General features: G+C 39.1%; 1 protein-coding gene and 1 long non-coding RNA gene across 2 annotated transcripts in view; both read left to right on the top strand.

The window, feature by feature from the left end:
- Window positions 1-27,831: 27,831 nt before the first annotated feature.
- LOC108498509 lies at window positions 27,832-37,872 on the top strand. The gene is made up of 3 exons (XR_001875192.1): window positions 27,832-27,912; window positions 31,463-31,615; window positions 37,806-37,872. It is a non-coding gene; the product is annotated as an uncharacterized LOC108498509 (long non-coding RNA).
- A 29,320-nt stretch (window positions 37,873-67,192) lies between these two features.
- SULT1C4 (sulfotransferase family 1C member 4) overlaps window positions 67,193-72,089 on the top strand; it is a 6,200-nt gene continuing 1,303 nt past the window's right edge. The window contains exons 1-6 of the mRNA XM_017817434.1: window positions 67,193-67,225; window positions 67,508-67,586; window positions 68,063-68,120; window positions 69,889-70,026; window positions 70,624-70,721; window positions 71,045-71,171. Coding sequence (XP_017672923.1) covers window positions 68,084-68,120; window positions 69,889-70,026; window positions 70,624-70,721; window positions 71,045-71,171 — 400 coding nt within the window. The 5' untranslated portion in view covers window positions 67,193-67,225; window positions 67,508-67,586; window positions 68,063-68,083. The remainder of the gene's footprint in view (window positions 67,226-67,507; window positions 67,587-68,062; window positions 68,121-69,888; window positions 70,027-70,623; window positions 70,722-71,044; window positions 71,172-72,089) is intronic.

The following is a 72,089-nucleotide window of genomic DNA, read 5'->3' on the forward strand; positions in this document are numbered from 1 at the left end:
CTTGTCTTTCTGACAGCCATGGCTCTTTGACCATTGTAACCATGAGTTTCACTCCATACCAGAACTACCTCATAGCTTTCCAACTAGTCAGGCAGTCTGGTGAGCAGCAAAGCATTAATGTATTGTTGTCCAAATCAATGAGATCCAGCTGAAATCCAAGGTTAGAAATACAAAGTCCGTTTTCTACCAAGAAAAAAAAAAAAGAAAAAAACCCTAATATGTTCTACTGTGCATTCACTAATTGCTTTAAGAGTTTGTGAGTTTCACACAGACATATAAAAGTTCTCACATATGCTGGACCAGTATCCTTATAACAACCTGGAACTCTGCTCACCTACAAGTATTTTCATGGAAATTTGCAGGTGTGATTTGGGGCTAGAAATGCTGAGGGGTTCTGGTTTCTGTTAGGCACATCAAACATGACAGGGACAGTATTTTACCATAGTACAGGACCTGTCAGCAGAAGATGGCATCTTCTCTATGAGCTGTCATGCATAATTTTTGCAATTAAATAGGTCTGAGGCTATTTAGGAATATATAGGGCTCTTCATGGGACACAAGTCTGTTGTCTACATTTCCTGTCCTGCAGAAAAGAAGACGCCTGAGAGGAAAGGATTAGTCAGAGATTTGGATCTCCATGGTACAGAGCTCAAGAGAGACCATGTAGATGAAGAGAGCAGCTTAGAAAAGCTGTTATTTTCCATTATGAGGGTGAAACAGGCAAGCCAGAGGCTGTTTCAGTGTAAGAAAAACTAGCATAACTTCTGTTACTGTTTTGACCTAAATGCTGCCCTGGGAATCTTAGGATGTGTGTGAGATCATATAGAAGCAGAAACAGAGCCAGCAGAGAGGAGCATCCAAATAATTCACTCTAGATAACCAGAAAAAGTGATGCGTGCTGCACTGACCACAACACGTTTCTCAAGAAGAGTACTGTCATTACAGCAGGCACTTGTTTTGCCTCAGCTTCCAAGAAGCAACACAAACAGCTCCGAGGAAAGCCAAGACTCCTCAGTGCAGCTCCATTAGGTGAGATACCTGAGAAAAATGAGGAATAGAAGTGTTGATCTCTTTTTCGCCTACATTTCTGTGCCTAGATTTATGTTGGTGAGGTAGTCACCAGCTAGGAGAGTCTTAATACATTTTAGTGTTTGTACCAAATAAACAGAATTACATCCTTGAGCAAAATTTTTCCACTCATCTATCTTCAAAACTGCTGGCATCATTCCCAAGGGGAAGTCTAGACATAGGTCTGGAAATAGCCCTTCAATTGTACTGTATTGTTGGGAACATGAGATCATCTTTATACTCTAACAAAGCTTCACCTACACCTGTTGCTTTGAATAAGCCTATTTTGAACAATGTGAGGATATGTAGAGATAGTTCAGATGGTCTAAACAAACAGGTGTGGTAACTGAAGCAATCTAGATGTACCTGCACAGCCATAATCCAAGCTAACTAAATCTGTTGTTGGAGTAAGGTTGCTTTCAGCAGTCTTGCTACCTCTAAATCAAATCTCCCTCTGTTATCCCCAGAGACAAACCAAGGGCTGTTACCCAAGAAGCGAGACTGTGGTTAGGCAGGGGATAAGGACCCACAGGAGAAATTGTGAGGTGGAGCAGATCAGATGGTTGAGTGGGACAGTAGAACTGCACACACGCAGCAGGCAAAAAAAGTCTCAGGAGAGACTTATGAGTGTCTCATAAGTGTTATTCTGCAATACTGAGGCTTAAGATGTAGACATACCAGTTAGGTCATAGAACCACAGAATCATAGAAAAGTTTGAATTGGAGGAGACCTCTAAAGGCCGTCTAGTCCAACGCCATTGCAATGATCAGGGGCACCTTCAACTTGATCAGGTTGTTCAGAGCCCCATCCAACCTGACCTTGAATGTTGCCAGGGATGGGGCATCTGCCACCTTTCTGGATAACCTGTTCCACTATTTCACCACCTTCGTAGTGAAAAATTTCTTCCTTATATCTATTCCCTTGGGTTTCTTTCAAATCCAGTTGAGGGAGAGGCTGGCTCGATAAGGTGAGGGTTAATGTTGACTCACAAGAGCTCATCACTCAAAGGGTGGAATTCTGAATGTTATTGTCTCTCTGATTCATTCTGTTGGAAAAAATACATTCCTCATTACACATACATAGTGCAACCACCTCAGGATCATCAGCTCAGAGTAAAAAGCCTGGAGGATGGAAACACTAAAGTAAAAAATCAGTCCTTATAAAGAGAACATTATGATAAAACTGCATGTTTAAAGTAGAGCAAATGTATTTGAGAGCACAGAAAAATTCAATTGCGATCGGTCAGGGGAAATATTTATACTAGGACAAGGACACTTCAGTGGCCTATGGCTGCTACCTCCCTCACACGTGGTATCTGCAGTTCATCACACTAAATTAATTTACAGACTTAATGGACAGCACCATTGCCATCGATACACATGGCTGAGTGAAAGGAATACAAATCTGAGAGGGTCCAACAAGTGCTTTAAACAGATATTCTTCTGAAATTCAATAAATAGAGCATAACAAGAGTGGAAGTAATCTTTTATTTGTTGCTCCTTGAACTGATTTTCTTTTACTGGGTCCACTCTTGAATATGTGTGAGAGGATGAAGGAAAGGAAAAAGGGTTAGTTTATAAAGGCCATGTGTTAGTAATTCATTCCCAGGCTCCTTAATACAATGAGGTGCCAACTCTCAGGCTTTCATGTCATCCTATCTTGTTTCCCCCTAGGCTTAAACTCCTGAAGCATTAAGTAGCCTGCATATACCACTCACTTCAAAGTAAGGATTCCTCTTGGCATGTGCGCTTCTCAGAATACTAGGATTAACTTCATCGTCAGTGTTCAAAAGTCAAATGCTTTTCCAAAAGCCTGTATGAGCCATCTTTACTGAAACAGGTTTATATAAACCCTATAGCATCCCATAGTTCTGTCAGATTGAGCAGAAGGGATTAGATACACTCATTTGATAGCATCCATCCAACCAATACAATAATGCCATTTATCATGCTGTAGTACAAAGCTCCTGAATTACTCCAGGATCCACAGTCACAACTCACAAGGGAAAAATGTATAAAAGAATTTTACCTTTACCTCTTGCTATCCGCTTTCCATTTGCTTTACACTAAGGTTTATATCCTCTTTTACAAAGAACTATGTCCAGTGTATCTTTGTAATAAATAATCTAATCCAAAACACAACATCAACAGACAACACTATTGTAATGTGGAGAATACAGTATTTCTCAAGCTTATCATGCTAAAATTCAGGTTTCTATGCAGTCATAATGGTGAAATCATTTCTTAAACAAATACATGTCTCCCAAATATTCATGAAGCTATATTTCATCCTTAGTATCAAACACATCTGAGACATCCAGCTGGGATTTTCCTTGAAAATAAAGATGTCTAAGATTTCTTGCAGTCATCTTACAGGGTTATTTTTCATACTTAGTGTTTTATCCCATTTCTAATTAGCAATTTGTCTCTCACATCAGCTTATCTGAAGGTCAAACATTAAAAATAAAAATAATCCTTAATCCTGATAACATTTAAATATTTGCAGATAATCACCATATTTCTCCAGATCCCAGCATTATTTTCCAAGCTACCAATGTTTAACTCTCTGGTTTTGCCTCAAATTCAATATTTCTTGTCCTCAACTAGAAAATTCAATTCCACTAAAATACTTCTCTCAGTATTTCAATCCAAAATGGCATCACTGAGGTTAATGCTATCACTAGTTATAGAAATAAGGAATTTCTTCATATTCCATTCATAGTCAAAACAGAATTTCATATTATATCATATTCTCCCTTGTCATAAAGCCGTGGGACTTCATCAGTTCATACCTGTTAAGGACCATGATAGTTGTTCTATTTTCTTGCTAAAAGAAATGTGGCAACTACTGAATATTCTAGATTGGAAAAGCACAATCCAGTTCTGTTTGCTGTGTGTATTACCATTAACAGGAATGAATCCAATCATGTGTAGAAAATAAATTACTAATGTTTATTTCTAAAATCAATTATGTGGTTTGATATATAGTTTTTATACATATATGTATGTACACACATACGTGTATGCCCACACATATACACATATGATCCTCTTCCTGCAATTTTCCTCTGTGTGAATAATTCGCTCGACACTGATTAGCAGGCTTTTGTGCTCTGGTAGCAACAGCTCCTGTCATTAAGATTTAGGTTGCATGGGGCACTTGTAATGGAATTATAAAATCTATTTCTAAAAGAATGACTGATTGAATTCTTTGCCGGCTTTCAGTATAAAATAAAAACTTTCTGAACCCTAGAAGAAAAAAGTCATGAGGCAAATCCACGTGATAATAAATCACCTGTATAAATGTTAACAAAATGGACTCAAGATGCAAAATTCACTCTGCATGGCCACAGTGAATACTTTATAAATAAAACATATTTTCTTTTTCACTAAGTAACAATTCAAGGAGTTAAAATAATTCAGTGTAGCTGAAAATAGGTAAAAGCTGGCTGTAGCAGAGTGCACAGTAAAGGTCTTTATTGACTGATTAGCAATTTGTTTCTACAAACACTGCACAGCAGTTGCCCTACTTTGCAGCAGGCTATTAGAGCCTAATGAAAAATGTGCATTTTCATTAAAGTTAATGGTCTTGAACAGAAGCCCTATGCTTCTATGAGGTCTTATTCTGTACTTAAATTATGGATTCATGTCTGTGATTATAGCTGTTGTCCCTTGTTTGTGCAATATATGCGCATTGCATAGTTTCATATTAATGGTGTGATTCCAGTGAACATGAGGAACAAAACCTGTCACTCTTGGATAGTGAAGGCACTGTCCTGTGAGACGAAGCAGCAAGACTCTGTCAGTAAATGGACTGAGGCCTGAATGGCAAAAAGCAGAAACGTTTTTTCCTATGGCTGAGTGTTTCCTGCTTTTAACGTTTCAGACTCTCACTGGACTGAAAAACTTCGATGCAGACAGTACATGCAGCTGAAGTTATAAGGAATCGCAGAGTAGATGAAGTTCTGGATTAATTAGAAACCAGGGCATGGGCTGAGGATTCTGCTGCCTGGGAGAGCACAGAGCTGTGCAAGGTGCAGGCACCACAGCAGGGAGAACAGGGCAGTGCTGTCACCAGGCAGAGAGTGCGGATGACAGCACAGCTGACAGCAGACTCTTTTGTACAAATCCACAGCAACAAAAAGATAATGTAAATAGGCAAGCAAAACAAAAGAGGTACAATTTTACTCTTTAAAAGATAATAACAGAGGCACAGAGGCCACAGATAAGCAATCTTCCCAAGTCTTATCTGAGCTATCCATAATACTTTCTTCTTCTAGCCTAATACTACTACCCTATTTAATACTGTTCTCCTTTCTGTAATACTAGGGAACATGTCTTGCACGCTACATCCATTTAAAGTTTGCAAATCAGCACATCTTTTTCACAATACAATCATATATGCACTAGCAGCAAGATGCTTCTCACAGTCTTTGGCATCTACATTTTCTGCATCCACAATTGCCTATTTCCAGGTATGCCTTAGTAAGCATACACTGGGCTGATTTTTGCGTGGAGCTGCATGTTTTCCCTCATATGCCGTTTCACACCTAATCTGGGGCTAGTGGATCCAGATGAAACTTTGTGTTTATCTGAGTATGTGAACACATATACATGTGTGTGTACACACGTTTTATGGTTTGTGATTACAGCCAGTGATTTACCTGGTTTGATTTCATGTGCATTGGAGCCATTTTCCCAGACATCTTTGGTCTATATACTTGTATATATGCCTGACTTTGAGACTGGTTTTAATTTTCCTTATGCTTTTCTTAAATCCCTGAAATCTGCAATGCCTATTCCTTATCCAGTTCTGATTTTTAGTTAAAGTGGAATTCCAGAACTTATTATCCTAAATCATAACAGAATTGTTTTCCTCCATTTCTCCCTTCTGATCATCCTTAGGCTTGACTTCGGGACGGTTTTTTATTTTCTTCTCCTCTGTTTATTCTTCATTTTGCTATCCACTTCTTCAGCTGAAACAGGGCTTGTGATGATAATGACAGTAACAACAGTAGAATTGAATTTGGTGATTTTTTTTGTGCTTTTAAGATTTTGCTTCCTGCAAAAAATTGCTATTGATTGTTCATCAAGTTCTCTGCCACAACCCATTATTTATATCCACTCCAGTGAGAGACTTTTGAGAGAGAATTACGTGGCTGATGATGTGTTGTGTGTATGGAATGTTATTTTTTGATTGCTAAGTTTCCTAGAAGAAAATCTATTATTAACTTTAATTTTTGTGCTTTTTGATAATAATCAAAAACTTCTGAAGTTAATGAAATAAACAGATTTAAATAAAAAAACATATACAAGGAAGAGCATTTTCTCTCCCTGTCTGAATGTACCGAGCACCTCTAACAGTTTCACAACTGCCATCACATAGTTAATTATAGGCCCATAAACAGAGTCCATATAGCCTTCAGTTTGCATATTACAGAGCAAATAGCAATACCTGTTGATATCACATCTCCTTTAGCCCTTGGGTGTGTGGAAATATCCAAAACATCCATTTAGACTAAAATTTTCTCAAGCCTCCAACTGAAAGTGATGAATACTGGTGGCTAAACTGTGGCCAGATGATTGGTAGTCCAATGACTACTAATAAGGTGTACTGAGTAGTGTAATGTAGCAACTTGTCAGCTCTCCATCAGTGAACCACAAGTGTTCTGCAGGATTTATGATGACCTGTTGGCCTGGGAACTTATGCTTCAGAGTCAGGTCATTCATACTGAACACAAAAAAACCTGGACCAAACCACTGCACACTGAAAATACAACCTCCTTAGATCTCTCTATAGGCACTGTTCATTTGCAGTACAGCAGTACTGCTTTGTTTCACATTTTAATACACTATTCATAACAGACAAAATGGAGCAAATCTTCCTCTGAAGCTAGGAGACCTAAAAGTCTCAAATCTCCAGACTTCTCATCCTGCTGCTAAGCATGTTACCACTGGTCAGTTCCACTCAGGGCTGTAAAGGCTTTTCTGGTTTTGGGCAAGAGCCTATGCAAATGAGATGTCTTAAAAAAAATATTACAGGCAGTTCACAGAAAATCACAATAACTGAGAATATAAATTACATTGAGAGAATGGATCTACTAATTTTGATTGCCAAAGTATAACCTAGCACAGTGCTTCTCAATCTCTTAATCTCTTTTAATTAGAAGGACAACAGATCCTTATGAAAATTGCATAAGCCAGCTTATGCTGTGCTGTCTCTGTATAGGTTGTTTTTATTTACAACCAAATGGAAATTAAATTTAAATTTTAGAGGTCATATGTTGCCTACATTTGCTAGCTCACTTGTATGTAAGAGTCCACATATGGAAACGTATATCATTTCATTGCTTCAGGCATGTTGCAAACTGCCTGACAATGTCTCACGCAATTTATTAAACACTAACCTATGGTATTCAAAGGTATGAATAAAAAATCAGTTACTGGTTCAAATTATTTGTGATATTAACACAGGCACAAAGTTCTGACATATCAATAGGACTAAAAGACAGAACACATGGTTGCAAGTTAAGTCATGCACACAGGCAGGAGCATGAGTCAACATCTTAATTTGGGACAGGCAGGAGTTAGGATATGACTAAGGCATGTCAGTTCTCGGTGATTTTTAACATGAGCTGGGAAGGTACAGTCTTTTCTTGCCCACTCCTGCCTTACCAGGCTGAATCTAGTCCCACCCTTGCAAAAAGGGATCCTTTGGTTTGATTGGGAAGTGTGTTTTATTACTCCAAAAAGAACATAAATTCTGGTTTTTTACATAGTCCCTTTTGGGATAAAGGGAGTAAATATTTTCCACTTCCTGGTAATAATATCCAATGTTAAAATTGTATCTAAATTCTTAAAGAGAAATTGGGTGTACTCCTCTTTGCCATCTCTCTCTTTAATGCCTGTTCAGAGTACTTCTAAAGCTGAGTTTGCCCAAGCCATCAGATTAGTCTTCTATGCCCAGGGAATTCTATATTTCAACAAATTTTGTAATTTAAAAAATAATATTAAAGGCCTTTTTATTTTTCTGCCTAATAATTCTCTCAAGAGAATTTGTACATTTTAAAACACAGCTTTATATTGTCTTAAACTCATTGTGATTTTTATGCTTCTTGGAGGAGAAGCTCTTCAGCTCTACAATACCTGTTCTTTCAGGGACCCATTACCCTCCACACTGACAGCACATTAAATTTATTGGAAGCTGCACATCTCAGAGAAAACTGACATGATAAATACAACTGCCCTTTCTGAGAATGTAGATATTTTCTTTGCTTATAAGCTCTATTATTTTATAAAAAGTGAGATGAAGAAAAGGCTGTTACTCTATTTTAACCCATTACATTTCCAGAAACTGAAATCTGGTTTCATGTTTTCCTGAAAGAATGAGAGTCACAGAATAATCTCCCCAGCTGGGCTGATTTTCCACAGTGAACTTGGTTGACCTTAAAAGAAAAAGAAAATTACATTATTCCAGACAGAGTCCAGATGCCCTGCCTTGTTCCACTACAACTCTTGTATATAGAAGCTTAAGGATATGAGGCTGTTAAAGGAAAAGCTAGAGACATTACAGGACATAGGATCCTAGGTAAAATCTTAAAATACAGAGGAGGAATGAACCCATTGTAATTATTTTAAAAAACATATCTGCTGTTCAGTTGATATTGCTATAGTCCATCTTAAATTACTACCATTAATTTAGTGCATTAGTCATCAACTATTTACAGCTAGACACAGAAATATTTCTCATAAACATCAGAAGAAGAGAAGAAAAATGGCTTTTCCTAATAGTCTTGTGTGTTTAATTTTGCCATATAATGTGACCTAAGCCATTAGTCACTGATGTATTTCTTTCTGGAAAGGAAAAAAGATCAGATAGAGTTGCTCAACAAAATTATAAAATATACTTATTTTCTGCCATATAACGCAAGCTGACAGTCATAACAGGAGATGCTGTCTTGCACACTGAAACAGTAAATTTTACTAGAAGACCAGAAAAGCCTGCTTCCTCTAATGTGGTCCTTTTCCCTCTCTTCTGCCTTGTCTTCTCCGGGATGAACATTCCCAGGTCCCTCAGCCTCTCCTCATAGAAAGATGCTCCAATGTTTTAGACATCTTTTTGACTCTTTGCTGGACTAAGTTCAGTACGGCCAAGTCTCTCTCATCCTGGAGCCAGCACTCCAGGTTTGGCCTCACTAGTGCTAAGGATCCCCACCATCAGCCTGCTGGCCATGCTCTTTCGAATGCAGCCCAGGATACCATCGGCTTTCTTTGCCACAAGGGCACGTTGCTGGACCACCGTCAACTTCACCGCCCTGCAGGACTCCCAGGTCCTTCTGCAAAGCTGATATTTAGGTAAATGTACATGACTGTCTTACTGCGTACCTTTTTATTCCACATGTACATGGAAACCAATTTAGAAACGAGAAAAATTGCCATGGGAGGCACAGGATTCTTACAATATTCACAAACCTAGTAGGTGTTTGTGTCATACACAGTTTATTGCCTTCACTGTGGAAAAAACCCAACAAATAAATGCTTTCTCATGAACATATTTTGTTAGGACCCAAGCTCAGTGCCCATGGGTAAAGCTGGATGGGGCTCTTTCATCTCTCAGTTAGCAATTTACAATGAGGCATGAGTGGTAATTTGCTAACTTAAATAAACAAATAGGCGAGTGATGACCGTGGAAACGGGGTACGCAAGTTACAGTTTGCCTGAAGGGATTTAATTTCTCCACTGAACATTCTCATTCAGCGTCTGAGCGTTGCAGCCTGGTGATTAATCTTCCTGAACACCAGACTGTTTGTAACAGGTCCTGGAGGTTCCTATCTGGAGTGTACAGCACTGCTAATTAGTGAATTCACAGAACGCCTGATATGTGTGGTCCTAATGAGCCTAATTTATTAAGTATATTTATTAATGTCTTTTGCATTCAGATACACAGAAATATTACATGTAAAGCTATTAGATGCACCTAGGAAGAATAATTAATCTTGTAAATAACCCGGGAGAGAGTGGGATATAAATCAAGGCATCTGCTATCTTATGTCATTTAAGTGCAAGGGGACACTTTGGATTTTTTCCTGTACAAGCTTCCCAGAATACACCACTGATGAACCTAGAACTAGGTTCTGGTCAAATTCACAGGCATGCTCTGACTCTGATGGAAGACAACTGCAGTTGTGAGCTCGTATATGTTAATGCCCCAGGATAAAAACTCGAATTGGCCCAAATGGAAATACCTCTTGCTTTTCTTTTGAGACAAAAGCAGCTGGCATCTGTTGGCTAGTGAAGGCCATAAAGGACCAAGCTACTTGTCATCAGTGCAAGATGGCTGTGAATGTCACTGTTCATATTAAAGCTTTATAAAAAACCCACTGTGATGTTTTTCAGAAACGGTCTGAGGAGTGTCTGAATTCTCACTGTCAGTGAGAACATGAGTTTTGCTTTAAACTGCAAAAAGCATTTGCTGTCTGCTGAAATCCGAGAAGGACATGGCTTTCCAGCACAGAGGCTGCCAGTGCCACTCCTGTCTCTCTGCAAGGAGACCATACAGACCCATATCATTGATAAAAAGGCACTTGCTTACTTTGGCTGCTTTAAACTAGTAAGCTTTCCTTGCACCCTGTGTGGGGACAGAGTCCAAGAAGACCTCATGCTGGTCTGGGCTTCTTCTCACAACAGCATAACTCATGCTGTGCTCTTAAGCAGCTCATATCATCAGCTTATGGGCTTTATTATCTTTGGCACAGAGATAGAAGAATAAGACGATCTTCAGGACAAAACCTAAGCCCTCTCTACCTCCAGTCATATCCATTAGGACTAAACTGGACTAACCTCTAGGGTAGTAATAAGTGGGGATATGAATAATCTGAGACTAACTAGAATTTCAAGTATGATTTAGGTATTTCTTTCTGGGAACTTTTTCTTTGTTCTTACTTATCTGTCAAGCTCATATATTTCATAGTTTTCTTTGAATATAGTCAGCTGAAATGAATGTTTTGCGTTAATACTTTATCTAGAAAACAAGACAGTAACTGTTAATTCTTACAGTCAGGACCTACACTAAAAGTGTTAAATAACATCTATGCAGTTATTTTAAATTTTTGAAACAGTGCCTCATAGAGTTAAAACATTCTAAGTATTATTAGAATAAATAATTATTAACAATAAATATTCCAGGGATCACTCTATGCAGGCTTTAGAAGAGAGAAATGATTTGTTAATCCAGTTCAGCAGAGGATTTCTAGACCTTTACAGTGGAAGGATGTACTTTCTCCTTCACAGTCTAGGCCACAGCTTCTTAATGAAATACAATGACAATTTCTGCTCAGGACACTCTGCATATTGTCCACTAGATCTTCCATTTGCAATTAAACAGTATCTGTGGTACCAACTGCATATGCATAGTTGGTAAATAAAATCTCTTTAAAGATCTTTAGATAGGAATGATGGCACCAAACCACCCACTTTCTTTCTATTAAGGCACAAGAACTCCTTAGTAAAACACTAAGAGACAGAAGCACTGGTCAGGACTGGTTGTAAACAATTTTGAGCAGACTGCATTTCCTTTCTGCTATTCTGGAACTACACCTTCAGCACAGATGTGAAACCTTTCCCATCCAGGCCTCTCCTAGATCCAGCTCCAGCAAACCATTCTGTCATATCAGCAGCTTTCTGCTTGACCACCCACAGGAGTCTCCCAGCACAGATGAGGAGTCTCAGGGAAGTTCATGTACCAACCTACTCTCAGCAGGGATAGGGGTTATGGAAGTCTGAGAGGCAGCAAAGATCTTGTCCCAGTAGCCCCATGCAATGAGAAGTTTCCAGGAGTGCCTCCTCTTTGAGAGGTGGATTGCACAATGTCCCCAAGCTTGACTTTGCTCTCTTTCAATGTCAATATTTCATATCCTGTACTCTTCAACTACTCTGTATGTGTTAAATGTGATGCTGTCACATTAAAATGGGGCAGAAAAGATGAATTTTCTGTCCAACCTGTATTAATTTATTTTTTTATCTATCAGTGTCCCCCTCAGGAGATCAAAGCCTTTTAATGTCCAAAACAGTCTGTTAGCATCTCACCTAATGAGACCCTTCGCTTAACAGATTTGCTGAGATAGACAGGACATTTGATACTTTTTATGTAGGGACTGCACTTAACAGCGATAGAACACTGATAGAACCCTCAGTGGGTTTCTCCTATGAGTTATTTTGCTGTTGATGAAACTGTCAGCACCTAAAAACGGACTCAGTCCGTGAAGTAACACATTTATTAATAAAAATTTTTGACAATTTATGGGATTCATTGTGTCTGGAATAGAGTCTAATTGCAAAAAACACACTTAAACTATGTTGTAGTAATAAAGCAAAGAGTAGGCATACACTCTAAGGCAATACAACTTACACAGAATACTAATGCCACAAAACCTAAGCAAAAACTCTAAAACAAAAGCAAAAAACCTAAGCACACACTCTAAAGCAAAAGTAACTTAAAAAGAATAAGTAAAAACGTTAAAGTACTATGAAGCCAAAGTAAAATTAGTTTATATGTATATATGTATATGTGTATCACCCCAAGGCATCCCAAGAGGGTGGAGGTAGAAAAGGTATCTCATCAGTTACCTCCACAGGGTTGATGACATTTCTCCTCAATTTTTGCTTAGGTCTAATCTCTTTTTATACCTTTTTTCTTCAAGCAGTTTGAGCAGCTATAGTCAATAAACTAATTTTGGGGTGATAGACAGATGACAGAAGCCCAAGGGTAATTTTCCTGTGTTCCAATCTGTCAGAATACATGTCAAAAAGGTCATGTTATCTCCTTTCTTCATTTAATCCCCTTCTTAGTTTCTAGGAATGTCTCCCCAGGTGCTGGGGTCTTCCAGGAAACCATCAGGTGGGTTTTTTTCTGCTATTGTGTAGCCTTTCCATCACCTTAGAGATGCTAATTTGAACAAGAATTTCTTGAAGTGAGGACATAGCACACAAAGTTCTGTGGGACTTTCCTTGAACTCAGCGTAATTGATGTTTGATTTAAAAAGTTGGCTTTCTACATCTTTAACAGAGCCTGTGTTACAGGTTAGATCCACAGCAGAAGTCTAAGCACTTCTCACTTGTGCAGTGCAACTCAGAAGAACAAGTTTAGACATCCTGGCATTCTCAGATAAGTAATGGAGAGAATTAGGCACAATTCCAAAGGGCAATCAAAAAATATCACATGCACAATGCAGAACACCAAGAAATTATCACCTTCTTCCTAGAGATTCGACCTGGTTCCTTTGCAATATTGAATGAGGTGTCCTCTCCTAACGAAAAGTACCTTGAGATGCCCTCAGGAAGAGGAAGTCTTAGGTCCTGAACCATGTTAAAAATCATGTTTCTGAGGAGCAGGTCATTCCCATCTGTCTATACAATGTTCTGAGTGAGAAAACCATACATAAAGAGTGAGAAAACCATCCATGCAGTCTCTGCAGCTCAGCAGCCAAGAAGATCAGAGCCTTCGAGGTTGAGAAAAGAAATGTAAATATCGTACCTTGCAGCCTATGGATTATAACATTGACTTGGAGGATAGACAGTCTGTGCTCTGGTTGACAGGGTGGATAATTCACAGTGGTCTTGCCAAGTAATCTCAGAGTGTCTGGCCTATAGAAATTTTGTAGGACAGAGTAAACTAAAAAGAAGATAAATGTTCTGTGAATTTTCACAACACCAGCAGGAAAGCTTTCTGCCGCTCTAAACCACATCTGATGCTCTGAAAATACCTTAAAATTCAATGATATCCCACTGGGGAGAAGTAAATTTGATCATTATAGTGCAAATATTATGGCGTTCCACTAAGGTAGCATAAAAATACTACCTCTACATCTCCTTTCCAAAGTAATGCTGCAATAGGCTTTACAAACTGAAATACTTTCTTGATATATGACATAAAAATTAAATATCTATATTACTGTCATCCTTACCAGATGGAAGGAGAAAGATGGGTATTTGGACAGGATCAATTTATTATACTACCAGTAAGAAAACCTGAAATTAGAAAGCAATAACTGGCTTTCACAGTAGCTTCAAACCTCTTGAGCTAAATTAGTCCTCAATTAAGTCTGTTGCATTCTTTTGGTGAGTAGGTTAAACTTTCAGACAAAGCACTTAAAAAAAAACCGATACTGCTGAAAGAGCTGATGCTCTGTTTGCAAGAGCAATGAAAAACTAGTTCATGGGTAGGCTGCAAAACATATTTTAAATTATCCCTACAGAGGCTAGTAAAGCAGCATTTTTCAGAAAAAGTAAATTTACATGAATTCAAAACCACAAAAATACTGAAGCTTGTTGTTTTCCTTTTCTCTGCAACCGTCATTGATTTTTTATGTGTATATTAGCAGTATCATGCAGGACACTTTTTATCTTTTTCTGTCTGGCTTTGCAAAAGCATCTGCACTCCTTAAATCTCTTCTTCATTCCAGTGTACTCTTCTCTAAGGCAAGAAAACAGCCTGTAAAATGTTTTGAAAGTGAATTTTGAAACAGGACCAGAATGGCTCTTAAAAGCAAGCCTGTACTATAAAATCCTGCTTCCAGCTACAATTTGCTGAGGTCTAATGGCCATCTGACAATTAGACAGTCTGTATCCATATATGAAAGAAAGTGGATATACAAAGAACTCTCAATATTTTCTATATCCCAGCTAGCAATAGCTCCAGTTCAAAATGTAGCTCTCCAAGCATATGTCAAAGAATGGAGAGGATGGGTCAGAGGGGCAGTTGTTTGCGTCACCACAGCTTTCACTAGACAGAATGCATTAAGAATATTTATGAGTTGGACGAGCAGAGTCGACCATAATGCAATTGCAGCTCATTTAATTGAAAAAAGGGAATGAAAAATGCTTACCTCAACATGTCTGCTTAAGCCATCATCTGATTTACTCCATTTGTATCAATACAGGAAGTCAAACAGGCAAATTGAATTTATGGACGAGAGGGAGATAAACCAATTTTCTCTGGAGAAACCCAAGTAACATAGCTCATACCTAAGCTTCCTTATCTGTTTTCCCATCGGTCACCGTACACGGCATTTTACAAAGCAGTAAACCAATTTAAATGATCCATATGTGTCAGCTATTCTACTGCAGTCTCTACAGTAAAACCTTGCTCTTTGTAGGACAACTCACCATCTCAGCCCTCTTCTTAGGGTGAGGGTCCCAGCTCAGACATCCACACTCATCTCAGGTCTTGCTGGCTTTGGCAGGGGTGTACCAAGATCCTGGGCCCTCCTGATCCCCTCTTTTCATGCTCACTTGCAAAATGGTGCCCAGCTGTTAGAACTAAAAAGTGCTCACAGCCTAGTACCAATTTAATGACAATCTTGCCCCACCACCACACACAGCCTTTTTGTTATGGTTAATATAAAAACGTGTGCCTTTCAGGACTACTTATTCTAAGCAGCTTTTTCAATTATCTCAGTTAATTCTAACTGAAAAACAACAGTATGTCAAAGACAAAGTTTTAACGTAAATAGGCATGTATTTGAAAATACAGCTGACATGGCAGAAGTTTTTCTACACTTCGCATTTTTCTGACAGAAAATGACAGACTTATCAGAGCTGAAATGTTCTCAGGAATATGTTGACAAAACATTCGACTGATTTAAGGATGGTTCCCATGGAAATCTGCTCGGTCGCTGGCCCTTTTGCCCTCTCCTCTTTCCTCCCCTCATCTTTCCAATGACCAACATGGCAGGGAGTCATCAAGCCAGGAGTGAAACAGTAAGCAGCTCCAGAGTCAAGGAGCTGGATTCCTAGGGAGCTCATGAAGTCTGTTCTGCTTTTGAAACAGTTTTTGAAAGACTGTATTTTGCAGTGATCCAGGATAGGAATCTAACCTAGGACCTTCATACCCACAGAAGCTTCCTCCCTCTTGAGACAGATGCAGGGGACTTTGAGATGCTCAGCTTCTACTACATTTACTGAAAGCATGGCCTTCTGTGGTGCATCTTCCCACACACCTTAGTATAAATTGTCTTATAGTAAGTAGCCTCTTGGATGAAATACTGCACCATTTGAAAGTAATGGACCCATACAACAAGCTACCTCCTTTGAAGTAAGTATTTTGCTGGCAGGGAAGGTTATCTTGATGACAAGGTTGCCTAACAGGCATCTGCTGTTACCAAAACAAAGGTAATCATAAAGTTGCTTCAGGGATTGGAAAATTTACAAGGTCCACGCTCTTTCCTCTTGTTTTGGCCTGTTTTCCTTAGAAAGGGAAATGAGACAGGCTTAATGCACATAAGAGTGCACTGAAACTCAGACATTAGGAGGACATCTGTGGATCTGAGCCAGTCCCTTGTGTTTTTGTTCTTTGAAGGGGTTGCTAAACTGGAGTTTGGGCCAAGTTCCCTAAGAGCTGCTTGGTGACTTAAAAAAGACTAATTTGCCAAGGTCACCTCTAAGCAGACTGAACTAAGCTGCTTTGCAGATGTAGTGTGGACTTTCTAGTGGGGGCTTAGCTGACCTTTGGCTGTCAGATGACATTCTGTTTTAGGATCCAAATTCCCATACTGCCTGTGTCTGAAGTCAGGCAGAGAGCATCCCACCCATACCACCAAGCAATTCAATATGCATTTTCAAACACAGTATAAACTGGTTTTTTTCCACATGGACACAAGATCTTTCTGTCCTTGGTATAGCTTGGAAAAGTTCCACCAAATTCATTTCAGGGGGCTGATCATGTGTGATTCTCGCTGTGCTTACTTTCATTTTTTTCCTTAGTCCAGATCAGGCATGCAGAATGGTTATTTTCCTATTTAATAAAGTGCCTTCAGATCATTCTGGGAGGAGAGCTAAATGCCATCTCCTTGCCCTCAGGAAATCATATGTGCCTTGTCTGAACCATAATGATACACAGGAGTCTTAAGCAGTACAAGTCTAACAAACGATGATTAGTCTAACCAACAAGTTAGAAAATGTGTGTTTGTACACTAGATTCTAGTCCTTTAAATACAGAATAACAAATTGCAAAGGGCACATGATTATGTTTGGTGCTCAGGGCTTAGTTCCAGGATAAATTACTAAACAACTGAATTTTACCACCATCAAAATATAAGCTCAGGAACGGCAAGAAGTGTTAAGACACACAGCTTTCTTGAGTTCACGATTAATGCTGAAGCACAAGGGGTCTAGGCTGATTTAAGTTGGCCCGCATCTTGAGAGACATTAACAAAGAAGGCGGTTTCTTTTCTGATTTTTTTTGAGGGGGTGGTAGTATAATTATATAAAGTTTTAATTCAAATAACTAGAACTACCAAACTCAGCAATAGAAATAAGATGTGACATGTAGAAGTTAGAGAAGAAGGATGCAAAACTCATTAAGGCTGTAGCTGTATCATTTATTAGAACAACATAGCCTGAAGGAAGATTGTGTACATTTTAAGAGGGTGACCCCAGAAACCAGACTTACACAGAATTAACAAATGAGTGTAATCTATTGCTTGTGACAGGTAACAAACCGACAGCCTTGGCAACAGAGTTGTTTATCCCGGGACCATGGACAGCCTGGACAACACCACCAGCAATAAACTATTTCCCACTTCACACAGAGCTGTCCACAACCCTAATGTGAAAAGATTACATTCAAAAACAGATAACATGACTGTGTTTCTATGGTCCTTCTTTCTTGGATACTCATCAGCTGATGACCAAGCTTACTAAAACAAAATTTTTGTCTCTCCACACAGTCCCCATTGCCACTGAAGTCCAAATCCAGACTTAAGTTATCTTATTCTTCATCCATAAGCTCTCCACTAAATATTTGGATTCATCATTTGGGAAATTCAAAACTGGCAAAGACAACTTCTGTATTCTAAACAGAGATACATATACTCCTCTTCTTCTGTGACACATTTTCTTTTTGTAGATCTCAGAGATGTCCCATCTTTGAGGTTCCCTTTGCTTAGATCTGCCTTTGTAGTAGATTTGACAAACTGTTGTCCTTCACATGCCCTTCTTTTTGACATTTTTCATGAAACTGGTGTCTTGGGGTTTCTTCTTATCCTTTGGAGTTTTACTTTCTATTGAAGACTTTGAAGGACACTTTTTCACATACTTTTGGTAAGAAGTCCTGACCTTGGCCAGCTGATAGCTGGGAGACTCTGTATCAGGAAAACAGGGAGACAGTAGATCTGTAAAGAGTTATTTTGTTCAATAAAACAGCCCTTGAGAAAAAAGTAATCTGCTGCTCTGCTCTTGCACACCTCCCAAACATGCCAAAATAAGTGAGAAAGACATGCTGCTCTCATTCTGCGGAGCAATCCAGGTAGGGCTCTTGGATCTCTGAGAGGATACAGTCCCAGAGCAGATATACATGGAAACATAAAAAAATATAATGAAAAATCGAAATAATGTAAAAAATTAAAATAATGTTAAAAAAACCAAAATAATATAAACTATAAAATTTCTAACCCAGTTAAACTCATTTCAGCAACTTCTCATATTCTTTTGTGTTTCCTTCAAAGTAGCTTGAGTTGTTACATGAAACTTTAGTCAGATGAACTGATAGATGGCAACTTAAATAAAAATCACACTGCCTTTCACAAATGCCACCCTAAACATGGTTCCACCATAAAGTCCTCCCACTGATCACAAATACTCTTTTGTTCATAGCCTCTGGATTTTGGTCTTTTTTGGGTTATATTTAGAAGCAGTCTCAATATTTCTGAACAACTGCCAGTCCAAAATTTTCCTTTCCCTCTGTTTTGGTTGTGTAAAAGGACTTCATGTGTTTGGCTCATTAACTTTGTGCTGTCTGGGAAGTGAAGGCAAAAGCTCTGCTTCTAGGCATAATTTGCATGTAGCTGACTGCAGCAGTTCATGAGGTTCTTGGACCTTAATATATCCCAGAATCTGGGGCTCAGTTTAATTTCTAAATTAAGTAAATCTTTAAAGCTATAATCAGACAGTGTTTTCTAAAAAAAAAAATCTTATTAGTTAAGATGTTATAATTATCAAGGTATCATTGCATTATGCAGACTACAAGCAGGGCTATATTCATCTAAAATCATAAAAGCCTCATTGCTGAAAGGCAACCTGTGACAGAATAATATGTATAGTCAAATATACAAATATTCAACCTCTGATATCAGACCTCAGAATCTACCTGGGGGGAAGTTTGGGATTTCTCATTTCTAAGATACTGTTAAGAAGACAATTAAAAAATTCTATACTATATGAACATTTAAAATTGCATGTCTTGGTTTACCAATCTTATACTACTACTTTGCACTCTGTATAAGCAATCTATCTTTAAAAACAAGGTTGAAATCATCTCAATTGAAGTTTTACTTGCTGCTCAAACAAGCAGTCATAGAATGTGTTTTCAGTGTTTTGAAGACCATGGTCTTAAATTGAAATAAAATTGTAAAATCCAGTAACTCTTTTGCTCGCTATATGTAGTTGCCCCATATTTCAGCCAGCTTTCAGGAAATTTCCCAAATTAACTTGGAATGAATATTTCTATATCGTACACTGGGTTAATTACTACAATGAAACTACTGTCATTGCAGAAACTTGATTTGTTTAATAAATGAATATCATATTTTTCTCCATGTCTCACTCTTTTGTGATTTATTTGTGCATTATGCGTGGTAACCTTTCAAGTGAAGCTTTCCATAATAGTTCACACACTAACCTTCCAAAAATCTAGACTCAACAATGAAAAACAAAAAAAGAAAGAGAAAGCAAACCTGATGAAAGGAAACTGTTAATCACAGAAGCACACATTTTTTTGCTTTCCTGAGTCAAATCAGTCCTTTAAGCTATCCAGATGCTACAGTTTCAGAGGAGCAGTAGAGTAGAAAACACAAAACTACTCTGATTAAATTTAGAGGGGTTGGTGTATGCAGCAGTTAAGTTAGTGGGTTTTTTTTAAATGTGAACAGGTCTGAACCATACCAAGTCATGCTTGGTTTTTCCTTAAGTAACTGCACTACAGTTATAAATTCACTCTACTTATGCTTTCTGCTTGGTAGCATGCCAAAAAGGTTCCCTCTTCATCTACACTGCAATGTTCCTGTTTCCTTCTGTTCTGCCTCAGTAACTTCAGAACTTGCCGTCTAGGTACACACACAACCACAGATGCATATAACTACACCCTTTACAGAAAAACATCTGTCTCCAAGGTAAAAATAGTACAGATTGATGGGATCAGTATTAAAATGGTTCCCTCTAATGAGTTAAAGACTCCCATCTGTTTCATATACTAAAATGTGTTTGAAGCCTGCAAGAAAAAAAAAAGATCAGTACAAATTTATGTGCTCTTCATAAGCATTAAATTAAGAGCAAGAGAAATGCAGGGTTCTGTGGAAGGGATGCTCATGATGTTCCAGTGAGGCTTATAAAGCTAACTGAGCACAAAATTATGTGATTATGGTGTTAAATAAGACTTCTAGAGTAAAGTACCTAGAGGATAAAAAAAAAAAAAAAAGATGTTTGCTACAGCCTTGGAAATTGAAAAAGTCTTTTCAAAAGGAAATCTGCACCATCAGTATATCTGTCAGGGATCAGCCATCCCCTTGCTCTCTCCCTTTCTGCCTTTCCAGTTTCTCTTTTTAATCCTTCAGCATTTCCAACTCCCCCAATCTAAGGCCCTGCTGCCCCTGTGTGTTTTCCCAGATCTTTACTTCATCAAGGTATAATCTTTTGGTGCACAGAGTCAAAGGTTTGCTATTTTCCCCTTTGGGCCTTTTGACCTCTTTCAAAGATGCTTTTATAGTCCTAACGATTTACTCTCTCCTCCTGCTGTTAAGTCAGACAGTTCCTTCTGAACTGCAAAGTAAAAATGGTATGTATTGAATCTACTGACATGTAAAAAAAATATCAAGCAAACGAACTAAAAAAACCTTCAGCTCCTGCTGAACCAAACCAAAGTTAATTAAAAAGGGACACCATAGCCACTTCTTGTATGTTATAAAAAAAAAAATGTACTCATGGTTGCATTTTGCAAAATGTCTTTGGGAACATACTATGAGTTTGATAAAAAAGCTTATTAGATAAAGCCCTTTGGAGGAATACAGGCAGAATAATGACTCTTTTCCATCTCCCAGCTGGTCACCTCTGAAGTCTCTGTCCTGATGAGCCTGGGCAGTAATGAAGATGTGAAGAATTGACAGGCAGCACAGCAGCCATGGCAGATTACTAGGTAGTGGAACAGGATTTTCAGGATCTAAATGCATTCTCAATCTCAGCAAAAAAAGTATGCTGTACCGCAATAGTCTTTCTTGCCAATGAGTCAGAAATACTTTTATGAATATAGTGCTCCTAAGTGTCAAGGGCAAAATAGAATTTTAAATCTTAATACGTATAATTAGAATGTTTTCAGGAGTCAGTATTTTCCTTGCTTTTACAGAACTACATAACACAAAAGGGCTACATTTCATGTGAAGTCACAGCAACAAACTTGGAAAAAAACACTCCTTTTTGGAGATCATAGAAATTTAGAGACAGGTTTTATTTTCTGTTTCTTAGCAAGTTGCTGATAAATAGCCCCAGCCTTTACTGTAGTAGTTACTTTTGACACTGAAGAGTGACACACATTAAAATCAACAAAGTAAGCATCAACTATGTATCTACAATTTGAATGTGAAGGAAGGCAGCTTCTCTAAATTTGGAACAAAGCAGTGCTTAGTTGTCATTTGTTGCAGTTTGGTGAATTTTTAAAGTTGGTGCTACCTACAGAGGTGGCAGAATGGCTGTGGCTTAATTTGTACCAAGACCTTTTTTAAAAGCAGGTTTGGGGCTTTTCAATGGAATCAATTTCTTTTCCCCTTATATGCTTTGCAAGAAAGTACTAGGGAAAGTTATCTATTCTTTCAGGTTTTCAGATTGCAGAGGAAAAAAAAAATATATATATCCAGCTCCAACAAGATGCCTAGAGTTATTCCTGAAAACAATCTACATTAAATGTGTAGAAGTCAGAGGAGGAATTCACAAAGAGTGTGGAATAAGTAACACAAAACCTCTAAGGACATCAGAAAAACACTCTTGGTAAGCCTCAGTGTCCTGAAGTCTTTCATCCTTTCAGATGCTGCACATGTATGAGGTTCAGTCTGGCTAAGAATCACCATTACTTATATGAGAAGAAGGTTTTCCAACATTTGTCAGGTGTACACTAGTGTCCTGTGGTCATATGCAGTCTGAGGTTTTTCTGCTGCTAAAAGATGACGAGTGAACGAGTCCTGGTGAGAGAGGTACAGGGAAGAGTGGAAAGTCTCCATATGGTATTATGAGCCATTACAGGTATCAGTATTTCCACTACAAGTAATGACTCAGAGCCAAAGGAGATAACTGCAAAACATAAAATCAAAATCAAATTACAAGGTGAATATAATTTGTTTCTGGGTATGCACATAATTGTTACATTCTGCTTTAGTGGGAGGCTCTTTGAATCAAGGAATCCAGACTCTACATTGAGATTAATTAAAATCTTGAGTAAGTTTTGATGTTTACAGATCTTTGACCGTGTTCAGAAAAGCTTTCCTTGTGTTTATTTAAGTTTATAAAACTTAGGGAAGAGCCCTGGCAAGATAACTGCATAGTATGAAGGCAACCCTCCTCACTCACGAGCAAAGGACACTGGCTTTCATTCTGAGATGAAATTCAATGCCAGGAACAAGAAGTTCCTGTAACTCTGCTAGTAGGTGCAATCAGAATGGAATATCATTTTCTGAACTCAAATAAGCTTGGCACTATTGTCAGTCTCCTTGCAATCCTTGCCCATTAATTCTGGTAAAGCTGTTCCCATAGCTGAAATCCTATATCCCTAGCCTTGTTCAGATCTTCTCAGCTGGGCAAGATCTGAGCTAAGACTTTGAATCAGGTTAGCAGGCTGCACACCAGCCCAGCAGAGAAGCTCTGAGTGCTGCATCCAAGCAGGTTCTTCCTGAAAGTACAACTCATTCCAACCTGAATTAAAGGTCTTCCTCCTTCCAGGAAGACTGTTTTATATGCATGCATCTACCTGCTTGTATTGTTAAGTTTTAGGAATGTTCCAACTCCTTTTGTTAGGTCTTGTCACCCTATTACAATTACTGAATAATAACAGAGTTATGAGGTGCTAAACAAGCTGTTTTGCATACTAGCTTCAGGAGTGTTGCACAGACTAGTCCTTGGCTGCCTGGTTCTCTTGTGCTTCCACTTAAGCCTCCCCCTATTCCCTCTCAAGAGAGCTGAACTCAGCTCTCTGCACAGTATTTTCACTACAGTTTGCCTCTTTGCCCCTTCCCAGCCTTGTGGCAGCAATCTTCCTTTTCCTTGTGAATTCATCAGAGCAGAGCTGGTGAACAAGAAGGGAAATGTATGGGTGGGTGAGAGGGATAGCTAATGGGGATGCATCAGCTGCCATGCTTTAGGTCACTGATGGAGATGGACAAAGTCCTGCTGTCATTCTGCTCCATCATGGGGAGTTTCTATCAGGAAGTGCCTATGGCCCCTCTCACCATCCAAATTAGATAGAGGGGTGACTGAGACTAAAAAAGGGCAGAGGATCCTATCCCAACTCACGCATCTGAAACTGTGCAGATTCCTTGGCTAAAAGGTCTAATAATACTGACATACTGTACCATTTTTAGCACACTCGATGCTGAGAGTATCCCTCTTCATTAACAAAGGGCAGTTTTAAAGCCTCATCAGTCCTTGATCCAGAAGGGACCATTAATCTTGTAGGCTAAACCCTGGGACTAGAACTTCACCTAATATACTCCATATTATCCATGAACTTGGGCTGAAACTGAACTAAGTATTTCAGAAACATGTCCAGCCAGGTTTCTTAAACTTCTCACAATGGGAATACACCACATCCATTTTGAATTGCTTCAGGAGATAGGCATATTCACCACTTAAAATATTTGCTACTTGTTTAAAATCTTTGTTCACTTAGCTATGTTCCCAGTCTTGAGTTTTGTGTTGTTGCATTAAAGAGCTGTTGGTTTTCTGAAGCTTTTCTTACATCTAGATGTCTGTAGGCAATGAGGAAATCACATCTGCAACATGAATACTTTGAAGTAATTGGTTCAGGTTTCTACCTGGTTTTCAGGTTTTTACCTGTTTTCCAGATGACAGCTTAGACTCTTCCAAAACTTTTTCAATTTTTTCAGAAGAATTCTCAAAATTAGGACCTCAGAGCTGAAGTGCTCCAGTGATGGCCTTGCTAGCGGTGACACAGACGGCCCTGCCTCTCCTCCTACCCATGCCTTTGCTGATACCTCCCCACATCACATTAGCTCTTAGGCTAACCATCTCAATGGAAGTGCCCATCCTGCTAGTCGTGTACCTTTCTTTTAAGATGTTTTTGATGTCAGCATAACAGTATCCTATCTCAAAAGTGGGAACCACATTCTGTGTTTCAAAATCCAGTCTTCAATTCAGTTGTCTTTAAAAGCCCACAACTCAGATCAACTCACTTTACAGAATAATCCAGTTTAATCCGTATGGTTAGTTAGCTTGTCACCTCTCTTTATTTCCTTATCCAGTAGCTTGAAGTCATCTGCAAATTTTTCAAGCAATGATTTTCTATTTTCTCCCAGCTGATTGATACAGTTACAAAGAATGCCTTTAACTTATTCACAATATACATGTAATCTCCTGTGAGATAAAAGTTCTGGATCTTAGTGAAAGAAGAAACATAAAAATAACTCTACTGACATTTCTTCTTTCCTCATTAAGAACGTCTTTTCCAGTTATTGTTGCCAGACATTTTTATCTTGAGCCCAAATTGCAAGAGAACTCATTTGCAAAACTCGGTAGTTTGGCAACAGCCTCTGAAATAAAATGGATTAACCATGACATTCACCTTGCAGGCTACTGAGGGTCTTTTTCTATCACTGCTGAGTTTTCATTCAATAAGACAGAGCACATTTACAGAGAAGATTTGCAGGAAGAAAGACTGACATCTATCTGTAATCCAAACCAGCATTTTGATGCTCAGTGCACATGAGAGAGGATCAACAAAGAATAGAGCACACCCTTTTGTTTATGCTTCGTACAGACCCTCCCATTCAGATACTTATGACATCAGAACCTTTTAAATTTTCAGTCCCTCCACCCCCCATGCATAACTCCTCTACAGCAGTCCCTCATTCAGAACTAGCTTTTTGTCTTCACAAGCTGCATCTTCTTATTCTTTCTCTAAGTGAGAAAATGCCAGTTTCAAATCAGCAGCTCAATTCTATCTTCTTTAAACATAATGGAAACTTTCCAGATAGTGCAGTAGATACAAGATGAAATTCCTGAGATACTTGACTCTTAATTGTAATTTTCCAAATGTATGTTTATAAAGTGTGTACTAAGTTCAAAGTTTCAAAGTTGATTGCTCAAGCAGGACAATTTTAATGTTTCTGGTTCCAGGCAGAGCTCCTCATGAGACTTTCACAAGTTTAAAGCAGGAAAAATATACAGACAAATTCAGTCAGCTAAGCTGTCATTCTTACTGTTGTGTTCCAGTAGTACACAGAAAACTTGAAAAGCAGTTGGCCAGATGGAATGGATCAGCTCCAAAAGCAACAAGTGACTGCCACCTTTCGCGCCCAGACTCACAGAGCTAAACATGCTGACCGCTGAAGGGCAGCCCAAAAGTGATCAGCCCTTCAAAAAAATCCTCTTTCAGTCTGCCTCTCTCCATATTTGTCCATGGGGCAAGTCAGCATCTGTTGGATTATCCTGAAAGTAAAACTACAAACATGGCAATGACTGAGGCATGTTGATGCAGAAACACATGCTTCTTTCCTGAAGGGAGAAAACACACTCCAAACTTATAAAACAAGCAAGCTGCTTCTCTCATGAACTTGCAAAAAGAGGAATAGAGGGATCAAAAGAAACTTCAGCAGATGTTCGGTGCCACAAAGAGATAAATCGTGAGTCAGTTTTTTTCTGCTAGAAGAATATACTCTACACTATACAGCAGAATCACAGTATGCTACTATTCACCATCAAAAGAAATCAGCTAGTCCATCAAAACCCTCTTCCCTGAGCTGAAAGTATGCAAAACATTTTCTTTCCTCCCTGACCAAGTTTTGCATAAATATTCACAAAGGACCTGAGGAAAAATATGAAAAGTTATAGAAACGTTTTAAGCCAATAAAATAGTGAAATGGATTATCCTTGCAGTGAATAGCAGGGAGGTTAGAATGAAGATGGAATGCAAAAATTACTGGAATACTGGCAAACAGAAGGAAATACTTCTGATTAAAAAGTGAAAAGGACTCCGAGTAGCACACATAGTAATAAAACCATTTATAGATTACAAAGAAAACATTCCCTGACCATAATTGAGGGCATCTATCATTTTGTGGGTGCAAAATTTGGAATATCTGCAGCAAAACCTTAAGGGAGCAGAGTTCAACCTCTTTCTAGTTGAATGAGGTGTCAGAGTACCACATGTTCTTGTAATAAGTTGCTTGGAAAGCAAAGAACACATTGCAAGCTTTCTCTCTTCCAAGAGAAAGAATGGTTCATTCATGGTCAGTAAATCTCTATTTTGAAATCCTATAATTAAAGTAAATAAGTAATAGTTTCTCAGTTTTATATTTCTGCTCTCCTGGCATTTATTATAGATTTGTATTTGGAGTGAAAAGTGGGGCTTGGGCTTGCATATTTTTAAGATCATTATTTTACACAGTCTTGTCTCTGCAACACATGATAGCTCTGGTCTTCAGTAGTCTTATGTTACTGTCACACGTATGTTCAGACACTGATAGAAAATTGTCAGGTTGTGTGTGGGAAAGAGGGTTAAGCCACTCATTACCCTACATAGCAGGAGATAAAATTTATAATCTGGAGTTGCTAGGATCACTAGATGTTCTAAACATAAAGCATAGGTTCCTCCATTTCTCCTAGAGATTTTATTTTTACATATATGAGTGGGAATTGTGGGAACCCCATTTGAACATCAAGCATAGCCAACCTCATCTCCCTTGCTTAACTTTGAGAAATCACCTATGATTAAGACCCATTTTTACAGAGATGTGGGAGCCGCTGTTTATGATCTTACTCTGAAGCAACTCCATTTCCAGCATGAGTTTCTACCTCAAAGGTGTTGTAGCAATTGCAAGTGTCAGAAGTTTGAGCTGACACAGAAAAAAAATTCATTAAGTAATTTTTCATTTATTAATCTGTCATAGATGAGAACAGCAATAACACGTTTGCTGAATACTATAGAGCTGAGACATTCTTCTCTCAACTGCTTTACTACAAAAAGGTTGAAAGCAAGTTAAAGAAAGAAATACATACTAACAGAGAAATGTTTTAACCAGAGATTGCAAAACAAAACAGAACGCCAGATGAACCAGGTCTTGTTTATCTATAAGGGCCATAGTTATGCCATTAGCTTTTCCTCAGTACAATTTGTTCAGGGCAGTGGGAAGTTTCGTGTAAAAAAATCAATGGTTCGATCTGGCCCTGTAAACATCAGATAGTGTAGCCATCTAAAGCATTCTGGCAGACTCAGGACAAGATGGATCAGATTCTTTCTTTGAAATTTGCTCTCTGAAAGTAGAAAAATGACCAGAGGGTGGCATACTAAAAAGATCACAGTCTTAAAAAAAATAGTTGCCTAGGATGATTAGAAAAATCAAGTAAATTGTTTACTTTTTCCTAATGCAAAGTGGTAGCCACTCCCCAGTGTAATTTGTATCATCCACACCCAAGGAATCAAGTAAAGTAACTACTGTGATGTACACGACTTCCACAGCACAGATGTGCTGCCTCATAGTAACACCCACCGTGGCAGCTCTTTGCAAGCAAATGCCAACCCTCTGGCTTCCTTTACGGGCCCTTCCTAAGGAACTCAGGCAGATCATCATATGAGCAGGTATAGACTGCAGGGTAGAAAAAGAGACCATGGCACTGATTTGAGTGTTTAAGCACTGACTATCCCTCCACTCTTACTGAAATGTGGAAACCCCTGAAGAAGTCACTGATTGCTCTAGGGACATTATGAGAGCTCTGGACATCTCTGTGTGACATCCTCTCATACTAGTAACAAGGTGCAGGAAGTGTTAAGTCTCAGTTAAACTCACATTTAGGTGGAAAAGAGGGTGATGACCCCAGCTCTAGTGTGATTGGCTTATCAAATCTTCTCAGAGATAAATCCTTTTTAAACTGTGATCCTTCCCTCATAGCCTATAGATGATAAGTGGTCCTCTGCCTGTTACATCCTCATTGTCTAAGATGTTCTATATAGTTGCTTCAAATTCATTTACATAGAGGTAATGGATTACAACTCTGTAGCCGCTCTCCCCCTTCTGTTTCTATTTATTTTCTAAACATGTAATAAAGTACATTTCCAATTTAATTAAGAAAAAAAAGGGAAGGAAAAAGTTACTGTTGCTCAAACTGCATAGCATATTACTGCATAATTTATGTGCTCACAGCAAACTGCAGATTCATTTATAAATGGCACACACAATGGCATTTTTCTGATAATACAAAACTTCAGGATATGACTCACGATTAAGTCATGGCTCACAGACATAAGAGAAATGCTTAAATGCCTTCTCTGGTGCTCAGAAATGTGCTACAGTCATGGTGCTCAGTGCACCAACAATGTCATATAGTTTTCAGCCAAACAGGCAGACTGTAGAGTGCCTGAAACAGCAGCTGTACTCTCTTCTCACTCTGGGCAATGGAAGAGGAATCTTCCAAAATAGCATTGCCCTCCAGGCTACTGTATCCAGAGGTCAATCCAAAATCATGAACTTAGGGCCATTGCATCTTTTATTTTGGCCATGTCAGTCACTTACTTGAATACTCCATGAAGGTATTGCCCAAAATCAGTTGTGACTCAAAGCCATATGTGGCTTAGATGTCCATGGGAATTCTGTGTAGGGGATGAACAAGTAAGAACTGTGAGATTTGACCCTTTATGGAGTAACAGAGTGAAGCAGAGATGAGTCATCCTGTAAGGAACTGATACAACTCTGCATTCAAGGTCACCATAATGAAATTACAGTGTATATTTGAAAGTAATCAGAAGGCCACTCCAAAGTTCATTTGGCACAAGACACTCTCTTATCAAAAGAATCAAATTTTGAGAGCCCTAAATAGACTTCTCACATTTCTGTGCAGCTCCAGTTTAATCCTCTAAATTGCTCATGCTTGCCCAACAATGGCAAATGTAATCAAATAAATTAAGATTATCCTCTAATGTAATTTGCCAAAAACCAAGTTCCATAACAGCTTCTGCACTACAAGAGTATCAAGTACACAAGAATACCTAGTTCTGCAGAAGGCTTTCCATGCTGTGGAAACACTCTTCTAGACTGGACATTTAATGGGGAGCCAGGTGAAACAGAGGAGCACAGAAGTTACATGCACATGCTGGTTATTTTTCTAAGCATCCCATATTGTACTTTCTTCGGAAGGACAGATCTTCTTTCCTGCATAGGAGCTGTAATAATTAAGCCTGTAGATCTGAACTAGAACTGCATAGGGTAAATTTTTGCCTGATTTGATCTTCTGAAATCTAAAATACATGATTAATCTCATTTAGACCTTAACTATATAGGTCTAACTGAGTCATTTTCAGCTCCCTATGCTTTACATAACAAGAGAGAGCCATAAAGAAATGGTGGCTTTACTTGCTGTTGTGCTTTAACCCCAGTCAGGAGCTCACCCCCCAGCTCTGCTGTGGGTTGGATGAGAGAATCAGAAGAGCAAAAAAGAGAAAACTCATTAATTGAGATAAAGACAGTTTAACAGGGAGCCTTCTCTGAAGATTTTGTGTCTTCCTTGGGTAGTGAAGAGATAAAGAAAAAGCTATACATCTAAAATAAGTACAAAGGAACACCAGTTGATGACTCGGAAGGTGTCCTGCACACATGAACTGACCTATCAGGTATAGTCACTATGAAAGCAAGTGCCTTCATTGTGAAACCTGTAACAGAAAAGGCAAATTCCCTCTTCAGATTAATTTGAATTTAGTCATGTTTGACTTATGTTTTAGGTAGTATTCTGCATGCAGATGTGAAAAGAATAAGATTACTGTTACTTTAAAAACCCATAATTTTTTCTTAAGACTAGGTATCTGCATGTTTAAGCCTCAGTTTAGCATCGCTTATCATATTGTTCCCTGGAATATGTTTATATAAAAAATGGATTGATTTTTTTTTTTTTTGAGTAATTCTGCTTTGACTTTCCAGTTTGGCACTTTATTTCAGAAAAATGACACTTCGCTTTCACTGATATCTTTTTGTAAGGATGCCAATAAAACAGACAAACAAATGTGCATTACGTCTCAAATGCAAATGCATTTCACCACTGTGACTATCTTGTCTGGAGATAGAAAGTCCTGGGGGAACCCTAATAGCAATCTTCCAATAGTTGAGGGAAGATAACTGAGACAGAGCCAGGTCTTTTAATGAGGGAACGTGGAAGAACAGACAGTAGTCACAAACCGAAACAGGGAAGGATTCAGCTGGATATAAGGGAAAAAAACCTAAAAAACTACAATGACATTTCAAGCTTTCAGTCACTACAGAATACCATGTTTGAATTCCCTAATGACAAAGAAGTCTTGAAATTCTCATACAGGTAGAGGTGTTTTCTGGCTAACCGCTAGCTGAAAACCATGTATTCTCTTTCTCCATTCATGGATCTTCTCTTAGGAAGGTTCAAAACATATCACAAGAATTTATTATTATATTTAGAAATGTGTGATGACTTTTTTCTGCTAAGAAGAAGAAGAAAACTATTGTTTCCACAATACAATTGCTCTTCCTTTAAAGGGAAATTCCCATATAAAATAAAGCCTACTCTGGAACCCAGTTAACTTGTTGATAAAAATGCCTTCACTCATGAGTAAATGCCTAAAGGAGTACAGCAGACTTTCTGCAACTTTTATTGATTTTGGGCTTTGCTGTGCACTGTCTAGCTTGCACACAGAGGCAGCATTTCACTTTATAGCTTCTCTGTGCTAATCTAGTGGAAGTCATCGTACTAATTAGAACTGAGCTCCTTAAGATTAAGATTCATAGTTATGGGCTTTGTCAGTGTCTTTAAGTAATTTAATAACGCAGTGTATCTGTTGGATTGAATGGACAGTGTTCAGATAAGTTCAGCTTTTGAAGATAGATGAGACTAATTTCTCCAGTGAAGACCACATGCTGCACAGAAAAAAAGAAAGAAAAAAAGGAAAGAAAAGAGAAGGAAAAAAAATAAAATTCATAAATGATTCAGAAGTAAAAAATTTGAGAAGAGATGTGAGAGGGCATTACGGTGAGGGAAGTTTATTTTCCATTCCCTTTCTTTAAAAAGTCCTGGTAATTGAAAGATACATTTCCTTTTCTCCTTTTTTTTCCTAATCTATCTCTTCCACTTACCTGAAAGCACATAATATTTCTTTTGTGTTCCTTTACTGGCAGCAGAGGAGGACAAATGGAGCACTCAGCACTATCCCTCAGCATAGTTCATAGGAAGTTTTGTTACACCAAGATTGGCCCAAGAGAAGAGTCATAACTTGGAGGCCCAGCAGTCCAATAGTAGTATTTTGACCTTTCCCATCTTCCACATCTTTGGTAAGAGATAGCACAGAAAAAATTGTCAAAGGTCTATAGAAAGATGCCTTCTCACACGCCTTCTCACATGCATGACTGATTCCTTGTTAATCAAGATTCTGATTTTCTTATAACAATCCCATCGGTTCAGAAAATTAAACACTTACTCTAAAAAATGCCTATACTAACACAGTTATTATGAGCACTGCAAAGAAAATATTTAAGTCAAAATAGGGGATTAAAACAAAACTAATCATAGCTTGTGGGAAAAGGCATTGTAAATGCATTAGCAATCATTTAACCCCTCACTAATTTCAGTGTGTTCAAATGGCTGCTGCATTTAAAGCTATCAAAAGTTTTCATTGATTAGGCTGCTTATCCACAGTTATCTGAAGTGTTTTGTACAGTCATGAAGAAGTAAAACAAATGACACTGTGTTAGACAACCAGTTCCTTGTATTTTTGGGCCAAGTGGTGAAGTTTCCAAATATTTTATACTTGTGTTTTGTTTCACACACTCTTCTGAACAACCATGCCTGTGACTCTCCAACCAGAGAGCCATAAAAGTGAATGGCCAAGAGTGTGGGAATTATCAGTCTTTCACCTTGGTGCCTCTAGTTTTTTGCTTTATAAATCAAAAATAATATTGTCACCATTTTTTTCTGGAACGTTTTAAATATTATAAGCCTCACCTACAGGCAACTAATTCTACGGGCCACATATTCTACTCTGGCTCAGTTGAGGTCAATGGCAAAGTGCCTGTCTGTTTCCAAAAGGGCAGATTTTTCTCTCATTGACTTGAACAACAGATCAGGCCCTGTTGCTAAGCCAGAATTTAACAATTATTATTATTTTAAACTCTATAAGTATTTACTTGAAGCACAAAACCATTTGTCGTGTCAATCCTACCTCATCAGTGGATAAGCACAGGCCTAACACCTATGGCTGTTGGCAGAGTCTGGTCCAGTATTTCAGGTGGGTCTGTTCACAAGCTGCAGGTGAGTGTCTGTTGGTACAGCATATCTGTAACACATTCCAGAGTAGATGCAATAGACAGCAGACAGCGTTTTCTTGAACTGACATCTTAAAGTTGCAAACATTCAGTTGCTGCTTAGACACTCAGAAAACAGCTCTTCTCGAAAGTTTTGCCAATTTTTTATTATCTTCTTAGACTATGATATAGTTTCAGCACCAGCGCATGGCAAAATTCTTGCAGCAATTAAAAGGATCTTGCATGATCATAGAATAGGTATAACTATAACTATATTCTTGTATGTCCACTGAGGCTCCACAAAGTTCTGTATCATGACACACAACTTCATTTAGACAAGTGAAAGTACACCATTCTGATTTTAACAATATATGGCATTTATCGACTTATCACAAATGAAGATGAGTTTGTCCCTGTCAGGCTAGAACAAATATAAAGAATGACATTGCTCACCGTTTATCACCATGAGAAATGTTATAGATGATAGAAACTATTTTGATAATGATTCATTGTGCTAATTTAATTATTAATTATTCCCACTTCCTTTTAAAGGAAGAAAATACCAGCTTTCTGGCAATGAGTAGAGAAATAATAAATTGTGGCAATAATATTAATAAGAACACACTAAAATCTTGGCCAGCATTTCTAAGCCCAGATATCTACAAGTGGATAAGGTCCCATTCAACACCTCTGCAGAGGTACAGGAAGAACCTGCATTTCCTCTCTACTCCATTGGCTTTTGGTAACAAATCAGCATGCCTGAAAATTAGGCCTTTTTGTACGCAAGTATCATCTCAGATATAAGTGACTGATTTTAGGAATATGGTTATAGCATGTTTCTTCTCCTCTCACGGGAAGACAAGTTCTGTCTGGACAATACCAAGGTTTCTGCAGCATCTATAGGCCTAGTCTTCAGAATCTTGGGTAACATATTGGTTGTTTCTCCTTTGGAGACAGGCTAGATATGCTACAATTCTTCAGACTGGAACACTTATCTCTGGGAGGAGGGGGGTCAGATGGGATAAAAAGTCATGAAAAACATGGAAAAGTGGAAAAATAAATAGAAAATAGTTATTTCCTATTCCTTGTAAAAAAAGAACTATGAAATGTTCATTAAATGTTCAAACATGAGGTTTGAAAGACATTGGTTAAAATGAAATTGGTTGTTTAGTCTGGAGAAGAGGAGGCTCAGGGGGAGACATCACCACTCTCTACAACATACTGAAAGGAGGGTGTAGCCAGGTGGGGGTTGGTCTCTTCTCTCAGGCAGCTATCAGTAAGACAAGAGGGCATGGTCTTAAGCTGTGCCAGGGGAGGTTTGGGTTAGATACTAGGAAGAAATTCTTTACAAAGAGGGTAATCAGGCATTGGAATGGGCTGCCCAGGGAAGTGATAGATTCTCTGTCCCTGGAGGATTTTAAGATGAGACTGGATGTGGCACTTAGTGCCATGGTCTAGTAACCGCGTAGTTACTGGTAGTGGATCAAGGGTTGGACTTGATGATCTCAGAGGTCCTTTCCTTTCCAACCCAGCTGATTCTATGATTCTATGAATTTGTCACAGTACATAAATGTATTTTGACTGCCAAATAAAATTGAAGTAGGAGTAAAAATGGTTGAACTAATTGAAGAAAGATTAATCCACTGGGAGATTTTAAATATAAACAGCCTTCAGACCAAGAAATCCCACTATTACTTGTGCTCAGAATGTGAAAGATCATACTACAGGGGTCATAGCATCATAGAATCATATCATATTCTGAGTTGGAAGGGACTACAAGGATCACTGAAGCTCAACTCCTGGCCCTGCACAGGACAACCCCAAGAACCACACCATGTGCCTGAGAGTGTTGTCCAAACACTTCTTGGATTCTATTAGGCTTCATGTTGTGAGCTCTTCTCTGGGAAGCCTGTTCCTGTGTCTGACCACCCTCTGGGTGACAAACCATCTCCTAGCATCCAACCTAAACCTCTCCTGACACAACTTCAGGCCATTCCCTCAGGTCCTGTCACTGGTCACCACAGAGAAGAGATCAGTGCCTGCCCCTCATCTTCCCCTCACAAGGAAGTTGTAAGTGCAGTGAGGTCTCCCCTCAGTCTCCTCTTCCCCAGGCTGAACAGACCAAGTGCCCTCAGTCACTCCTCATACGACTTCCCCTCAAGGCCCTTCACCATCTTCCTTGCCCTCCTTTGGATAATCGCTAATAGCTTAATATCTTTCTTATATTGTGGTGCCCAAAACTGCACACAATATTCCAGGTGAGGCTGCACCAGTGCAGAGTAGAGGGACAATGCCCTCCTTTGACTGGCTGGCGATGCTTTGCCTGATCCCCCCCAGGACAGGGTTGGCCCTCCTGGCTGCCAGGCACTGCTGACTCATATTCAACTTGCCATTGACAAAGAAAGCTTGCTGCTTCCCATCACATTTTCCTAAGCATTTCTAATTGGATATAATGGTGGAGATTTAATCATAGATATTTAGTCTGACCCAATTCTTTTACTCCATCTTGAGATCAAGAGACTAAAAAAAGGAAAAATGGCTAAACAAATGAAAGTGCAGACAGTTGCAGCCTTCAGTGCTCATTGACCTCCTCATGGCCCTGAATTTTGTCCTGATTTGTATGCAAAAATTTTTCATCTGAAATTCTGCAAAATGTTCCAAAATGGAATGCAATTACTTTAAAAGGATCAATAATGTTGTAAGACACCTCGCCTAAAATAAATTCTTCTTTTTTGGAGGGAAAGAGATTTGGAATAAGCTTGTGCGTATGTTCAGAAAATATTAAAGATGTCCCTGAATTAGATTAAGTGCTAGCTCTTTGGGCCCTAATATCTTGGCATGCTGCCAGATAGCAATCTTAGTGATTGAGTCATTTTGTATAGGGAGACGTTCCTCGGATAATGCCCAAGTGAGTCATGAGATCTAATTCCATTAAAAAGAGTCATGAGGCCCACAATATTAATTAAATTTGTGCTACTAAGCAGAGGAATGCTTAATGGAAGAGGACAAGAATAATTCATTTTAAGTCCCTTCCAATGGAAGCAGAATAGAAGTAGCATTGCCCATACCTGAAATATAAATTTGTCTCTGTGTGGTCTTCCAGTTATGAGCTCCATAAGTGCTGGAACAGTTACGGTACTATTAGTGAGATTAGAAACATGGGGTGTGGGGTATGGAAGATGCTAGAAGGGATGGTCTGGTGCTTCCCAGAGATTGTAACCTCTGCCTATCTCTCTATACGTGACATTCTCTTAGATACGTTCACATGACAAGATAAAACAATTTAATGACTGCTAAGTCTAGATAAATATAGACTCAGGCAGCACTTCCATTATTCAGACAGTCAGAATCCATGTTTCCCTGTACTAATCAAAGAGTGGCCTTGTTTTCTGTGTCAGCTGGATGTAACAGAGATGGAGTTTTACTCACACAACATAAGGACAGAATTGTATTGTACAGCCCGTAGCCTTTCTAAAAATGCAATTTTTAGAAGAGTCGACTCACACTTTCATGGTTTCTTTAATACTTTGACTAAACAGGTATTCAGAGATTGGCACCTGTTGAAGTCAAAATAAAGATACATTTTCAAATACTTTTGCTAACTTTTCTGCTGTGGCCCAAAAAGGAGGATTATTAATCTGTATATTTTTTAGTAATCAAATCTTTATTCTGGGGTTCCTGAGTTTAATGTATGATGGGCAAATTTCATTCTGCACCCTTCCTTTTTGCTTTCATTTGTGAGTACCCCAAAGGAGGTAAAAAAATTCCGCCAACACAGTATACACTTACACCATATATAATATAGGATATACCACACAAACCCACTTGACTTGCAGCCAGTCAAACCACCTGTCACGTATGGCAGGAGCTCTGCTCCATCTGTACCAGCAAGCAGCACAGCACTGCACCAGGACTGTAGAGAGGTTGCTGAGGAGCTCCCTTTTTGTGTCAGGGGTGCTTTGGGCTGCTGCGGCTCAAGGACCCAGAAGCCCAGGAGGAGCCAGAGCTCACTGAGTGTGCTCCTGCAGCACAGCTTCTGGTGACATTCCACCAAAAGGACTGCAGCATTCGTAGATCCCTTGAAAAGTAGTGACCTGAGGGACAAATCTTCAGTTAGAACTTCCATTAGTTGTGAAGTGAATATTTTAATCTCTAAACTCCTCAATTACAATGTTTAACATAACTTCTTCACTGCTTCTTTCTGCAACTAATTAAAAATATTCATCATTAAAATCTGATAAAACATATTTCAGTTACTACTTCGTACCTTGTCTCGACTGAAAAGGTGGTTTAATGCCTTGACATAACTAAATTGGTTGTAAGTTCCAGACTGCTGAAGCAAGCTTCCTATAACAAGATGATCTGTCTTCAAGTCATTTTTGTCTTGGCAGTTGCAGACAATGATTTCATCAAGTCTAACACAAAATTGCCGTATTTGCTTCTCAAACAAATCCTAATCTTGTAATCCAGGGGGGAAAATGAAGCATGAAAAGGCAGCACTTCAATCAGTGAATTTAAAAAGGCTTCAACATACAGTCTTTATTTTGGTTCAAACCAATTACGTTGTAAAAAAAGCACAGTAAATGATGAAAGAGATTGTTACTTAAGTCATTGATGTCAGGTGAAAAATCATCTTTAGTAATTTTAGTTTCTTCAAATTGGATTTAACTTTTGCATACCACTCTGGAAAATATGCACAGATTCATATTTTATTTTCTTTGTGCCTCTTGATATTGAGAAGACAACTGCACTGAGCCACAGACTCAACATAAAACCAAATAATAATTCAAACCACTGATGTAAGCAGGTCTCTCTATTTATTACTTGATCATTTGGTGCTTACTTGTGCAGTTGACTTCAACCTAACAAGGATAAAAATAGAAAAATAAAAAAAGAATATACTTGCCTAAGGATGCCCAAATGTATCACTTACCTCATGCAATTAATTACAATTGTTTGAAAAAATACTTTCTGAAATAGTTAGGAACACTTACACACTATTTTATTTCTCAAATTGTTGGACTAGATCTTCAGTTCTATCTTTATCTTTTCAGGTAGATATTCTAGTGGCACAGAAGGTCAGAAAGCCCCTTTTGCACAAGAAAACAAAGTAAATACAATCTAAAAACCTTAAGAACAATCCACTAATTCCACCCTCACTTGGGTTATTCACTGTACTCCTGCCTAAAGCTCTGTTGCACCTCTACTATGACCTTTGCAGGACATCAGAGCAGTGACCTGCCACAAACACAGCCACAATGTGCTTAAAGAAACAAGGCAGAGGAAGCAGTTGAAAATCTGGGTAAGCATCCTACAGAAATACCATCCTGAAGCTGCAGTGCTATTTTGTTCTCTCCTCCAACACGGTTCTTGCTGAACAGTAAATCGTCCTAATGAATTCATAAGATAAATGGTCATTGGTCAATCAAAGTACAACTCAATCCTTCTTGGCAATTCACAGGAAAAAAGTAACAAGAATGCAAAGGGCTTAAAGATTAATAAGAATAAAAGAAATAATTAAAAATCTTGTAAGAGAAATCTCTCTAAACAATCTTCATTTTGGTCTGCTCCAGCAAATCCATTTTTAAAACTAGCTATTAAAATATAAACCACCCAGTGAAATATTTTCATTGTCTCCTCACAGTCCCTTTCTGAATTTGTGCCAGCAGAGCTATTAGCAGTGATTGAAGGTGAGACAGACAAGACAAAATTCTCCAGAGAACAAGGCAAGAGACACCTTTCTGCCCTCAGCCCATCAACTATAATGAATGATAGGCACAGTGCATGACAGGGACTGAAATAGGAGACTGTGACAAAGACAGCCTTAGGAGTGCTTCAGAATAATTCATTCAGTTGCATTTGGCAGCAGCAGATCATAATATTTTTTGTGTAGTAACGCTGTCAATGCAAAAAAATAAAACACAGAATCGCATTTGCATGCTGATTCTATTACAGTCAGAAAGAAAGGAGTAGTGAGTTAATCAAATCTTTAAGTTATATTCTCCCTCCTGTTTCCTGCTGCCCATAAGCACACAGAGCAGTATGAGACAGACACATGGGGCTGAGTGGGGAGTAAGGCCTAATTCACAATGTATTGATTACAGCTGCTTCTTCTGTCTCCCTCAAATGACTGTCCATGCTAGAAAACCCCACTGCTTTATTCATCAGCTGTGTTTGGAGTCTCTTTGCTGAAAAAAGAGTTGGAAACATGGTAACATGGTATTGCTCTTCAAGAGAGGAAAGGAATCAGGGAGAAACTAAGAGAGAGATCCAGTCTTGATTTGGAAACCAGACTTCAAGAAGAAAACTTTCAACCCCAGCCACCACCTTACAGCTGTCATCACATCACAGTGACTCTCTGTCCATGCTTTACTGCTGAAATCAGTGGCCCCAGGACCCCAGTGCCTCTGTGTCCACACAAGCTCACAAGCACAGTGACTTGTCACAGCTGGGCACTTGTCACTCGTCCATTGAACGAGCCCATAGTTCCAGCCTGAATTCAAGAAAGCCATGTAACATGGTTGGTAGAGGACTTCTGTAAGGTGCCGCTCCTGGGGGTGGTAGTGGCAGACAGCACTGGCATATTCAAAAGAACTGAAACCCTGAAAGCAGGGTTACACTTTAACATCCCTAACACAGCCACTTCAGACAGCCAGGAGCCTGAGGAGAGGGAACTCTGGGAGACCAAGTGCTCAGCCCAAGCCCTGGGCTCCAAGACAGGGCCCCATGACCCCTGTCCAACATGGCAGGATATTTCCTATATTCTTTGGGTTATTCTCCATCTCTGATGGATTTAAGCTATCAGAAACACATCAAAAATGCCTATTTCATTATGTCCGGTGCAGAAGCTACACAAATTCCCTACAATCTACCTATAGTAACCAAAGCATTTATCTAGGATATAGAAAAATAATCACTTATTCAATTATGTAAACAGGTACAGTCTTTATACAGGAGGTATAAAATGTTTTTATGGCAGAGACTGGTACAGTCAATGCGCTATGCAGGGACTTTCCTTAAAGATGGAAGACACGGTTTTGAATTCCCATCAGGCAGGAGAGGGGACTGAACTTCTGTCTATCACTTCACAGATGACTGCCCTGAACACTGAGCTTACTGCTGGGGAGGAGGAAGGACACTTCCTCTGCTGGTAGTATACAGCCATGACCCCTTACTCTACTTAGAATAAAAATGAGCATGGGCACCTACTTTCAGGAGTTTTGTTCAAGGAGTCTCCAGCGGAGAAAGGCACTTTTCTGAGGCAGAGAACAGGCTGGCTCAGTAGGTTGCTTGCCAGTCTCCTCATTGTGGGGTTATTCAGGATCTCCATCCTCTGCACAGAGGTTGCCACCATTCAAACTGAGGGCTGATGACCATTTTAGGAGCTCAGCACCTAACTCTCTCCCAGGACATTGTTTCCAGTCCAAGCTGTGATGCCCTGAGGGTGATAACTAACATGAAATCCTCCCTTCAGCACACTAACACACTAACTGGGACAATCTGCAACCTCCTTTCTTTGTTCTAAGTAAAAAGATAAATGATGATGAATCACAACAGGTGATTTACTAGCTTTTTTAGCATGTTCAGTTCTGTCTGAAGTAAAGACCTGGCTCCACTGAAGTCAGTAGCAAAACCTCCATTTCTTTTACAAGGATTCCCAATAAAGAAATAATACAATACTAAGGCATCAAAATAAGACTATCGGTTAATTGCAGTATAAATATTCTTACTGGAAAACTGATTAGGTGAGTGCAGTGAGGATGGATTACAGAGCCTGATGTAAAATTAAATATACTTATCATTTGGTGACAGCACGAAGCAGTTAATATCTTCTTTCACTAACATTTCATACCCACAACATAAACACAGATAGGTCTGAATCATGCTAGTGTTAAAAATTAGAAATTTGCCTGTACTACATACTGTGGGAAAGCAAATGGCTGAGTTCATTCCCCCAGCTAAGCCCACTACCCCGCCTCAAGGTGGGTAGAACATGAATATGTGGAAATGCATGGTAAATATTTACCTTTCTGCAATAACTACTGCTCCTTCCAAACTAGCCAAATTTCCTCACACAGATGATACTGCCCAGGAAGCAGGTAAGAAACCTTTCCAAACCTGGAGGGTTATGTCCTTCTGCAAGAAGTCTTACTGTTTTCAGGGGAATTATTTGGGAAGAAGGGAGCTGCAATTCCAAGCATTAGGAAGAAAGACAGATGTGATCTTGAACAAAATGAAGACAGATGTTTACGAGCATGTGAGTGTAACACTGAGCGTAGTGAGATACAGCAGTCACTATGACTGGCTACCCAAAGAGCTTGGCCAAGTTAACTCACCAGGAGCCAGACTACAGGTACAGTTCAGTTTAAGATGAAGGCACTTAAATTTAGGCTTTTGCATGTAAATGCAAAGGATTTGAAGCAGCAATTTGAGTAGGTTGAGATCTGGAGCTTGATTCAGCTGCCCTAACTCTATGCCTTTTAGAAATCCTTGCTACTGAGATCTCCCTGGGGAACCTGGTAAATGCAGTGGGCACAGGACGGGTCAGAGACCCCCTGTCCTCCAGGGCAGCCACTCGAGGCCATCAGAATAACTGGGGCATCTCACCCCTTGGGCACCAGAACCATGCCCTCGATTCACATGTGAAAAACCTCCCACCAGTACCTAAATGTAAGTATGTTAGTCTGGAGCTGATTAAGATTGATTAGGACCTACCCATGGCACCTCTGCATTGAAAGGACACACCTGCCATCCCTTCTTCTGTGTGCATATAGGACACAAGACACGAAAGCAAAACTGTTCCTGTGTCAACAGGTGCTGACATCTGTATGACACACCTCTGTCACTATTTATTCACAGGAATACTAACTTTGGGCAGAAGAAAAAACAGTCTTAATTCAAGAATCCTAACAATAATGACAATTTCTTCTACATATACATCACATTTTTTTTTTCCAGAAGATACATTAACAGGTATCCACAATGTGTATGCAAGCTACTCATCTCCTAATAAAACACACCCTTGTATTTTTCAATACCTAGCATTTTAAAAGGCTTGACAAATCTAACAGCATTTTTACAGGCAGAAAAAATACAAAGCTTTTTAATATACAAAACTGAAATAAGCATCTCATTTTGTGTATTGATTCCTCTCAAAACCCTTTGAGGCTCTCAGGGAGCTTGAATAAGAAATTCTTATGAATGTCTTTTGTCATTCTCCTCTCAAAAACAAAACAGTATAAATAAAATAAATAGCAAAGCAGTCTCTTTCTACTGCATGACACACAAGCAAAAATGGCATAAATCATCTTTAAGATGTCCGTGGGCAAAGTGTGTTCAGAGCTGTTTGCCTATCAGTTTACAAATGAGAGTTTAATCTTTGCGTGTCAGAGGTAACAAGCAGGACATGGGAAAGATTTATTAAAAGTCATGATTGTTTTGCTTCAGATCTAGACAATAACCTGCTTCTTGGAAACCTGTCGAATGAAGGCCCAGCTGTTTCATTTCAAGCCTAACCAGAGTGACCCTGAACACAGCCTAATTGGCTCCTCCATTTTTACTGGTTCCATTTGCGGCTTGCTGTTGCAGCAGGGCAGAGACAACGTTCTCAGGCTTAGCACATCCAGATGTCTTTTATTTATAAACCAAAATCTGAATTTTATCAGTGTCTAATACTTGATTTTAAGACTATTACACCAGCTAATGCCGTTTTTTTGGTCTAAACTACTCCTATGTAGCCTCAACCTTAACTGCATGCTGATATGATTTATATCTTGTAAACTGTCAGAGGACTGAATTTTTATTGCAGATGTGATGACTGGAACAAACGTGTGACTCATTGCCACATCTTTTATTGATGGGGCTGGGGGTTACACTGCACGACATTAGCAGAGGAAGAAAGATGATTTGCAAATTAAACTCTGTGAAAAGGGTAGCATCTTGTAGGAGACTATGGCCAGGAATTAGTTTCCTCGTAGGGGGTTGGTCTTTTAGAACCATATTCTTACTGATTTAGCATTTTTCAATCTTTGGTCTGATTTTATTTCTTAGTCACAGTCAATTCTTTTTCTCTTTGCCTAGCCATGTTCTCATTGCTGTTTGCGAAAATGAACTTCGCCTATGCAATGAAAGGTCAACTATGCAAAATTCTTCAAACTTTTAAAAAACATGCTAATAAACCCCAAGATAAATAACCAACAAACAATAAAGAAATGTTTAATTAATTAACTAAATGTTAATGTATTTAAAGTTAAATACATTATTTAATGTTAATGTATTTAAAGTTAAATACAAAACACACAGTGGTAGACAATTCACTATTTGTCTTTCCTTGAAAGCCTTCTCACATATGGTCAGTCAATGCAGAAGTAAATCACTGCTCCCAAATCTCTCTTCTCCAAACGCCTAGATAGCCTGATTTTCTCAACTATTTTGTTTTTCTTTCCCAGTTTTCTAAACCAAACCAACATCCAGGCACTACCTCCAGCCAAATTCTCATAGAACAGATATTACTTTCTTTCTGTGAAATAGCAATAAACAAACCCAGAGCCTGATGAAGACCAAGAGTTTGACAAAGACCATGCATTTCTTATGAAGTAACAAGATCTTTAGTGTTTAGTGTTACTGGGAGGAAAATGTCTAACACAAGTATGTGTCAGTATCTGTGTGCATGCTTTGCAAATACATATATATACAGATTTGCGGACTGCAGGGATGGGGGAGGTAGTTAAAATCTCAAACTTTGAGATTAAATGAGTGTTCATCTAGGAGGGAATGAAGTAGCTTGCAAACTGCTGCAGAGAAGCACCTCTGTGTTTCAGAATGTGTGTTAGCAATGCCTGTGAAGTAAACTTGCCCTTCAGGTCCCTTTCAGCTGACAGGTGGGTCTGTTACTGCTTTTCTCAATCTGTTATGGCCATCAGTAGTTGTTGGCAACAGAAGAGATCTGAACATCTCCATATTTTGAATCCAACAAGAAACTAAACAAATATTTATCATCTAGCTCTCTTGCACAGCTAATCTATCACTTCCAAAATTTTGTTTCTGCTAAAGAAATAAGAATTTTTTTTGCTCACAGTCAGTAGAATTATAATTTTTTCTTTAAAAAATACTTCTGAAAGCAGGGTTGGTAATAGACTCAGCTACATTTGTTCTGTACCTCCTCTGACACTATTAGAGGGTGTATTGGGTTTGCATGGCCAGGTTTTGGTGGGGCGGGAAATACAGGGGTGGCTCCTGTAAGAAGCTGCCAGAAGTTTCTCCCGTGTCCAATGGAGCCAATACCAGTCTGCTCCAAGACAGACCCACCGCCGGCCAAGGGTGAGCCTGTCAGTGACAGTGGTAGGGTTTCTGGGATAACAGATTTAAGAAGGGGGAAAGTTACTGTGCAACAGCATTCAGAGAAGAGTGAGAATATATGAGAGCAACAGCCCTGCAGACACCAAGGTAAGTGAAGAAGGAGGGGGAGAAGAGGCTTGAGGCACAGGAGCAGAGATTCCCCTGCAGTCCATGTGTTACAACCCAGTTTAGAAGCTCCATGGCTGTTACACTTTTATTTCTGGCTTCAAGAGACACCTACGCAAACTCTTGCAAAGTCTTTTGATTCTTTGGTTCCTTGAGTTCGTGTCCAGAGAAAAACTACACATTTTTCTCTAGATTTCTTTTAAGCTGGTGAGAAAATAAGCATTTTGGCAAAAAAAGTTTTACAGAAATAACATGCAACTTCCCAAAAGCATTACAAGAGATTATGAGACTAGCAAGCATTGCTATAGTAAGGGAACCCTCATTACACCCAGCAAACACAAAACCTTATACAACTTAAGTGAGAAACTTGCAACTGAAGTGAAATACAGAAAATACCTGTTTCAGTTGCCCACAAGAGTAAAGGAAGAGAGATTAAGAGAAGAATAAAGAGAGAAAGAGAGGAGAGAGATGTATTTACCACTCTAGAGGTCACATGTTGACAGATCAGGACAGAGGTCAAGGGAAAATGGAGGCCTTGTGTGTGCATTTGTAGACTGGCTATTGTGGTCACAAAATATATACTCAGTGTCATGAGTATTCTGAGACCAGACAAGGATCCAGAGATCAAATAGGCAAAAAAACTCATGTAGACCCCAAGGCAATTGTTAGGACTTTTTGGAGACATCATATAGGCTACTGCTTTGGAAAGACCAGACACATCTTGATCTTATCTAGAAACGGTCTTCTTTCACTTGCAGAAAATGATCCCACAGGTCCCATCTTGCAAGCATCTTAATCAGAATGAATTATACTAGTTAAAACCATCCTCAGCTTCACTCAATGCTCACAAAGCAACAAATACTGTGTCTGGCTGCCAGATTTGGAGCTCTTTAAAAATGACAATATTGAATTTTTCCATTTCTTTATTGTTTGTTGGTTATTTATCTTGGGGTTTATTAGCATATTTTTTAAAAGTTTGAAGAATTTTGCATAGTTGACCTTTCATTGCATAGGTGAAGTTTTGATAAACGCATAATTACTTTGCCGGTATATACTCGTGTCCAGAAAAGATCACAACCACCTCCACTAAATAATGAGCATACTGAATGTCTCCAGTAACTGAGTTGCTAGTGACCCAAAGGCTATATTTAAAAGGCAGAACGAGCAAGTTTTAAGCAGAGGTACTCAAAAAAAAAAAAAAAAAAAAAAAAAAAAAAAAAAAAAGAAAAGGAAGAAGAAGAAGACATTATTTAACATGGATTATTCTGGCTATGCCTGACTGAGCATGCAGAGCTAACCACCTGAGGCCATCACTAGGTTTAAGCATGTGCTGACATCACCACTCAGCCTGTTCAATGCAGTGCTACAGTTAGCTTGATTTTGGAAAAAAGTGGTTTGCCAGATGCCTTTAGCAGCTGTGGCTGAGTTAACAGCTTGTCAAAGTAGTGGCACAATAGACTGTCTTCCAGGACAATGAGATACTTCTACTTTTTGAAAACGAAAGTGAAAAACGTGGCTCTGAGGAATATATAAGGCATTTCCTGCTATAAAAGCTATTCTAATAAAGACTATCTTCCTCTCAATTGAGAGTATGTGGCAGATTAAATGTATGTTTCAGGAACACACCGGGAGCCCCACTGAAACCCAACCAGCCTATAAATGACATGCAACCTTCTATTTTTTTTCTGATGCTGCCAATGTACCTCTCTTTGAAAGCTTTTTAAAGAACTATTATTTCAGCCTACAAAGGGTTTTTGCTGCTGTTAGCTTCCATAAACACTGCACAAAGAAAGAATAAACCCATTACACTCATTTTTTCTGCTTTTATCCTTTGATGAGCTTTGGGAGGAGAAAAAGAGAAAGAAATATCTCCCACAGGCAGCAAGTATACCTAATAACCGTGCTCGTGTTCCTCTAACAGGAACAATTCACTCTCAATTTTAATGATAGTTACTTCTTATGTGCCTGTTATTCTCACAATTTTATATTAGATTTCAGTGCTTACTGCAATGAGACCACAAGTCCTTACCAGTGCACAAAACCCAGATGTGAGAAAATTTAAATTATTCCACAGCTTCCTTTGCTGAATGGCATCACAGTGAGCCATGTTTTATTCATCAACCACAAGCCTGACTTTTTAAAAAAATTCTTCCCCACTGTTTAAAACAGCAAAAAGAGCATTTGTGTCAGTCATTTGTTCTATAAACTGAAGCTCTGGGGCAGACTTTGGCTTGGACGAGTGCATCTTTATGCAAGTCAATGTAGACATCATATCAGAAAGCTGCTGCAAGCCTATGTTCAGAAACAGCATGACAATGTCTATGCTCTCCGCACAGAGGATGCGGTTTTATGTTCTCCACACACACATTCATTTCATCTTGTACCCTACACTCTCGTATGACTGCGTACACTTGGGTTTCCTCTTCTTATGAACGTGTCCAAAGGCTTCTGTGGCAAAGGCATTGTTGCAAATGTCTTTTGGCATCATCGCTACAAGTTACTTTGTTAAATGTACCGTGGTGAGTTGAACGAAAAATATGGACTTTGTACAATTTTGCAATAAAGAACCAAGAAATGCAACAGTGAGAGAAAACAGCTCATCTCTACTAGGCTGAGTGGTCAAGAATGGATCTGAGAATGCAGTCAAACACCTAAGAAAGGTGTCTTAAGCAGTCAAAGCTTGTATCTCAAGGCTCACTGATGGCATAATGGTATTTTGATTACTGCTATCCTATGTGTGCAATAAATCTATACCTGTGCAATTACCCCTGACATACTTATTCAGTTTATTGGCAAAGACTAAGGAAGACAGACATAAGATATGCTTCTGATGTATTTGCACAAGTAACTGCATCCAAGGGTTATAAGACAGGGAAGGTAGAAAGATTTACTTTGATCCTTTGTCATTTCTGTGTGCATGGACTGCATGCAAGTCACAATCTATCAGTTGGAAACTATGAGAATTGACATTTAAGGATGAAAAACAATTCTGTGCAAATTTTCATAGTCACCACTCAGGATGTATCTAAGACAAAAACAAATTGTGACTAATTACTACCTGCAGAGCCATAGAAGTGCCTCTTATCTTAGTTAACAGCAGCCACAGATGGACAATCAAGAATAAAATTTGGCCAGCAGTCAGGATGAGAACCTGTGGAGAAGTTATGCTTACCACATCACAGGCAATACAGTAGGGTTAAAAACAGCAACCTTCATCAATAATTTAGCCACCAGGCAGATTCACTTCTGCATCAGAAAACTCCAGCAGGACAAATCAAATTCATACTCTTTAATCTGGCATTCAACAATGTTTACTACTTTATTAGAAATGGCAGTAGGAAAGTTGTCCCCTCTTTCATCTCACACTCTTTCATAAGGAATAAACTGGAACACTCACCAGCTGGTTGCAAATTACTGGTCATTAGTGCTGACTAGGATTGAATTATAAACTACAAATTTTCTAAGCTCCTTTAGTTCCAGCATCATTTTGCAATGTCTGCATCCTATCCAAGAAGGTGAGAGTATGTAGCTCTCTTGGTTGTAATGTTTAAGGGGGTTTGTTTATTTTTCATGGAACTATGAACAGTCTGCCTCAGCCAGCTCTACTAACAAAGTTGTGAGGTGCTTCAGTTTGCTGAGGAAAACCAAACTTCCTTATCAGCACTTTTCAGAGTATCTCAAGTACCTGGTAAATGGCTGAAAGAAACAACAGTCACATAGCCACCAGCTGTTGGTGGATTATCCTGCACAGCCATACACAGTACTGGACACAGTGGCATTCATGGAGACCCTGTGAGCCTGGTGAATGCTCCACTGCAGCTACAGTTCGTTCATGTTTCAGTTCTTGCATTTGACTTTTTTTTCTTTCCCCCATGCAGTTGAATCTTCTGGTGTTTTGTGCAACAAACCAGGAGCTGGGGTTTTATAAGTGATTCCAGTAAGGATAAGCCAGTGAACCAGTTAGCCATCATTGGTATAACTTTTTGTTTAGAAGAGCCCAAAGAAAAAGAAAAAAATTCTTTGAGTTTCTGTTTTTGACTTTCCCCCTTTACATAAATAACATGGAGCTGACTATATTATATTCTAAATATTCTTTCCTTATAAATAATACGGCTGCTTGCACTGTGTCCTTACCTTAACTCTCTCATTTCAAGGTCCAAAGCAGATGACACATAATGTCTCCACTCTGCTGGCTGCGAGAACCAGAAAAACTGTAACTAATTCAACTTCTTCCTTCCTCTGAAACTTGCCTGCCAGCAGTGTATGATTCAAGGGCCTTATCCTTGCAGAGTGGCAAAGTCAGGGGAAAGACTTCCATCAAACCTGATTAAAGTCCTTCATGGGCTACTGAAAACTATTCATCAAACAGTTGAGCAGTGATTAACGTGTGACAGTCAGGCTGCTCAGCAGCAGCTTCAGAGGAGCAGCCCATCCTCAAACAGCTTTCCTGATGCTGGTTACTCCTGATTAAGCACCTCACTGGCTCAGCCTCAGTATGGGCTCTCTCTCCCTCTCTCCACCCCTGAACTTTGGGATGTTGTTGCCAGGGTAACTTCTTCTGCAGAGGTTTTAGATTCAAATTCCAATATTTACCTGACCAGTGCACATAACTCCTTGTTATTGTCTCTCCCTTCACTAGGATTTCCTCAGTAAACCCATCTGCTAGGTAATTACCAAACCCCTAGGTGAAAGGAACATGACCATGGGTGAGAAGACTTTTTTTCCTAAACCAGAAGAGAGCTGTGGAAAATTAATTCAGTCAGCCATAAAGTGTCAGGCTGCTCATCTCATGTCTGGTGCTCCGTATCCTCAAACCCACCACTACTGCCCTTACAGCTGGTCCCAACCAAGCTGGGTTATTTTGTGGTTTTCTGGGACAGGACAGTTTGGATATACACTGAATATCAGCACAAACATGGGCATTATATGCATGAAAAATTGAGCTACAAAAGTATACAGGTTATAAAAAAGCATTTGAGCCCTGGATAAAAAGGGCCAAGGCCACCAGTATCCTATTGAACAGATGTGATGTTCTACTTCATGCAAAACCCAGGGAACATGAGGTTATTTTGTAATTTGTACGTTCACAGTGATGTACAACATCAAACCTCCTGAATGTCAGGTAGACTTAACACTGAAGGTTTTTTTCCACTTTTTCAGTCCAGTACCTCAATACTGTATACATTGCTGTCATGACCACACACAGATACTCTATAATATTGTGATTTTTTCTTTATCATTTAGTGTTATTTTCTCATCCACAAACCCTATATCGCCAAAATAATAGATAGACCCAGCTCATCCACACATATCACTTACATTTCCAAGCTGCCTTGCACTGTCTCTACTTGGACTGAAATGTATGCCCTGGTTCTTCATACAGCTATCTTAAATGAAGGATCTACTCATTTCAACAAAATTTAACCCAGTCTATAATTATATAACCTACTCTGTCAAGCAATTAACACATTTTGAATGTTCAAACTGCACTTGAGACTTGCTCATTCTAAAGAAGACTGGTTTCTGACCTTAATTAAATAATTCACACCTGCTAGCACAACTATAATTGTAGCCTAGTAGCTCTGAAAGTGCTTGTTCCAGAATGAATATCTGATGCTTATTCTTAAGCCCAGAGGCAAACACATTTATTACATTTTGCAATTGGCAATCACAGACGTAAGACTTAAAGTCTTTTTTGAAGAAAACCCTTTTGAGATTCACCTGTTTGTCTGGGAAATAAAATTTTTAAAGAGGAAGGAAGAAGAATGACAAAAGAAAGACATCTGTGTTAGGCATGTTTCAGAACTACAGTGAAGGAGCACTTAAAATGTATCCTGCTGTTCAATTAAGGAGTAGAAGAAAAGAAAGTACCTATAGGTTTTTAAATGTCATGACATTCTTGTACAGAAAAAAAGTAAGAACAGGGTGCCCAGAAAGGTCTTTGCTTTCAATTTCAGGCAAAATTGTAGCAGACCTTACAAATTTAGACAAGTAAACATTTAATGAAATTGATGATCAGCATTTCTACCAAATATTGAAAAGGAGTGGAAGGTGGGTTTTGCCTTGCCTCTTTATGATGCATAAATTTCAGCCCTGCATTAAACACATTTTATAAAGTGCATTACATTGTGAGTCTGGTCAATGGAGGCTGTGTCTTGATTGGTAGAGTACTCTATTCCCCAGTGGCACTGGCTGCCTTTTTACATCGAATTTCTAAGCCATCCTTTATTGCAGCATATATCTGTGAAAGCATTCAGTCGTGCAAACAATAAAAAAGCACAAACAAAGGGTGTTTGTATTTTAAGCCACTCATTGTAAATACAGAAAAGATGACCTCAAACTACTTACCACAGTAGAAAATGGCAGTGGACAATATTCACGTTTACTTGTCTGAAATTTTGCTTTTAGGGAATTGTTTGCCTGGGGAAAGAGGTGGGGGAGAATCTAGTGTTTCCTGCTCCCTGGCTGGCCTTAGTTTGGGTTTTTTGAAGGGTGACACACAGCACAGTAAACCAGCTGTTTTATGTATTTGGAAAACACCAACTCAAATTCCCACTGAAAGTTTTAAAAATAGAAATGTTGCAGGAAAAAAGACTGCCCAGTGAAGGCTATTTCTCCTGAGCTTTTAGAAAGCTCTAGGAAAAAAGTGTCTGGGTTATTATTTTCCTCACGCTTATGTTTACTTTCCCTACAGCTCAGAGGTAGGGAGGGCATCCAGAGTTTCCCTCCCTGGAATCAGAGTAAGGCCAGTTCAATAGCCAAAGCTAGCAGTCAAAAAGTGCTCCCAGATCCAAAAACTGTCCCTGTTTTTCACCAGAAAAGAGTGGTGTGGTTAAAGCACCAAACTTCAGAAGGGAACTCACGAATAAAAATAGGAAATAGAAAAGGAGCTTTGTCCACTACAAACATTGACACCAAGTCCAATCTGACACCAAAGTCCTCTCATTTAAGGACAGAGGATTTTTCTAGGCACTAAGATACCTGAAACTTAAATTTTCCAATTCCCGAGGTCCTTTGTAAAGCGAGATTTTAGGTCCCTGCTTCCCTTTGTGAAAGTAAAACAGCAGCACATACACACACGAGGGTGGACTCAGCCCTCAGCAAAGACACAGTCTCTCTAAAGCACTTCACAAGCTATCGGAAAGGGACATTTCTTATCGCTGACACTAGCAGCAGATTTTTCTGTAGCTTAACAAAATGAACGTTGAATTTGCCGAAAATGGGGAGAGGGAAGAGATACAACGAAGCGAAGAGGGGGAAAGAGTTACTACGAAGCGAAGCAACAGGTACAAGCAGCAGCCAGCAAATCACAGCAGCGGGAACCAATTATTTTTCCTCGCTAGCAATCTCTTGGAAGAATGCAAACGCCTTCCCCCGCCGGCCTGGGGGCGGCTGGGGACGGTTTAGTGCCACTCCCCGAGCTCCGCAGCGGGCAGCGCCGCGGGGCCGGGGCAGCAGCAGGAGCCGGAGCATCCTGAGGCGTCGCTGGCGCCGGCTCAAATTTATTCAGAGCAGTGCCATCTACCGGAGCCAGCTGAGTGATGAAGCCTTTCCCGGAGGCCTGCTCTTTGTTTTTTTTCCTCCTGCCTTTAATTAACTTGCGTGTTTTGATAGACTAGGCGACGGCTGACGAATGCTGAAGATTTTAGAAGTACCCTTTGTATTTCATCAAAATGCCTCACAAAATGTTTTCTAAAGGTCAAAATTCTCTGCATGGTGCTCGGTTTCTTCAGATGTTTTGAATCATGAGGGAGAAAAGGGACTTTTTTTTTTTAATTAATACTCTCCAGCACAATAAAAGCTCAATCAGTAAAGCACTTAAGCAAATCCTCACCTTTAAGCATCTAAGTGGTTTCTCTGATGGCAGAAATAATTGCATGTCCTCAAAGTCCTGTAGAGCAAGGCATGAGATCAGGGTAAAAAAGAATATACTTCTAAAAGTATCCGTCTTTTATCTACCAAGGAAAAAGTATCTGTCTCTTATTTACCAAAGAATCATTCAGACATATTCTGGATTCAGAATCGTGCATAAAAAGAGAAAAAAAATAACTATGAGAGAGTATATAAGGTAAAAATTTAGTTCTTGTATGTAGAAAATATGTACATTGTAAAATCACTCCATTGTTTGAATTAGAACTAATAGAAAATGGGGTATTTAAAGTCATTAACAAGTTGATATTCACAAGTTCAAAAATTCTTCTCTTTTAAAATTATTTGTAGACTTTGCAGAAGTGTTGCTTATAACCTCAAATGCTTTCTAGATGTTTTAATATACTAAAAATCTCTCCCTACTTATGTGTCTAAGAGCATCAGGAACAATAACAATTCTAACTTTACAGCCTCTGTATTAGCTCTAGTTTTACACTTGAGAAACTCAGATACAGAGCTAGAATTTAAGCTGGCTAATCAATCTTGAATAACCTACCTGAATTATTGAGGGAGTCTGCAGGAGGTATAAAAGATAGTTGCCTTATCACTTTATGGACTGTAAAAAGAAGCTGATGAGGAAATAATTTTCAGAAGAAAAATAAAGGACCTCTAGTGAAAGTATTCTGGTTATATTTTTAAAGAAAAAATTCTTAGAACAACTTGTAATTAAATTGTGGGCTTCAGTGCTGCGTTTTTTTATGGATATCAGAAGTATAAAAATATGTTCCTAAAGGATTATTGACATTTATGGATGATAACTCCATTGAAGAGTTATAGTGCTATATCTTTGTTTTCCAGAACTGCCTTTTTATGGTCTTATGGATATTCAAAGCACATTTTCATTCAGCTCCTGCATCAGTTGTGAGCGTGTTTAGTACCACCACAAACCTTTCCCTAGATCTTTCACACTGTTCTCCAGGCAATGTGATGATGCACATCATTAGTGGCCAGCTGTGATCATTTTGTCTTGGAGCTTACTGCCACATCTACAGAAAGGTTTTGAGCACCCATGTGTAGTGTCATGGCCTGTGCTGGCAGCTGGGAAGTCTCCAAAGAGCCAGTCAGATCCTTCAGAGCAGTGGAATCCCTGGAGCTTAAATCCCTTATATGCAATTTTTGCCAGAACATTTGCCTAAACCCTATTGGGATGGGATTTCCTTAAATACTGGTGATCCCTCAAACCTCTAATCCAACAGAGAGCATCAGAGCGTGTTTCTAGGAGAAGCTTCAAGCTCAGGATAAACTGTTGCTTTGGAAGAAAAACAAACTTCTAAAATTAGGTTGGTTGGTTCAGGGCTTGATGAATGGGTATAGCTGTCATGGGAAGCTGTACAAAGTGAGGGAGGTAAGGAGCATCTAATATCTGCCCTGGCTGCAAGCAGGCCCACAAACCCCCATATCCAGCCATGCAAGAGTCACCCAAAAGCTCTTGTTATCTGTACCAGATCCAGCAGGTCCTGGCGAAGCATTACAGTTTTGGGGATTGCAAGCTTTCATTTCTTTATCAAGTTCCTACATCAATTCTCCCAGCATCTTTAGAAGCTCTTATTTAAGAGCTTTTAAACGAGGAATGTGGGATAAAGTTAAGCTGGCAGCACCTGCATTCAGTCAATTAGAATCAAAAGGGAGTGTTTCGGCCTTGGAGCTGAGAAGGAGTGTGTGAATCAAAACACTGAGTTTGCAAAAAGTCCTGGAAATTCTAATTAACTGAATGACAACACTAGGTACTGTTTACCAAAGAACCCTAATAAAGGGGAAACGCAGGGAGAGCTCTGTGGAGAATCCTGAAAACCGAATCATGGTGTGTGTGCAGCCTCATTTCGTCATTGTCTGTATTTGGTGACCCCGATGTTATGTGCGTTACAGGACTTTTCGACGACCACGACCCAACAGCGGTTAATGGAGTTCGTTCTGCCAGGAAAAAGACTGTCTCCACTTGAATTCATTCGCCATAGAGGGAAGCAGAGGGTTGTAAACACAAAAGGCTGAATTTCATGACGAAATAGTAAAGTTGAAAGCACCTCCATGGTTATGAAAGCATCTGTATCGAACTTCTAAGAGCAGAAGAGGAGCATAAGCTAGAAGACTCTGGCAGAAAAGCAGAGAGAGACAGACAAGCTTTGGAGACCAGCCAGTCTTTTTTACTTATATCACTCCCATACTCCGTTTGCACTGGATTTTGAGTGGGCAGACAATCAAAATTCAACATAAATGTAGCAAGAAAATCTGCTTATGGATTTAACATCACCTATCCAATTTCAGCAGCCTGCAGCTGGGTTAGCTTCTTACAGACACCAGGGATAAAAGGTAGCTGGTGGGTGCCCAGGTCACTGTAGATGAGGTGAGATGGAGTCCTCAGATTTGATGTAGACAGAATGCTTCCTCCTGGAACAGTTGTCCTGAGGGTGTTCCAATCCACTGCTGATATGTGGTAGCTGCTAGAGACACACTAGGAATGTTCATAAAGTAGTGCTGTCAGCTTTTATGTGCTAAAAAAGGAAACAAGTAGTATATAATCATAGAATCAGCCAAGTTGGAAAGGACCTCTGAGATCATCAAGTCCAACCCTTGATCCACTACCACCATGGTTACTAGATAATGGCACTAAGTGCCACATCCAGTCTCATCTCAAAAACCTCCAGGGACAGAGAATCCACCACTTCCCTGGACAGCCCATTCCAATGCCTGATTACCCTCCTGTAAAGAATTTCTTCCTAATATCTAACCCAAACCTCCCCTGGCACAGCTTAATACCATGCCCTCTTGTTCTGCTGCTGGTTGCCTGGGAGAAGAGACCAACCCCCACCTGGCTACACCCTCCTTTCAGGTAGTTGTAGAGTCATGAGGTCTCCCCTGAGACTCTTCTTCTCCAGGCTGAACAGCCACAGCTCCCTCAGCCTCTCCTCATAGGACTTGTGCTCAAGTCCCTTCACCAGCCTTATTGCTCTTCTCTGGACCTGCTCCAGCACCTCAATATCCTTCCTGAACTGAGGGGCCCAGAACTGGAAACAGTACTCCAGGTGTGGCCTCACCAGCACTGAGTACAGGGGAAGAATCACTTCCCTGGACTTGTTGGCCACACTGTTCCTGATACAGGCCAGGAAGCCATTGGCCTTCTTGGCCACCTGGGCACACTGCTGGCTCATGTTCAGCTTCCTGTCAATCCAAACTCCCAGGTCCCTCTCTGTCTGGCTGCTCTCCAGCCACTCTGTGCGCAGCCTGTAGCGCTGCAGGGGGTTGTTGTAGCCAAAGTGCAGGACCCGGCACTTGGCCTTGTGGAACCTCATCCCGTTGGAACCAGCCCAACTCTCCAGTCTGTCCAGGTCCCTCTGCAGAGCCCTCCTGACTTCCAACTGAACAACATTCCCCCCCAACTTAGTGTCATTTGCAAATTTGCTAATGGTGGACTCAATCCCCTCATCTAAATCATCAATAAAGATATTGAACAGAACTGAGCCCAACACTACACGGTCCTGCTGTATGGCAACAAATTGCCTGTAAAAATGCTGGTGGAAGCCTTGGCAACACCAGTTGCTTAAATAGAGGAGAACATTGGATTCAAATTTTGAGGGAGTGTTAATACAGGAAAAAAAAATCTTCATTTCTGACTCACTTCTGCACTTGTATCATGAAATGCTCACAGTTCTGGCAAGGGTGAGAAGGCTCCTCATATGAGTGTTTCCTGACCTCACTTTCTGAATTAGATTTGCTAAGTGTTGGCTGCCAGCTGGTAAATGAGAAGTGAAACCAGGCATTGGTTCCTGCATTGGCTGTTCTGGGACAGCAGCTTCAGGTGCTAAGTCTTGAGATTGGTTCCCTGCAGCTTTTGAAGACAATGGAAGGAGTTTAATACATTTTATGTCTATAACTATCACACATAATTGCATTTCCTACATGCATTGGGATGTATCCACTGTCTTTGCAGACTAAGGGATCACTGAGTTACTTACACAGAGTCCTTCAAACAAGTCGGGTGCTAATTTAGCATATTTCCAAGACATGTGCCCATGGCTGACAGATACGACCCATAGGAGATTTCTCTCCCTCTGGAGATGCAACAGGGGGACAGATGGAAGTGTCCAAGGTGATTAGATTCCTACTGCTTAGGCAATTAAATCCACATAGCCCTTATGCTATGCGGCCCCAGATTAGCCCATCTCTACACCCCAGGACTAGATGATGGTGTACAGCCCCTCCACAGCTTCACCACCAACCACAAAACTCCCTGAAGCCAGCAGCAGCTGCCTCCTTTGAACAGCAATGCCACCCTTAGTGAAACACAGGAAATTCCTTTAAATAAATCTCAGAACTTGCCATTTTGTTACAAAGTTTACAGCATAGTCAGCATTAGGAGAGCACAATGCCAAAAAAAGTAATTCAAGTGATGATAAACAACATAAAGAGGTAGCTGCAGTTATGTAGAGGTATGTCTTTGTGGTTTACAAAAATGAATACTTTTTAATAGAAAGGTGTGATTATTGGTCATGTTCAGCAGGCTACTTACAATGAAAGTTTTATTAAAACTCACAGTTAGGTTATGCAACAAATAAAAAAATGAATAGCTTATTTTGAGGGAAAAAATGAGGTTTACTCTCAAACTTTTGATCCCAAAACAACAAAACACTTAGACAAATGTTTGACTTCAATCATACGCTGAAGTTCCCAAAATCAGCAAAATAAAATGTAATGGGATTTCAGAGTGTTTTGAATCAGCCACAAACTTAATTTCCCTGAAGAGTTCTGTTTCAGTTATATTTCATCATAAAATATGAAGGTCATGGGGGGAGAGCTCTTAACTGCTTTTGGTATTTCTAAATATATTTCTGAATCAGCCAACTTGTAAAATATGGGTTTGCAGAATTCCCTAAACTGAGTGGCCAGTAAAAGTCACAAACTTTCTGGTATTACAAAATCACAACTCAGCATGTTGGCAAACTCCAGGTCCAGTTTTTGTATTGTTTATGTTAGGGGGTTTTAATAGTTTACTTGAGCTAAGAGATTCTGCTTTCCTTCAAATAACTTAGAAAATCTGTGTAGCTGACTGTACAGGAAGGGTTAAAAAGGCATAGTCAGTCTTACATAAAATCTGGAAATAAGCATAGGAACATGTAAAGATCAAGTAGATTATTTCACTATTTTAATTCGCCAAATTTTAAATTTGGCATATATGTTAGTACTTACCTTGTAACTAGTAGCTAGTAGTACAGTAGAAAGAATAAAATTAATGTTGAACCTGCAGAAAATCACCTTCATAGGGTCGCCATTTAGCCATCAAAACCCAGCAGTGATCATGGCTCATTGGTTGAAAGCCATGTCATTAAGGTACAACTCAAAAAATTTTTAGAAGCATTCTTACATGTGAAAACAACACACCTGAAGAAACAGTGCTGTCAGGTAGGTTACAGTAACATGAAATGTTCAGAACACGGAGACGTGGGCAGGAACTCCAATCTCAGAGCTCCACTATCACATGATAAAAATGATTGATATTCCACAAGTTGCACCCTGAACATCATGTGCAAAGATAGCCTCAAAAATTCAAAGCTTAGACAAGCGTCTTTGCATGTTGATTGATGGCCTTGTGTCACTCTGGTTTATGGGTTATGACCACTGGAGACTTCAAAATGAACTAAGCCAAACATAACAGCATCCTTGCTCAGTGAAGCAAGGATGCAGGACTCAGAAACCAAACTGTTCTGTCAAAAAAGAAAATACTTAGCTCAAAAAATCTGTCAAACTTTCAACACTTTTGACAGTTTCCATATTCAATGCATACAAAAGAGAGTATGATGAATGCAGTCAAAGCATCCAGAATGTTTCTTTGACATTAAAATACCTAATCTGGTATACTACCCCTAAATAATTCACACATCTCTTTTATGTAGGTTTCCCTGTCTTGGTTGTTCTATAGAAGAAACATCTTCATTAAAGTAAACAAAAACTACTCTGTTTTAAAGCTGTCCTTACACAGTACGAAACTATGAAAATACTTTAATATACTGGTGAATAGCATATATTAACTGCAATCCTTCAAGCATACAAACATCAAGTGTATTTATCCTGTACTAGGGCTGTAATTTCTTGTGACAGGAGGAATTTTTCTCAGCATGTAAAATGAAATGTATATAAATGGTCATGATTACCCAATCGTTCAAATTCAGCCATAGTTGTCATAAGGACATCACTTTGTAAGATATTTGTGGTTAATTTGCTATCTTCTGTTCTTTAATTTTGTTAGGAATCCTCACATCTCACATAATTCTTGTTAAAAAAGAAAAATCACATAAACCTGCATTATTAATATATTGCTGAACTTTTCACAATTTAGAAAGCTGCAAACAGGATAGAGTTTATGAACTCTCACCAAATTCAACAGAAGAGTTTTAGATCAGACATGAGCAATGTAAGAAAAGACACTTATCCAAAATGATAAAAGGATAAGTGGCCATAATTTTCTTAATTTTGTACTGAAGGCACACATGAAAGATTTTAACTGAGATTTAATGCTCGATAGTGACTTTCCAGGAGACATTTTTCGAGACAATCAGAAGACTAAAGACTGAACATTGTTAAAAGATAAGAAATTTCTAACAAACCATGCTCTCACACTTTTGTCATTCATACAGTTTAGATCAAAGGACAAGCACCTGATAGGTAATTTTTTTATTCCTACAGCATTCTCACTTCATATCTGTTTTGGCCTTAAACTCTACTTTTCTGACAGATAGATGCTGTCCTTCTCTCTTGCAGGTGACATGTGCAGCTGCATAGTTCAGTATCCCAAAGAACAAGGCTGGAGCTACAGGAATAGAGAGTATGACACAAAGTACACAGAGAACCAGAACCTCATGTGCCTCCTTTACAAACTCTGGACAAGAGGATTGCTCTCTATGAGATACACTTTTAAGCAGAGCGGGAAAAATATCTGTTTAGTGCAGAATTTTTAGACGCTTGTAAGAATTTTTAAAGCCTTACAAATTACCATAGTTTTTAAGTCTCCACCATCACAAACTAGCTCTTCTCCCATTAAATTCATAGATACACCACCCTACATTTTTATGGAAGCAGGACTCTAGCCACACACTTTAGAAATGAGGCTATTTATGCAGGGGTTTTTTTTTGAGACCTTCTGTTCAACATTTGGTTGGAGAACAAAGATTTAGACCAAAGAATTTTCTTTATTTCTATATGTACATATGTTTATATATAGGTTACTATTCCTCATATATGGATTTGTGGGTGAGATTACTTAAAGTGTGCAGTTCCAAATCCATTATATTGATAGTCATAGTTGAGTCTCTATCTAGCTTGCCTAACTTCAGGAACTTGAAAGGGTGCCTACATCAGAATTCTGGTTGCTTTAGCTGCCAGACTTGTCAATGAAGAGAGGTAGACAATTCAATGAAGGCAATTCAGCTGCATCTGAGACTGCGGATACCATGCATGTGGAGTTTTACACACACAAAGGGAGACCTTACACGTGGCAAAGCAACCAGGAGCTACTAATATATGGAGAAAAGTCCTGTCCAACATGTCTTGATCAGTTACTACAAGCTATAACTGTGTGATACTCCATCCTGATAGTCCATGATAGCTGTCTCACAGCTGTAATACCCTGATGTGAAAAGACAGCTTGTCAGACTTGACCAATACAAACTGGCTGTTCAGAAAAGGTTTTTCTAAACATATTTCCACTATATGAAGGTTACACCAGAAGAAATGCAGCCACGGGCTGTGTAAATATAGCATGCAACACCACAGTTGCCATTGTATCTTGACAGAAAGGTAACAGACATTTTAAGCCCAAAATTACGTCTTAAAAGCATGAGAATTTCTTCCCCCTTAAAGCTGCCACAAGGAATAGCGTAGTCCTTAGCCTGCAGTGTAACACTGAAACACAAGTACTGTGTTTCAGAACTGTGTTAATTCTTCAGGAAATGTGAACACTGCTATTTGTTTCTATGCCAGTGACCTGAAGGAAACAGGTTAACTGATTTGTTGACCTATGGGAAGAAAAATTCATAGCAACCTCAACAGATTCATGAATTCTATGTCAACTACTCTCCTCCTGTTCTTTACCGGTGTAATTCCACTGATGTGAATGAAGTCCCCAGAAGAGTGCCCATATGAGAGGTGAAACAAATCCATTAAACTCTGAGCAGATTTTTATCTATAAGATGAAAAAATCTAAAAGAATATTTAAAAGGGGAGAGGAAAAAATCCCACTTAAATATTCTTACCTGCATCAGTTCCACTAACATCACAACAGGCAAGCTCAGCAGGACAGTGAGGCATCTGGGCTCCAGCAGTCTCTAACATCAGGTGTAAGACCTCAAGTCTTGAGCTATGAGCTCACCAAAGGGTTTTACTTTAAAAATACACGAGGCACCAACAGTATTTGCCTTCCGAATATATTAGAAGAGCCCTCAGTTCTTTTGACACCTTAAGAGAGAGCACAAGGGAGAAGCTGCACACGTTTTGTCAGGAGGTACTTTACTAGTAAACTTTAAGAAATAAGAATACTTAGCAAAATTTTAAAGGGTAACATTCAACCAAAATAAAGCATTCCCCAAAGCATGGACTTAGTGCATGCCTCAGGAAACTAGCAGGGACTGAGGCATGGGATAGAACATTGCCTCACCTCTGTGAAATTTGACGTATCCCTTCTCCACACACACACACTTGAGTTGATCTGAGCAAATAATTAATATGATAATCCACACCAGATAACCTCATCCTGGTACTCATCCACAGATTTTGAAGTGCTCTTTTGTGATAGGACTGCGAAGGGGTGCAGATTTCAATCTGTTTCAACTTAAGTTCTGTGAATTTTCAACCACACAAATGTCTTTGTGATTGAAAATGGGGACAGACTTTTAAAAATAAATACATAAAAGACCTTTAAAATGTCAACCATTAAGGATCCACCACTCTAAATTAAAGCTGGCTTCCTGGATCAAAACACACAGGCAAGTGAGACATATAGACTTCTTTACTTCTGAAGAGTGTCAGATTTTATGTTGGTAATTAATGTTTTTCATAAAATGTTGGTGGCAATAATTTAAATTTTATACTCACCAGAAAACCTACTAATAATTTTTACAGCTTTGCTTTCCTTCTCTGCACTTTTTTTAACTGAATAAGGTCTTTTTACAACCATGCATAATGACAGACACTGCCAAGAGAGAAATTTTTATAAGCCTTATTGGTAAGAATTTCTTGTAGCTCAAGTATTTAATATATAGCTCAAGTATTTAATATATAATGTTCTTTCTGCTACCTAATAAGAATTGTGACACAAAGACCTATGGTACTGAAAACAATGATAGAATATACATTTGAATTTTTCTTGTTTGCAGCATCTGGATTCCTTTCTTTAAGTAAAGAAGTAGTCATATAAGGATTTCCCAGAACCAAGCGGCACAAGGCTGAAGAAGATTGTTGGGCTTACAGAATTTCAGAGAGGAATTTGGTTAATGATCACAAGCTCAATATAACATGAAAATTTCTGAAGCTGCTTTCTGAAGCTTCACATCCAGAGAGATTTTCCTGTCTACAAACAGATGTTTCTAAAAACTAAACTGGAATTATAATTTGGTTGGATAAGCAAATGGCTTCTGAATTGGGAAAGGCAGTCTTCATGCAATGAAGTCCCAGCTTGAACAGCAGATGCGCCACTTAAACAAAACTCCCTTTAATTGTTCCAGATAAAAGGTCAAGATGTTTTAGTGCCTAAGGTATTACAGGGTAGCACTTGAGCATCCTGCTATACCACCACTAATGCCAAGAATTAAATTTTCCATCTCTAGGCTTCAGCTGTAATGAAGAAGTGCATGTTCTTCTCAGGAAATAATTGCAAAAAATAATTGTGCAAGTCTGGTTGTGTTTTGCTCTAACCTACCTTCTTATTTTCATATAGCCTCAGAGGCAGGCTGCAGTTGGCAGTAGCCCCAAGGGATCCACATGAAATAGTAAATCCAAGGCAGTGAAGCTATTTTGTCTCAATCACATCCTTGTCTAAAGGGGTACAGAAGATATATAGGTGTATATAGGGTCTTAAGAGCAAATGCATTTTCCCTGGCTTACAGGCATTTCGCTCTGCTGCTGAGATTCAAATACTCACTAAATGGTCAAATTGGAGCCTCGGAAAGAAATGCCAGTTGAAAGAGGACAGATATGAAATTATGTCAGTTTACACAGTCCCCTTCAAAGAAATTTTGATCACATCCTTAAAGAAGGGTCAATAAAGAGATCATGCAAATAGCCTGTTGAATAACTTCACTTAATGCAAGTGGAGGTATCCACAAGAAGCTGTGCTACAAAGCAGATGTTTGGCTTGAATGGAAATATTTTTACATCAGTTCATCAAGACAGTTGCTAAAACAACCACCACTATTACTGTGGCATGAAGCTTGCATGTGGATCCTTAAATGCAACACATGACAACTTACTCTGTTTAGGAGAACTAGAATCTTGGATCCAGCTTTAAGAATAAGGGTCAGCTGTTGATACAAAGAAATCAACACAGAGCTGTGGACAACGTGTATTATTTTTGTAGTGCATATTTTAAAAGCATTTCTTTCCTGCTGTAATTTGGCAGTTGCAGGGTGATAGGAAAGGATGGAGAAAACAAATTATATCTCAACTTAGTGGTGCTCTGAGGAAAAGGACCATAGGTACTCAGTTAGCACTTGTTCATCAATGCATGCATGCCTGAAAACTTGGACACATACCCTTCACCTGCAATCTACAGGCTCTTCAGTTACATTTGCTCTTAGTCCACTTCTGTCTTCACCTCTGGTTGCTCATCAGCATGAACTAAGCATTGGGGCAGCAGTCCCACAAAGCATCTGGCACAAATTCTGTGGTTTCCTTTGGGAAGAAACAAGGACACAGCTGTGCCAAGCACCTAAAACTAAGCAGTGCTCCCAAGTTCTCTAAGGTAGACTTTTGTCACACTGATGTTCAAGTTTAAGCTTGAGAACATGAACAGCTTCTACCTCATCTCTGTCGAGTAATGCTGCCTGCACTAGTATTGTCCACACTGAGCTTGCTAGCAAAGAGGAGTCTGCAGCCAACTGAATCAGGTATTGTCATGTGAATTAATGTTTTAAAGTACACTCCATCATTTATTATATACAAAGGGCACTAAGCTCTGTAAATGTTTATTAAAAAGTTCTGTTTTCCTTCCCCTGGTTCTAAACCAAATCTCATTTACAAGTGGGAACGTATTATGTTATTCTGCATAGTGAATACCTGATCTTTTATTTCTACAAAAGAATTTCCAGAAACAATGCCAAAAGCATGCAGTGCCACTGATAGGGTGACTCTGCAGCACTTTATATGCATATTTTCTTGGGAAAAGTATTTAGAAAAAGCTGCAGGATTTCAATTAAACTTCTTCACCTGACTATGCATGCCTACCATAACAAGATTATATATTAATATGAATGTGACCCCAACACATACAGAGCTGGTCAGAGTTATACACACTGGGGGCTCCAGCACTTCCTCTAGTAGGAAACTCTGCTGGAGCGAGGATACTTAAAGCAAAGAAATTTCCTAAGTGTGATGGTAATGGAATGTAAGTGCTTTACTGATAGCGACTGTGCTTAAATGTGTCGCTGATTTAAATCCTTAGGACTTTTCATTCCGTGTTTACACTTAACATTTCCTTAGTACTTACTTTGCTATTACATAAGTATATCTGTGACAATTATCTCACCTGTACCTGGCTGCAACCCAGACATTCATTAAATAACCATCACAAGACTGGTAGTACTGTTGCAGGATTGTTCTCAACAGCATATGGGCTGTAACAGCCATGAGTCTATGATAGGACATGGTTTGTGATAACTCCAGATGCATCCCACAGCACAAAAAGCTTTCGCTGCTTAAAGTTGCTCACTGACTCATAGTCAGGTCAAGCTTAAATCACTCACAAAGAGATGAATGCAGCTTTAAAATTCAAGAAGCCTCAAAGTGAAACCTAGGTCTTTCCAGAGAGCCTTTTCATTTCTCCAAAGTACACATTTTTCTGAATGAAGAATACAGGTTAGTATCTAAGGATTTCAATAGCTTTAAAACGTAATGCTAAATTCAAAATATTTTAACATCTTTTGGAATAAAGACTGTGTTTTGTCCAGCAGAGGGAGATTAGAGTTTTAAAGAAATGTAATATAAACATTAAGCATAACAAGGAAAAAAATTCACTCAAATGTATCAGATATAGCTTTTAATATAGAGTTTAATTTATAAGACATAGTATTCTATATTATCAAGACAGGTAAATATAGGCAAAATCTGATGAAAATCAGACTTAAAATCATATCATAGGGCTTGATACTGATGTAGGATTTGTAACCTTCATCCCATTTCAAGCCTGATCCTGTGCAAGTAACGAAACACAGCAACGCTAAAATCAAATCAAATAATAAAATAAAATTAAATAAACATGGTGTGTTTTACATGAGGAAATACCTGCCAGCAGTTTGCACTCAGGAAAAGGTTAATGGAAACCTGGAAGAAGCTTTCTGCAGAGAGTGCCTGGTCTTTTTTTAAAGGAGCCCTGTAAATCATAATCCCAGACCAGAAATCCAGTCCCTGGCCCAGTGAGTTTAATTCTCATCTCCCTGCGGGTTTTGACCTCACCGTAGCTTATCTGGCAGAGTGCACTGTTCAAAGGCTACTCAGATTCACAGCTGCAATAAAAGAGTCACTCAATAAGCAGTCCTTGGGTTTTCTTTGTTCATACCAGCTGATATGCTTTGGGGATTACTGCATTATCAACATGGTTGCATAACTGAAAGGGTGGTGAATAACATTACAAACCAGCAAATGAACTGCCAGGTGCAGGTATGAGAAAAACAAATAGAACCAGAACGGGTTTAGCACAGAGAGGAAAATGGCAAATCTTCCCATGACAGAACTTGAAAGTAGAAAGAAAAATATTAAACCTTAACCATATATTCTCTGGTGGTGTCATCCTTCAGAAGAAAAACCTCATGTCAGAGCCAGAAAAAGATCAAGTGGTTGACCAAAGACCAAAGGCATATTTCATACCACAAGACCCCTTCTCAGCAATAAAAGCTAAGAGGAAGGAGAAGGAAGAAGGGCAATCATGATATACAACATTTACCTTTTGGAATAACCACTATGTGTGCTGAAGCCCTGCTTCCTGAGAAGTGGCCGGACATCACCTGTTGATGGGAAGTAGAGAGTAAAATCTCCTTGACTGATGTAGTTGCCAAGACAGTCTCCATGATATTTGAAAAGTCATGGCAGTCACGTGAAGTCCCAGGTGACTGGAAAAAAAGGAAAAATTGTACCCATCTTTAAAAAAGCGTAGAAAGCAGGACCCTGGGAACTACTGACCTGTCAGCCTCACCTCTGTGCCTGGAAAGACCATGGAACAGATTCTCCTAGAAGCAATGCTAAGGCACATGGAAGACAGAGAGGTGATTCAGGACAACCAGCATAGCTTCAAACAGGGCAAGTCCTGCCTGACCAAACCTAATGGCCTTCTATGATGGAGTGAATATGTCAGGGGACAAGGGAAGTGTTACAGACAATATTTATCTAGACTTCTGTAAAGCCTTTGATATAGTCCCCCACAACATCCTTCTCTCTAAATTGGAGAGAGATGGATTTGGTGGGTGGACTGTTAGATGGTAAAGAAATTGGTTGGATGGTCTGATCCAGAGGGTAGTGATCAATGGCTCAGAATCCTGATGGACAGCAGTGGCAAGGGATCTGTACTGGGACAAGTGTTATTTAATAATCTTCATTAATGACATTGACAAAGGGATCGAGTGCACCCTCAGCAAGTTTGCAGATGGCACCAAGCTGAGTGGTACAGTTGTCACACTTGAAAGACAGGATGCCATCTAGAGGGACCCAGACAGGCTCAAGAACTGGCCCCATGAGAATCTCATGAGGTTTAACAGAACCAAGTGCAAGGTGCTGCACGTGGGCCAGGGAAACTCCCAGTATCAATACAGGTCGGGGGATGAACAGATCAAGACCAACTCTGCCCAGAAGGATTTGGGGGTGGGGGTGGATGAGAGGCAGGAGATGAGCTGGCAATGTGCACTTGCAGCCCAGAAAACCAACTGTATTCTGGGCTGCATCAAAAGCAGTGCGGCCAGCAGATCGAGTGAGGTGAATCTGCCCCTCTGCTCTGGTGAGACCTCACCCGAAGTACTGTTTCCAGCTCTGGGGGCTCCAGGACTGGAAGGACATCAGCCTAGTGGAGCAAGTCCAGAGGAGGGCCACAAAGATGGAGAGATGGAGCACTTTTCCTGTAAGGAAAGACTGAGAGAATTGGGATTATTCAACCTGGAGAAGAGAAGGCTTTGAGGTGACCTAATTGTGGCCTTCCAGTACCTGAAGGGAGCCTACAAGAAACATGGAGAGGGTCTTCTTACAAGGGCATGTAGTGGCAGGACAAGGGGGAATGGTTTCCAACTGAAAGAGAGCAGGTTTACATTAGTTGTTAGGAAGAAATTCTTTACTGTGAGGGTGGTGAGACACCGGATAGAACAGATTGTCCAGAGAAGTAGCGAATGCCACATCCACAAGATGGAGATAATTTCCCCTTAAAAGCCCTCACAATGCTAGTAATTATGAGTGCAGTGGGCTTACATAGAGCAACTCCTGTGTGGGCTGAACCCCTGCTTCCTGGGCAGTGGCTGGACATCACCTGCTAGTGGGAAGTACAGAATAAAATCTTTTGGGATTTTTTTCCTTTGCTTGTGCACATGTGACTTTTGCAATTTAGTTAGATATTAGGAAAAAAATTAATTATTCCAAGACTGTTGACAATGACAGAGATGAATTAAAATAATCTTGCTGGAGCTACTGACCAGTATTTAATGTTGTTGCCAGTAATGAATTATACTTTAGATGAGAATTCAAAGTATTTTTCTTTCACAGGATTAGAAAGGATTTCACAAAAAAGGATTTCACTCCAGAAAAACTGCTCAGCTATTGGCTGCTGCTGCACTTCCTCCTTCACTCTCCTCACACTGATAGGAACAATGGAATCTCCACCCACCCAAGCTTTCGTCCTACTTATACCTGAAGATGTAACTTGCTGTGTAGTTGTCCATACAGCCAAGGACTGAAGACATTTAAGCAGAAAAAATTCTCTGCCAAGTTTCTTCCTTTTTTTTCTTTAATTTCTTGTTTCATTGCCCAGCCACCAATCAAACATCTTGCTTTGCTCAACTCAATCTCTGTGAAATTGCTGTGAGTATCAAGAAAATGAAAGGAAATAGTCTAGCAATGTTTGCGATTAGGATGGAAATGTCGTTTCTCTTTTCTGGCTGATATTTTTAATTTAGATTAGTTCTATAGCCCCCCCCCACTTAAGCAGAGCTTTCCTCTGACCAGATTTGGAGCTCTCAAAGTTATGGCTAAGAAGGGGCCTCCTTAAAAGAAATTCAAAAATGACTAACTAGTTACTCTAAAACAGATTGATTTAAGTAATTAAAGCCTAACAACCTTTAGTTAATGATCTATTTATTTCAGGTTATTTATATGCAATAAACTTCAAAATACAGCAGAGAATTCCGGGAGTGAAAAGATCCAGGAACAAAAGACAGAAAAGGTCTGTAAATATTTTCGTGAGTATGAAGCACAAAGGGTGTTAATAGGAATTTCTATTTATTTTCTCTGCAGAGGAAGGGTTGGGTCCTGTATGCTGATTTCATTGCCAAATGTTATGCTCTGCTTTCTTTTGAATCACACCTCTTTTTCTTGCCTTTCAAAGGCTTCATATCTACAGTCACAATTTTACATAAATATGTTTGGTATGGGAATAATGGCTTTTTAATTTTTTTGTATCTGAGTAAACAGAGTGATTTTTAGAGACACGGAGAACTATCAGTAATATACCAAGCATTTCTGAAAATGAGATCCAGCTTTAAGGAGTCTATATATGAATCCAGATAGGCCAAATCATGGCCAAAGAAATCAGAGGACATGGAATTCAGTCAACAAGAGAGACCTCAAGAATGGATGAGTAAATTTAGGGTTTTTTTCAGAGCAACCATGTTAATTCCAAGCCTTTCTTTCTTCATGCAGTGCTCAACAGTCGTGGATAAAATGAAAGATTTGAGTCTGAAAGACACAATTACCCGGAGTGAGTTATTTGACATAGAGGGTGTTCCCCTCACAAAACCAATGGGCATCACATGGGATCAAGTACAAAAGTTCAAAGCCAGACCTGACGATGTGTTCATTGCAACCTATGCAAAAGCAGGTTGGTGCATGTAGGAAAGAGAATAGAAAAGTTTGGGATAACGTTTATTGTTGAAATTGAAAACTGTTTTTTTTCTGTTGTGACTGATATTTGTATAATTCCAAACCAGACACATTTTAAAGACACGAAGCCTTGTCACCTGTGACTAGTAACTTCTGACTTCTTTGGCAGAAATAACAACAATCTGTTACTACTGAAGTACAGATGGCCAAAGTCGAATGACCTATACTTAAATGTTTCCTTTAATTACATACATTTATATTAATGACAACAATGGAAGTTTTCCACCAATATGTAATGATTTAACAATGCCTAGAAAAATGTCATCATTACTAAGAAGTAATAGAAACTGACTGACATGATTATGGAATGAATAATTTTTGGGGAATTACTTGGTGTGTAAACGAACTGTGGTTTCTGAAAATAGATTAATTATTTTAAGGAAATAACCGAATTCACTTAATAATTTCAGCCAATAAAATTAAATAGTCACCATTAATATTAGTTATCTGACATTTTATTCAGTGGCTGGCCACTATTGCTCCCCTTCATCAGACCCTTTATACTTACTACACAGAAAAACAGTGAATAACAAGCATCAATATTAATCCCGCATGAATAAAAACATGTACAGTTTAGGAAATTCAGGAACAGATATGGGAACACTTGATGATCATAAAAAAATAATTACTAGAATTAACAACAATATTTAAGGATGGGTTTTGTTGATTTTTTTTTCAGTAAGGGAAAAAACACCAAAAAACCCCCCACCGCTAGTTTTGTAGAACCTGAAAGCTTTTAATTTACTGTCTGCATACTGAAAACAAAACCACGTTATTTTAGCCAGTCTGGATTAAAACCTCTCAGTCATTGAACTGAAAAAAAAGTTGGCAGTCCATTTGACGTTATGTCATATTTGCCTGAGATGCACAATTCAAGCATCTCAACAGCTGAATTTCCTGCCCACATTGCTTTCCAAGTTATACCTTAGCCTGTTCTCTAGCTGACCTGCCACGGTAGCTCAGAGGAGATGTGGTTAACACAGTGATCACAGCTATAAAAGAAAAGAGGCATGAGATACACAACACTGTAACACAAGATTTTGCAGGCAGATGAAGTGTTATGTACTGATCTTCACTAAAGTGGTTCAAACGGAAACTTTGCAAATACTACCACTGTTTTATATTTTCAAACTGTATGAAATTTTTACTCGCTTGAAGTTCAGCTATTACATTTTTCCACTCAAATTTAGAATAAAAACAAAAGTTGAAATACCTGAATTTTTGTGAGGTATGAAAATTGGAATGAGGGAGTTTCATTTCCTCTCTGCAAATAATACAACCTCCAAATAATAGTGAGTTTATCCCAGAGCATTTTTTCAGTACTGGTGTGGGGTTGGGAGCTATTTCTTTTGGCATGAAGAAGCCTGTTGTAAAATGGAATCCCTGAAACTCTGCTTTGGGAATTACCTTTGTATTCCTAATTAGGTATTTTTCCCCCATTATCCTCTCTTTCCAATTTGTCCATTATCTTCTGTGCTATTCCTTCCTCCTTTAATGTAGAGTCCATCCTTCTGGCTTTCAGTTCCCTAGAAGAAGAGACTCCTGGCTATCCTGGAGAGAAATATCTAAACACTTGACATTTTCAGGTACCACATGGACACAGGAGATAGTGGATATGATTCAAGAAAATGGAGATACCGAGAAATGTAGACGTGAAACGACTTACAAACGCCACCCTTTCCTTGAGTGGTTTGTTGCAGAGCCTCCATCTGAACGTTACTCAGGTGAATATTATATAAATAAGTTTGTATTTTAGACAAAATGAAACAAAACAAGCATTTGGTGCTGATGTGATAAGTTTCCTGAGAAAGATCTCAATTGCTTTGTTACTGAACTATATTCATAGCTACTGAAAATCCAGTCATTCCCCTAGTTTCTCTTTACATGCTATCCAGAAAGTCTAGTCAGCCAATCATATTCCTGTATTCTAGAAAGGAGCAAAAATTTCTTACCTGTACAAGTGAGAGGAGATCACTAAATATTGCAAAGGAAAAGCTTTGGCTGGGTAAATATAAATCAGTATTCATCATTCTCCCTTAGAATGCATTATCCCTTAGAATGTGGGCCCAAGAAAGCAAGAAGATATGAACTAGTATTTCCCCTTTTAATTTGAATATATAGGCAAAAACTTCCCTAGAAACACTGAAGATGTTTATGTAAAGTTGCTTATGTTACACTGTTATGTAACTGCTTTGGAGATGAATGATTGGTGCAAGATGTACTGCTAAAAATCATGGTCAAAATCACATGTATGAGAATAACAAAGAATTGCTAGTGCAATTTAGAGAACAACTCATATCTCATAATTAAATATCCCACAGGTGTAGAGTTAGCTAATGCCATGCCATCTCCAAGAACAATAAAAATTCATCTGCCTGTGCAGCTGGTGCCTCCCTCCATCTGGGAACAAAACTGTAAGGTAAGGCTGAGGAGGTTGGACTCAACTCTACTTCATGGGCAAAGAAAGTGACATAAACTAGGACAAAATACATTTTCCAGAGTGCCCACAAAACCTAAATGTCCCCACAGATATTTTCCCTTTAATGTGCAAAGTCTGTGAAAATCTAAAGAAGTCATGACTAAGTTACCTGAGCTGGATTTCAGAAAATGCCAGCTTCAAAGCAATATCTCCTAAAACACTGTCATCAGGGTCCAAGACAAAACTTTAGGATATGCTCAATATCTATATAATCATGTGCAAGTTCATTTTTTTTCTCTCTCTCTCTTTTCAAATCAATAAAGATAATCTATGTGGCAAGAAATGCAAAAGACAATGTGGTGTCATACTACCACTTCCACAGAATGAACAAGGCTTTGCCTGAGCCAGGAACCTGGGAGGAGTTCGTGGAGAAATTCATGTCTGGACAAGGTGATGAACTGAAATCAGTTATATAAGTGATTTTGTTCATTTTAAAAATGCATTGCAATGATTTATTTATTTCAGCTATTGATATCTAGTGCTGATTTCACTCTGCGGAATGATAACTACTGAAGACGTTTCAGTCATAATTTATCTTCATTCACAGGTTTTTATTAGTACCTAAAGGATTATTAAATCTATCTTTACACTCCCATTTGGGGAAAAAAACACCCAACCACTACTCTTTATTCTGTGATCTTTCAGAAACCTATATGATGATTTTTAGTCTTTACCTCTTCTCTCTGACTTTAAAATAAGCCAGCTGAAAAGGAACAGCGGTTTAATTGGGTTTATTCTAACATGATATACAAGAAACTAAGGGTTAATTTTGTTAGAAATGTGCAGTGGGAATTTTAGATACGGAAGTATTTTTACATAAATTAATCTATCTAAAAATAGGGCATATGAAAAAAAGACAGTTATCTTACTATGGGCAAGCAACCCCTTGCAAGCTGATTCTTCCTTTTCTAAAAGAGATGCCCATATCACAGAATATCCAAGAAAGAAAACCTGGTCAGGTGAGTCGCAGTTTACAGTTTGGGTCATTAAAACTTCCTTAGGTCCTTAATATTTTTGCCACCATGTAGGCCTAGAAATAACACTGTCTGGACCAGCATGAGAGTTTCATGTCTAAAGAAGACCTTGTGTCTGGTGTTTGACCAGCTCAGCTTGAGAGCCATCTGTCCCAGTGCAGACATCTAGAAGACTGATTAGCTACCTCTGTCCTAGCTGATCATCTTGATACTTGCTGGAGAGAAACAGGCACTTCTGATAGAATACCAAATATTTAAACCAGTTAGAATCACAGAATAATACAAGCTGGAAGGCACTTTCAGTGTCCATCTGGTCCAAACCCCTGCTCAAAGC

This window comes from Lepidothrix coronata, unplaced genomic scaffold, assembly GCF_001604755.1.
Source record: "Lepidothrix coronata isolate B3197 unplaced genomic scaffold, Lepidothrix_coronata-1.0 Scaffold60, whole genome shotgun sequence".
Classification (NCBI taxonomy): Eukaryota; Metazoa; Chordata; class Aves; order Passeriformes; family Pipridae; genus Lepidothrix; species Lepidothrix coronata.